Here is a 60,948-nt window from a genome sequence, read left to right on the forward strand (position 1 = left end):
GTTGATCATATATTTTATATATAGTAGTGTGTACATGTTAATCCCAAACTCCTAATTTACATCCCCCCACCTTTCCGCTTTGGTAACCATAATTTTGTTTTCTTAATCTGTGAGTCTGTTTTGTAAATAGTTCATTTATACCATTTTTTTAGATTCTACATATAGTAATATCATATGATATTTGTCCTTGTCTGACTTACTTCACTCAGTATGATAATCTCTAGGTCTATCCATGTTGCTGCAAATGGCATTACTGCACTCTTTTTTATGGCTGAGTAACATTCCATTGTATATATGTACCACATCTTCTTTATCCATTCCTCTGTCGATGAACATTTAGGTTGCTTCCATGTCTTGGCTATTGTAAATAGTGCTGCAGTGAACATTCAGGTGCATGTATCTTTTTGAATTATGTTTTTCTCAGGATATATGCCCAGGAGTGGGATTGCTGGTTCATATGGTAGCTCTATTTTTATTTTTTAAAGGAACCTCCATACTGTTCTCCATAGTGGCTGTACCAATTTACATTCCCACCAAGAGTGTAGGAGGGTTCCCTTTTCTCCACACCCTCTCCAGCATTTATTGTTTGTAGACTTTTTGATGATGGTCATTCTGACTGGGACATTTTATTATTTATTGGTTACTTGTTTATTGTCAGTTTCCTCAGCTAGAGAATAAGCACCCTGCGTGCATCTTCATTGTCTTGTTCATATATACCCAGAGCTTAGATCAGAGCCTGGAACATCGTAGCATATGCTCGATAATGTTTGTTAAATGAAAGAATTTATTTAATTATTTATGTATTTACTTAATTATTATATTTAATATATTACATATATATTTATCTAATTACTGTATTATTTAATGAGCTTACTTAGCTGTTCTTGTCATTTTTATCATGTATCCACTCATTTTGCAATCACTTACTAAGCCTCTACTTTGTGTTATGTACACAGTTAACAGGAGAGGTGGGGAGAGACAAAGATGTGTAAGGATTTCCATAAAGAAATCCCCACTTCCTGAAGGATAAAATTCAAAGTCCTTCGCAAGCAAAGATTGGACGCCGTAAATCCAAAGGGATAGTAAGGTTTTATATATTTTTTAACATTCAGAAAGCTAGATTTGTCTCTAGAAATGTGAAGAGTGCCTCTGCTCCAACTCCCCAAATTTCCTCAATGGAGGGCCGCACCATGTCCCAGTCAGCCTTGCTCAAAGCTCCTCCCTTGGTAATTGACAGCTGGGGGGAAACCCCCTGAGGCCCGCCTCCACGCCCCTCCGTGCTAGACTGAGTGGCGCAACCCAGTGGGAGTGGCTGCTGGCTCAGCCAATGGAAGGAAACGGGAGCAAGGGCCTGTGTAAACAAACCCAGAGGTGCTGCGCCTTGGGCTCCTCCCCCACGTGGGGACCCGAAGGCTCCTTGGCCCAATGCCTCTACTGGACTAACGTAGAGTCCTTTCAGCCAATCTGAGCTCTCTCAAGGAGGTGCTCCACCCCGAGGGAAAGAACTCAGGGAGCGAAAAGACAGGCATTAAAACCAATCAGAAGCTGGAACTTCTGAGGGAGTGGGCGGGAACTGCTTCACATTTAGACCAATAAGAAGCACACGTGCCCTTCTAGGTGACTGAGCGGCATCCTCTTTGGTCCAATAGACGAATGGGGCGGTGCCCAACAACCAATGGCTTGGGTTCGGGGGCGGGGTGAGGACCAGTGTGCAGTAAGAGGTAACCTAGCGAGTGATAGCGGCGCTCCTTGGGTGCCGTGGCTCACGCTTTGGTACTACAGGCCGAGACTGTTCTGGCGACGGCGTTCTCTGCGGCGACGGCTCAGGTTCTCGGAGGAGTAGCAGAGTACGATCTGGAGGAGGGGCTTCTGGTCAGCCCAGGTGGGCTCGGGCGCCCGGGCTGCCGGGGAGGGGACGCGCGGGAAGCGCCGCTCTCCCGGCTCTGGGGGCACACTGCGCCTCCCTTTCCGCTGCCGTCGGGGCTGTGAGGGGCGGGGCGCGCCTTCCCGAGCTCCAGTGAGGAGGTAAGCCGGCAGGTCCCACATCGTGGCCCTCGGCGAGAAGGGGCATCCGCCGGCGTCAGTCCCTGCCCCTCGGAGGTGCTAGGCGGTCTTTAGTCCCTTTCTCCCAGCACCGGCGCGCTATTCTTCCCCCGCCCCCAACTTCCCTGACCCCCCCGACTCAGCCCCCTTCTAATACTCGGACTGAAGTCTCTGGCTTGCGAGTCCCTTTACTGCCTGGGTGCGACACTGCCAGGCAAATTGACGAGTGCTGCCTCCTGCCGTCCCCCTCCCGGAGATGGGAAGGGGTAGGAGTTGCGCATTTTCGCCCCTCCCCCATTCGCGGGTCCCCCTGCATTATTTGCGTTTCTTAAACTCCCTGCGTTCCCACGTTACTCAAACCTTCATTCTTCTTTTTTTTGGCTGTCTTTTTTTTAGCATGTTTATTGGAGTGTAATTGCTTTACAATGGTGTGTTAGCTTCTGCTTTATAACAAAGTGAATCAGTTATACATATACATATGTTCCCATATCTCTTCCCTCTTGCGTCTCCCTCCCTCCCACCCTCCCTATCCCACCGCTCTAGGTGGTCACAAAGCACCGAGCTGATCTCCCTGTGCTATGCAGCTGCTTCCCACTAGCTATCTATTTTACGTTTGGTAGTGTATATATGTCCATGCCACTCTCTCACTTTGTCACAGCTTACCCTTCCCCCTCCCCATATCCTCAAGTCCATGCTCTAGTAGGTCCGTGTCTTTATTCCCGTCTTACCCCTAGGTTCTTCATGACTTTTATTTTTCTTAGATTCCATATATATGTGTTAGCATACGGTATTTGTTTTTCTCTTTCTGACTTCACTCTGTATGACAGACTCTAGGTCCATCCACCTCACCACAAATAACTCAATTTCGTTTCTTTTCATGGGTAATATTCCATTGTATATATGTGTCACATTTTCTTTATCCATTCATCTGTTGATGGACACTTAGGTTGCTTCCATGTCCTGGCTATTGTAAATAGAGCTGCAGTGAACATATTGGTACATGACTCTTTTTGAATTATGGTTTTCTCAGGGTATATGCCCAGTAGTGGGACTGCTGAGTCGTATGGTAGTTCTATTTGTAGTTTTTTAAGGAACCTCCATACTGTTCTCCATAGTGGCTGTATCAATTTACATTCCCACCAACACCTGATTTGAGTTAGGGACCTTGGCCACTTGTCTTCATCCTTCCCTTAAGCGAGTGAGCCCTTTACTCCCTCCCATCCCTTACATTTCATCTTCATCTCTCATGGAAACTAACATTTTCTACTTGCCCCTTCCAGGCTCCTGGAAGGTGAACGCAAGAGAGGCAGAATACACTGTACAGGGAGCTTTTCAAGGTTGGGGACTTTAATCAGTTTTGTTAATGGTAACCCATTCTTCCCTTCCTGAAAATGGCATTGATCATTATATCTTTTCCAGAATCTGTCCCATTATAGTTGTTTTGGTGATATTTTTTTTTTTTTTGCGGTACGCGGGCCTCTCACTGCTGTGGCCTCTCCCGTTGCGGAGCACAGGCTCCGGACGCGCAGGCTCAGCGGCCGTGGCTCAAGGGCACAGCCGCTCCGCGGCATGTGGGATCTTCCCGGACCGGGGCACGAACCCGTGCCCCTGCATTGGCAGGCGGACTCTCAACCACTGCGCCACCAGGGAAGCCCGGTGATAATTTTTGAAAATGCAAATGAGAAGGGTTTACTGGAAGCAAGAAATTTTAAAATGTATCATTATTATTTTTTAAGTAGATAGAATTGGATTATACTTTAAACAACTTAACTGGGGTGTCCGAGAGTGTGCAATGTAGGTAAGGGGTTGACCACCCTACTTTGTCAAGTAGCTGTATGGTGCTATGTGATTTGATCACACCCAGCCTGTGGATAATATAGCATTAAATCTGTTTAAAAACAGTATTCTCTATTCCCCTTTCACAGAGAATTTGTATTCACCTTCATAGTATATCAGTTTGGGTTTCAATAGTGTTGGTTGTAGCCATATGTTTCTAGATAAAAGTATAAATTATGTTGTGCCTAAATAAAATATGCCAAGAATTTTATGGGGAAGAAGTAACATCATATTCAGTTTTGATTGAGACTTAAAGTTTTGAAAATATGAATTTAGATGTTGGACAGTGAGGATTTTGTTTGAGGGGATGGAGGAAATGGAAGTACTAGGATAAGCCTGACAGGTCCTTTACCCTGTGTGCAGGGGGGGAAGAGGGAAGAAAGAAAACACACGTGTACAAAGCCTAGTAGATTCTAACTGTGCTTAGTTTCATGACTTTACATAAATCGCAGTTGTTTTTCCTACTTCTTAGTGGGGAAATGTAAGCAGTGAGTTTAATATCACATCCACTGTGTTTTGGCCAGAATTTTGCAAGCTTTTGTGAAAAATTCTTATTGTTTTCCTTATCCTATTTGTGACATATATATCAATATGCCTCCTTGTATTTTATTATGTTAAGACTGTATCTTGTATATAAAGAAATAAGTCTAATAGAGTGAATTAAAAGGAGTCTTTACTCTGAAGAGGCAGCATTGTCTAAAGGACCATATGTTTGAGCCCTGTTAATACAGAAAATCTCACTGGAAAGAAGAAGATCTTAAAACTAACAAATGTCCAGATGTCTAGAACAACAACAAAAAAATTATGACAGAATTATTAGCAGTCATCAACTAGAAGTCCTATGAGTTGGTCACTATTGTGAGTTGGTATAAGGCTGCAGTTGAAAACCAAAGTTCAATCTTTTCAGGTGTGTTTGTGCTTAGTAATTACTCGTTTGCAAATGTAGAGTACTATAGTTATGATTTCTTCTAGAGACCTTGTCTTTAAGGAGCTCATAGTTTGATGGAAGAGAGACCTGAAAACCAAAAATTAAATGCAGAGGGAGAGCTTCTGCAGTATAAGATGTGTACAGGGCAAAGAGAAGCACTGTGGTCTGGTGTTCTGTCCTCATCTCCTACTGCTCTAGACTTTCTAAAGTGCCATTTCCCAAACTACCTGTTTATTTCACATACCTGGGCCTTTCTCTGTAGGTACTGTTCTCTCTTCTTGAAAGCCTCTTCCACGTCTTATGTGCCTGGTGAGGTTCTATTTCAAAATCTTCTTGAAGCCTCCCACTGCCTACCCTCCATCCAAAGAATTATTTTCTGTATTTTTTTGTTACCTTGTTATAAGTAATTACAGTTGATTCTCATTATTCATGGTGATTATGATCTATAAAATCACGCAGAACACTAAATTAGTGAATATTGAACCATTGCTCCTAGGGAAAATATGTACATTTCTCACATAGATTTAATCTTAAATCCTAAATACAACTCATCCTGGTAGATTCTGTTTCTTTATTTTACAAAAGAGAAAATGAGTGCAGAAATGTTAAGTGACTTGCCTGAGCCCAACCCCTAATAAGTGCCAGAGTTAGGATTCAGACCCTACTGGCCCACAAGCCAGAGCTTCCTGCACTACACTGCACTGCCCTCTACTGTCTGTGTCCTCAGTCATCCCCATGAGAGCTGAAACTAAAAAGCAGAGCACTGCCTAGTTCGACCTTAGCTGGGAACGTGCTCAGGAGTGACTCAAAATTTTTGACACTCTGTGCATGTCCATGAGTGACTCCGAAAGCATCATCAGTACTGATTTGGGGGTTACAAATAAATTTTAGCAAGTAGGCAAATTCGCAAATACAGGATCCACAAATAATGAGTATCAGCTGTACTTGTAAATAAGCCCTGGAATCTATTTCTTGGTAACTTTCCCTGCAATCCACTGTAGAATGTGCCTTTAGCTTCTTTGAGAGTTCATTCTCTTATTCATTTGTTCAACAAATATTTATTAAGCATTTACTATAAGCCAGACTCTGTTTTAGACTGTGGTGAACAAATTAGAGATTAAGCTGCTACCTGGGACTTCTCTGCTGGTCCAGTGGCTAAGACTCCACACTCCCAATGCAGGGGACCTGGGTTGGATCCCTGTTCAGAGAACTAGATCCCACATACTACAACTAAAGATCCCACATGCCGCAACTAAAGGTCCCACGTGACACAATTAAAGATTCCATGTGCCACAACTAAAGATCCCGCACCGGCAACGAAGATCCCGCGTGCTGCAACTAAGACCTGACGCAGCCAAATAAATAAATAAATATTTTTTTTAAAAAAAGCTGATGCCCTTACAGATGTCAAATTTGAATAAGAAAGACAGACAGCTAACAGTCTGGAGCTCAGGAGAGAGGTCTAGTTTGGAATTAGAGATTAACTTGACCAAGGTGAAACCCTTTATGGTCCCTCCCACTTCACATCCCCTAGCATACTGATTTCCAGAACATTTCTGTTCTACTCTGTGCGTACATTCTTTTGAGCCTCTCTACTTGTTATTAGTTGATTTTGAGGCCATTTACCCACGTAACTGGCAGGATATTCTAGAAGAATCATACTGATCTGGTCTTTCATTTCTGCCTTTGCCACCTGCCAACTGAGTGACTTAAGTCAAGCTGTTGAACTTTTAAAGCCTGTTTCCTAATTTCAGAAGTAGTGATCTGATGTGCTAGGCCCTTGTGGGTTGCAAGGAAGAGACACACATATTACTTTTGATGATGAGGGTTTAATGTAAACTAGAATGGGATATCATCTTAGCCACCATATTGTCCCTTGGCCCTAGTGCTTTCACAACCTTATAGGACAGTAACTTAGCAGTATTTAGGATAGGTTTTAAGCTCTGGAGACCTACCTTCTTTTACTTTGTTCACCCAACATTTGTGTTTCCTAAGAGAGAGTATCTGATTGGATTGGTTTGTCACCTTCTAAAACGGAGAACCCCTGTTGAGAAGAATTTTGAACCAGGCCATGGCCTAGGTGATCTCCCTCAATTTCAACCTGTAGATTGTTCTTAGTTAGAGCTCTGAGTCTGGTCCAGGAGTTTGTGGCCAAAGAAGTAGGATTAGTTTCATGTATTATCTCTGACACAGACTGTAGCATATACAAAAAGAACCTCTTGGAGACAGTTTCTTCAGAAAACAACTGAATATAGAGTGGTCCTTAGAGTTTTTCATGGACTTCTGTCCAATTCAGGTACCTATCTAACATGGTCATAGACAGTGTCTAATAAAGCACCTAACAAAGTACCTGACACGTGTCAAATATTGCATAGATATTCCTTTTGGTATTGCATTTAACATTATTATAGTGTGGTTATTTGTTCACATGGCTGTCTTCCTTACTAGACTGTGCTCCACCAGGGAGGGTTAACATCTTCATCCTCTATCTTTGGCACTTAGTTCAGTGCCTGATACATGGTAATAAATGTACAAATGTCTAACTTGAGGAATTCCCTCACTCTTCCTAAAAGGATGGAAGGATAGGAAAGCTTCCCAGAGAAGGTATTGTTTAAGCTCATTCTTAAAGAAAGAGTAGGAATGTTTTCCAGGTGAATAAAACCTTGAGGCAGCAATCCAAGTAGGGACTAGCAGGTGCAAAGGCAGAGGTATAAAAAGATAATGAAGTTTACTGTATGCTCCTGGTAGATTAAGACAACAAACAAAAGCAAACAAACAAAAATCACCTCAGGAAAAAACTATCAGTTAATTCACACCTGAATTAACTATGACCACAGCTGCTCAGTAATGGATGCAAATTTTAGGGAGAAAGTGTAATATTCTCAAGTTGTTGGCAGGGTATCAGTAACAGTTTAAAAATACAAATATTGACTTTTGGGAACTATTACAGTGTAGTGAAATTGTTTACTTCAGCATGAAGTTCATATGTGTCCTGCACTGTTCAAGGTGCTGAAAATGTAATCAAACTTATTCTCAAGTGGCTCACAAGCTAACAAGGAGACAGATGGATGAACTGATTTATTATGTAAGTGAAGTAATAGAGATATGAATAAAATGCTATCTAAACCAGGAGAAAGGAGTATTTCGTGATATGGAACACTGGGGGAAGATTTCCCAAATGAGGTGGTATTTTTTTTTAAGTCTTTATTGAATTTGTTACAATATTGCTTCTGTTTTATGTTTTGGTTTTTTGGCCACGAGGTATATGGGATCTTAGCTCCCCGACCAGGGATCGAACCCGCATCCCCGACATTGGAAGGCGAAGTCTTAACCACTGGCCCGCCAGGGACGTCCCAAATGAGGTGGTATTTGAGTTGGGCCTTGGTAGGTAAAGAAGTAGGGGTGCACTGTACTGAAAATAGGGACTTTATGAAGATAATTTGTGGTAGGAAAGATTTAAGGATAATCCATATTTGCCGTATCTGTTTTGGGCGTTCAGGTAGTAGTTACATTTATTCAAGCAGTTTCTCTGAGCATAAGATGTGAATAGTTATGCCATAGTAGAATTTTGTGTGAAAATAAACTGGGTTAAACAAAGGTTTCTGAAATGCAGAACATCTCTAGAGCCTTTATTATATTAATGTCTTTTGTGAAGCATGGCTCTCCAAAAGGGCTACGTTGTATTTAACCATGGCTTCTCTCCCCATCCCCACCCCTGCAGCATACCTATACATCTTTTGGAACAGGATTACATGAGACATAGTTTGAGGAATGATGAATTAAAATATATTTTTACCAAACCAAGATTTATCGGTAGTCTCCATGTCCATTGTAAAATAATGTATAATTCTATAATCTTATAGAAAAGAAGGAGAGACATTTGGAGAGAAAGAATACATTCTAGCCAAAATATCATCATCTTGGTCAATAAGTCCCAAACTTAAAAAACATTGTTATATGATCACACCCTCCCTTGAAAAGTATGGCTTATTCATATTTTAAAATTCTCTAAGGTGATCAGAGACACCCTGGGGCGTTGCAGAACTAGAGCAGGAGTCCATGGTGGTGGCAAAGGCAGAGGTCATTTTGGAAGTGGTACTCTTCCACCTTGAGAGAATGCTTCTTTTATTATGCATTCACTTTAGGCCATGTTAGACATATTTTGCCAGATGGGTAATTTATTTAAGAGGATACTGAAAATCCACACCCTCTTCTGACTCTGGAATTTTTGGGGTTGTATGCCAATGTTCTCTTTTCAGTAAGATTTGGTTATATGAGCATTAATTAATGACCCTGCTGTATAATTTTAATTCATCTGTCAAATTCTGATTATGTGATTAACTCTCAAGGTATTGTTAAAATTAAGGAAACAATGATCGTGTTTTTGATAGCGCACTGAATTTGAAGTCAGAAGATCTATGTTTGAGATTTGTCACTGCCAGCTTTCTATTTGAATGACCTTGGGCACAGCTGTCTAACCATCTGTGGCCTCCTTTTACTTTTTTCTTCCTTTCCCATTTTGACAAAATGAAAGTACATAGGGTTAGTATAAGAATTAAATGATGCATATAAACATACCTTATGAACTCTGAGGCACTATGCAAATAAAAGACAGACTGAAGGAATGGAATGTATCCAACTTAATTTTCATTAACATTTTATTTTTAGTTTTTAATTTTGTATTATAGAAATAATACGTATTTACCATTGTAAAATTAGAAAGCATTGATAGGCAAAAGGAGGGAAAAGCTACAAAGCACGTCATAGATCTACCATACTGAGATGATTAACATTTCGATGGATATATTTGATGGTTGTGTGTGTCTGCATTATTTAAAAGAAATGGGTTCATCTTGGGTGTTTTGTTTAGTCACTTTACTTTTGTAAGTCCCCTAAGAGTACATTTGCTTGGTTCAAGGAATTGTTAAGTCTTTTGCTACATATTGCTGTATATAATGAGAACTATAATAAGAAAAGGAGCTGACTTCTCAGGCTGGTGAACGTAGGACCTTGTGGTAATCTAATATCCTGCACCACTCCAGAAGCTTCATGCAAGGCACATTCAGAAATGAACTTGATGTATGTACACAGTTATGCTTGGTATTGTTTGTAATAGCATGAAAAGGATGACTCCAGTGTGTCAACAGGAGCTGGTTAAATAAACCTTGAAACATCCAAATCATGGAATATTGTATAGTTGTGAAAAGAATGAGGAAGAGAGAAAGAAGGGTAGAATAAGAATATACATTGCTTATAATTGCAAAAGAAATTCTGAAATGATATATAAGAAACCAATGGAAGAAATAGGAGTGGGAATGGGATTTTGCCATATGCCTTCATTTATATTTTATATATTAAAAAAAATTTTGAGTCATGTTTTTGTATTACCTTTTCAAAAAATGAGTGAATGAATGAATGAAATGGAGTTAAGAAAAAGAAGAAAAAGGGATCTGAGCTGCTGCTCATCTCTTTGGTACTAGGTGAATACATAGCAACAGTAGAAGAGATTGGAAGAGAGGCCCTAGGAAGGAGTGGCAGCCTTGTTTTTCTTCTTTTACTCAGTTTTGTATATTTAAAAAATATTTTGAGAACAATGAAATGATTTGAAACTGTCAAATGGCATTGCTTCAATAGCTGAATTGCTTTCTTTTTCATGTTCACTTATAGTATTTTTTCATATGCATACATATTATTTTTAATTGTATTTACACTTTTAATATTTCTAAACTTATCTAATTGTATTTTTTCCATGTTGCTATAGGAGGACCTTTAAAAAAAATGAAGGTAGGGCAGTTTTATCTAGTGCATGTCCCCAAAGTGGTCTAATCTACCTCAAGGGGCAGGAAATTCATGCCCTCTAGTTTATATATGACATACATACATGAGGAAAAATAAGAAAAGGAAAAGATTTGAATATGTATCAATGAAAATAGCATTTCTCCTTGATGATAAAAGAAAACACTTTTTTTAATAATAATTCAGAAAACAAAATATAAAGAAAAATGTCTTAAATTTTCCACCCAAAACATTCTATTTTCTGCTTTTTGGACCTTTTTTATGCATATAAAATTTTTTTTAATTATATATATATTTCTCCCAACTATTGAGATGCTCATGTAGTTTTTTTCCTTTGCCTGTTAATATGGTAAAATACATTTTTGTATTTCTTAATTTTAGACCATCCTTGCATTTCTGGGCTGAACCCTATTTGATCAGAACTTTTTTGTTTATTTTTAAATAAATTTTTAAATAAATGGCTTGACTTTATTTGATCCTGTTTTATTTGAAATTATATGTTTGTAACATGGAAATTGGCCTGTGATTTTCTTTTGTGTTATTTTTGTTCTGTTTAATGTGTTGAGCTACCTGTATACTAATCATTAGAAGGTTCTCCATTTGTCTGTGTTCTGAAACAGTTGCATGGGGATTTACCTGCTTTTTGAAAGTAGGTACCTTGTGGACTATAGACTGGTCTTGCCCACCCTTTAAAATGCATTAAGGGAATTCTCTAGCTGTCCACTGGTTAGGACTCCGTGCTTCCACTGCAGGGGGCACAGGTTCTATCCCTGGTCGGGGAACTAAGATATCCCGAAAGCCGCGTGGCGCAGTCAAAAATAAATACGTAAAATAAAATGCGTTAAAATCAGGGTAAGTGAAGTTTTAACATAGTGATTGCAGTGTAAACAGAAGCAAAACAGTGTAATTATCTAATGAGAACTTTTGTTTGATAGTGGTGTTCTCCGTGTCTTTTTGCTACCAAGGCTGGTGCTGAGGTTACACTCACCATCTGAGGGTTTACCAGATGTAACTCTAGTTCTGAGGTGTTGCACATATACTAAATGTGCCTACCAGGGCTCTGCTTTATCCCCACAGAAAGCAAGAAGTAATGAAGTAAAAATCAACGTAGCTAGAAGATTTTGAAGAATGGGGCATTCTGGTTTAATTCTATTAACTTTGGAAATATAAAGGTGAAAAAAATCCTGAATTTTAACTCCCTGTTGAATGCAGTTCTAATACGTAGCAAATAATTCCACTTGTCTTCTTTAGTAAGTTTGATATCTTCAGACCTAGTTGATGTTTTATTATAGAATCACTGAAGTGTATTAGGCGCATATTTGAAGATCCTGTTTTAGAACTTTAGGTGTAAGAGGATGTAAATGGTATTGCATGAAATCAGGCTGGGTGGGAACTGATGCCTGGTTAGTATCTATTTCAGACTAAATCTCTGATTGCTGCTTGTGTTGTTATCTAACTCATTTAAAATAATACATATTGGGTTGAGGGTGGGAGTTGTGAGGAGAGTATGTCTTTTAATCGGATGTCTTTATTTCATATCAAGATAGGATATACAGTACCCCTGGCTTTGGACCTATAGAAGGAAACACGTTTTTCTACTTGCTGTAGACCAGTGGTGCTTCACAATCACATTGCTGGGCCCCACCCAGAGTTTCTGATTCCACAGGTCTGGGCTGGGGCCTGATAATTTGCATTTCTAACAAGTTGCCAGGTGATAATTGATGCTGCTAGGCCAGGGACTAAATTTTGTGACCAGTTGCTGTATACTAACTGTAAATTCTAGAAATCTGGGAGTATAAGAAGTGCACAGGTTATGGGGCAGATCATGAAAGATTTAACTCTCTGCTGCTGCTCAGCAAAGTGTTTGAGTTCAGGTAATGAGCCGTATACAGGGATATGACACAATTCTTGTTTCATGATTGGAAGTCCTAGCCAATTATCAAGTGAGAAATTTTGTTTCATTTGCAGAGCTTAGAGACCAAGAGATTCTGGTCAAATAGGATTAAGTGATTAATCCCATGAGAATGGGGGTTATTTATATGTCTCTTTTGTCTTTCCCACTTAACATTTAGCCTTGCTTTAGAAGGGCCTGATATATTTTTTTTAACTGGGAAAGAACTTTGAGTGCCTATTAAATTGAAGGTTTTTGTGTTTTTAAAGATATTAGCTATTTAGTCTTAACATTTTTTAAACAGTAATTTAAGAGAATAAGAGAAACTTTTTAAAAAAGAGATAACTCACTGAAATTATTTTATATGTTGGAGAATATCGTCTGCTTCATAAAACATCAAGCATACTATGGGTTTTCTTTTTTTTTTTTAGTGATTTGTCATCATATTGTTTGAGGTAATACTAGTAATTCTTATAATCCCTCTGAAGATGAAAAATGAAGGCCAAAATCATAGCTGGCACAGAAGCTGGATACAGGAGACAGCTATGAAGGAATAGATAGATATACACACACATTTACACACACACACACACACACACACACACACATAAAATACACATACATACACATATATATTTTTTTAATGGTTATTATTGTTACTATTTTAACTAAGACAAAGATACCTGTGCTGAACTTAGGCCTCAGCTCTGGAAGCCACACCTTTTCATGAAGGAATTTTGCTTCAACAAGTTTCTCTCACTTGTCTGCTACCTAATTTCTTTTGTTCCACTGCTGACACCCTGGGTTTTAAAGTTGACCAGCTGGTTCAACATCAACTGTTGGAGGAATAACTGGTGTCATACACAGCAGGTTGGGCAGACTCCCTAATTGGAAACATTCCTGTTTTGCTCCCACCCCCACAGAGGAGAATTAGGAGGAGAAAAAGGAGAGTAGAACTAGATCCTACAGACCAGGCCAGTGGTTCTGAAGCTTGTTGCACAGCAGAAGCAAGCCACTAGCGTTCTAATGCACAATATAGATTTGGGGGCCCCACCCTGAGACCTTCTGAATCATGATCTGCTAGAACAGAGCCTGGGGGCTGCATTTTTAACAGCTGCCTGAAGTAATTTTATGTAGCCAGCTGGGCTCTATGCCTCAGACCAGACCAGTGCTGGTCCTAGGTGAATTTTCGCCAGCCATGGTAAAAGTAAAAAAATTAGGACCACATAGTGTTTTTCATAAAATTGCATTTATTAATACAAAGAATTGGTTTTTGCATTGAATTAAGGCCTTCATATGTTTTTGGATGTTACAATATCCCTTTGTAAAATTATGTTGATAAGGATGTTTTCTATTACCCTTATTTAGTTAAAACAAATTGCAATCTTATGTTCTCCGCAAAATACTTGTGAAAATTTCCTAGTCTGTGAAATCCTAAAGATTGAGTATCTCTGATCTCATTTTTGGAAATCGTTTTTTAAAATACTTTGGAATACAGGTCCATACAGGGTCCAAAATCTTCGGCTAGTTAAGTTTTTTTTTTTATTTAATTTAATTTTTTATTTATTTTTGGCTGCGTTGGGTCTTCGTTGCTGTGCTCAGGCTTTCTCTAGTTGCAGCGAGCGGGGCCTGCTTTTTGTTGTGGTGTGCTGGCTTCTCTTGTTGCGCAGCGTGGGCTTCAGTAGTTGTGGCTCGCGGGCTCTAGAGCGCAGGCTCAGTAGTTGTAACGCACAGGCTTAGTTGCTCTATAGCATGTGGGATCGTCCCGGACCAGGGCTCGAACCTGTGTCCCCTGCATTGGCAGGGGATTCTTAACCACTGCACCACCAGGGAAGCCCTAGATAAGTTTTAGAATTCAGAAATTTTCAAATTTTAGAGAGATCCTTTCTCTGTATGATATGTAATGCCTGAGGGGGTCTGGTGCAGAACCCTTAGTTGCACACATTAATATTTCTGAGCAAAACAAGCGTATTCACACTAAGTAAGGTAAATTAAGGCGATATATAGCTTCACATCAGTTCAGGCCAAGTTTTACTGTCAATTGAGTTTTGACATGAAGTGTATGGAAAATTTTTAGTTTTTAGAGCTTTTTGGATTTTGGAATTTTACATAAGGGATAGGATAGACCTATTTGAGGTCTGCTTTCTCATCCTAAAAGTGCCAGCAAGCTTCAAATTAAATGGAGCTTTGTATGTTTATGGTAGGGAATAATTTATTTTGATTTAACACACTAGTGTGTGATGTATTCTTATTTGTATTTTCCTTCCAAAGACCTGGTCCTCTGTTGAATAGCGTTTTTCTTCAGCCTGCTTCCCCTACTGTAGTACTGTACTGTACTGTAGTATTCCCCATTTGTAGTATTTGAGAAAATTCAGAGTTTTATATCAGAGCCATTCTAGAACTAAAGTGGGAAGAGTGAGAGTGTAGGGTAGTGGGTAAGAACATGGGCTTTGGAGACAGAAAGACCTAACCTTAAGCCCCAATTCTGGCACTCACTAGGTTGTACCTTGCTTTAACAAATATCTGAATGTCAGAGAATTTATCTGAAAAACCAGGATAATAATAGCATCTATATCAACAGTATTGCTGTGAAGGTTAAGAGAGAATGTCAGTGAAGTACTTGGAAGAGCTGTTATTCTATTCTCATCTTTTTCCCCTGGTATTTGGGTAGATTACTTGCTTCCTCTGTGTAACTTAATTGTCCCATGGTAGCCTCTCTTTCCCTTAGAGCAGGAGTCCCCAACCCCGGACGGCAGACTGGTACCCGTCCGCAGCCTGTTAGGAAGCGGGCCGCACAGCAGGAGGTGAGCAGAGGGTGAGCGAGCGAAGCTTCATCTGCCGCTCCCCATTTGCTCGCATCACCGCCTGACCGTACCCCCCACCACACGCCCCAGTCCGTGAAAAAATTGTCTTCCATGAAACCCTGGTGCCAGAAAGGTTGGGGACCACTGCCTTAGAGGTTCTGGATAAGCTTGCTTCAAACATTTTCCCAATTCATGATCTGCTTCTGTTCCATTCTTGCAACTAAAACTTCAAATCCTGCCTCATCAATGATTTCCACACCAAAAAATCCACAAGCTCCTAAGCTTTATATGGGCCTAGTAGTTTTACCAAAATTTGAATGTCTTAGGGTAGAGTCCACATTACACAGTATGAGGCCTTTCACTACCTGAAATGTATCACTCTTATTTTTTTCATCTTTACTTTGTTCCAGTACTGTGCTCCCACTAACCAGGGAAACCTTTCCCTTTCTCCCATGAAACAGTTCTGCTCTTACCCTGGCCCCTCAAGGACTCACCTTCTACCCCAAATTAATTTTCAAGGAGTTTCTACCACCCTGAATGGTACCTTTCCTAAAAAGACTTCCAGTGAATACAGTTTTCTCTACCTTATTACACATGTATTTGGACTACTTAGCTCCTTTTCCCCCACTTTGCTGTGGAAGACAATTCTTTTCTCTAGAAATATATCGAATAAAATGAGCATGTGGTCCTTTTTGGTGACTTTTGTTGAGATCCATGGTATGGATTTCTTCCAGTTTACATAATCCTCTATGGCAAGATTTTATACCTAGCCTGCAGCTCGTGAAGAGAATGTTGTAGCCACCTGGTGTTATTAAACACTCAAATAGTAAATAAGAACATGTAAAGTATTTTTGAAGAATAGAATTAGAATTTTTTTTCCCCTCAAGAGTAATTTAACCTGTCAAAAACAGATTCCTGAGTGATATTGTCACTGGCTGTGGGGAATAATTGTTGATACTCAGTGAAGAATGCTCAGCCTATATCCAGGCCCCTGAAGGCATGGACGTCCCTTCCTAGCAAATGAGATTTAGCATACAGTATTCTAGAAATGGCAGTTTGTCAGCAAATTATTTATTGAAGACCTAGTGGGCACATAAAAGCATATTAGAAAGTGTAAAAGACTTGATTCTTGCCCTCGAGAAACGTCTAAGGTTATAAATGGACTGTTCCCAAAACAAATAACAAGTAATGCTCACTCGAATGTAGATATAATCAAATGTGAAATAGTGATGGAGGTGGGGTAGACCTTAGGCAGAGATTGTATTTAGGTTTCTATAGTGGCATTTTTTTTTAATTAAAAACTTTTTAAAAAATATTTATTTATTTGGTTGCATTGGGTCTTAGTTGCAGCAGGCGAGCTCCTTAGTTGTGGCTCAAGGGGTCCTTAATTGTGGCTCGCTGGCTCCTTTGTTGCAGCATGCATGTAGGATCTAGTTCCCGGACCAGGGATCAAACCCGGGCCCCCTGCATTGGGAGCGCGGAGTCTTAACCACTGTGCCACCAGGGAAGTCCCATGGCATTTCTAATACTATTACGCATTTAAAAAATAAGCTAAACTGTCCTCAGATCAGTCTAAGACATTTAAAAGCCTTTCCTTTGTTATTCAGAAAAGTTACACATATTTCATATGTAATAATTTGCCCATAGGAATGTTTTAATGTTATCTGCTAAAGATTCAGTTTGCAATATTTTCTCTGTTAATAGTATATAATATCTTGTTAGAGCTGTATATGGAGAAGTCAAGGTCCCTATGATAACCACCACTTGATGTTATCCTGGGAGGACAATTGATGGACTTTACCTGTGGAAGTAGAACTTGCCACTGACTGTTGTCAAGTGTTGATTCTACCTTTGAAAGTCCCTTTAAATGCTTTATGGAGAGCATTTTATGTCTGTTTTGTACATTTCCAGTAGGATAATAGTAATATCACAGAACATTCTAGGCATTGTTTCTAAAAGTTTGTGAGTTGTTAGAATAAAAATGTAATGAATAAATAAGGCAATTAATTAATTAGGAAAATGCTTGGTAGTTAAGACTTCTCAGAGCAGTTAATTTACTTGGCCATGGATTCTTTTTTTTGGCCATGCCCATGCGGCATGTGGGATCTTAGTTCCCTGACCAGGGATCAAACCTGTGCCCCCTGCAGTGGAAGCACAGAGCCCTAACCACTGGAAACCACCGTTTTTGTTTGTTTGTTTGTTTTTTCAATTTTTTGCAAAGGGCATTCACAAGACTGATGTTTTGTAAAACACCAATTTGCGAACTACTGTACTGATGTAAGAATTAGGGAAATTGGGATTTGTACTATTCCACGTAGTGTTTGCCACTGTATTAGAGGAATTGTTCTCAGTCTTTAGTCTTTCTGTATATCAGAATCACCTATAACAGTTAATAGGCAAAAATACAGATTTTGGGCCCTGGCTCAGGCCTAACAAGTCATATTGCTTAACAAGCGTGTTAACATTCTATTTGCAAGCCCTTTTCTTGCATCCAATGAAAGGATGGAACATTTGTGTATTGAGGTCAGTATAGGAACGCTTAGCAGAGTGATTACTTCCTTGTTTTCTGTTAAAGGCAATGCAGCTTCTCCGAGAACAAATGAAGTGGAAACAGAGGGGATAAGGTCATTCTAATTGGAGACTGACCCAGAACTTGTTTTTAAAATCTCCATATACATATCCTACCTGTTCTCCCTATACGTTCCCCACCCCCCCAAAAAAGTTGAGCTACTCATTCTGCCTCCTTTGCACCTTGATCTTCCACCAAATGATGGAGAAAATTTGCTGGGTTTATTTACTCAGTAAAAGAAGACTTTGTAGGGCTTTCCTGGTGGCGCAGTGAGAGTCCGCCTGCCGATGCAGGGGATGTGGGTTCGTGCCGCCGTCCGGGAAGATCCCACATGCCGCGGAGCGGCTGGGCCCATGAGCCTGTGCGTCCGGAGCCTGTGCTCCACAACGGGAGAGGCCGCAGCAGCGAGAGGCCCGCGTACCGCCAAAAAAAAAAAAAAAAAAAAGAGAGAAGAAGACTTTGTAAAACAAGGAGACAGATAAATTACTTTAGTGCAAAATATGTTCCACATTGTGGAAAGAAAATCAAAATGGAGTCAGTATTGCTAAGAGAGCTCTTTAAAATGGAGCTGGGAGGCCATTAGTAAAGTGTCATCTCAGCCTGGATGGAATCTGACCTTTTGACCTGATGAAGTCATCCAGAACATCTGCCAGGAACTCAGGATACTTATTGGACCCTTGCCCTAAAATAACTGTAACAGTCTATCTACTTACCAGACCCCTACCCTGAAACAACTTGTGCCTTAAGGACAAATATTTTCTGATTAGTGTCAGAGTCAGTCACAGTTCTCACCAGGCAACTGTTTTTCCAAAGTGAAGCCTATAATATTCTTTTATTAATCTACAGGTAACAAATGTAATGCAGACATCGATCTTATTGGAATAGTAGAGAAATCTCTGGAGCCAATAGAAGAGAACTGGGCGCTCCATTAAGTAGCAGTAACAGGGTAATTTAGCAACAATCACCATTAAAGGCAAACATGTATGCATAATTATGGAGGTGAGCTGTTAAATAGTAAAATCGGGACTATTAATTACAATCAAATGAAAGTTAACACTGATTACTTACGATATACAAGGCACTGTTCTGAACACTTAATTTTTTTAAATTGAGGTGTAGTTGACTTAACAATATTATATTAGTTTCAGGTATACAATAGTGAATCAAAATTTTAATAGATTATACTCTATTTAAAGTTATTATAAAAGAGTTGCTATATTCCCTGTGTTGCAAAATATATTCTTGTAGCTTATTTATTTTATACAATTTTATACATAGTGGTTTGTACCTCTTAATCCTCTACCCCTATCTTGCCCCTCTGTCCTTCCCTCTCCCCAGTGGTAACCACTAGTTCTTCTCTATATCTGTGAGTCTGTTTCTACTTTGTTGTAGTCATTTGTTTTAGTTTTTAGATTCCATATATATAAGTAATAACATACAGTATTCATCTTTCTCTGTCTGATTTATTTCACCAAGCATAATGCCCTCCAGCTCCATCCATGTTGTTGCAAATGGCAAAATTTCATTCTTTTTTATGGCTGAATAGTATTCAACTATATATATATCCATTATATACAGATCCAAAAAAATATTTCTACAATTTACATTAAAGAGTGTTCTGCCAGGACTTCCCTGGAGGTCCAGTTGTTCAAACTCCGCATTTCCATCGCAGGAGGCATGGGTTCGATCCCTGGTCAGGGAACTAATCCCACAGCCATGTGGCGTGGCCAAAAAAACAAAACAAAAACCAACAACAGCAACAAAGAGTGTTCTGCCTATGTTTTCTCCTAGTAATCTTATGCTTTCTGGTCTTACATTTAGGTCTTTAATGCATTTTGAGTTTATTTTTGTATATGGTATGAGAAAATGTCCTAATTTCATTCTTTTACATGTAGCTGTACAGTTTTCCAAGCAACACTTATTGAAAAGACTGTCTTTTCCCCATTATGTATTCATGTCTCCTTTGTCATAGATTAATCGACTATAAGTGTGTGGGTTTATTTTTGGGCTCTCCATTCTGTTCCATTGATCTATGTGTCTGTTTTTGTGCCTGTATCATACTGTTTTGATTACTGTGACTTTGTAGTATAGTCTGAAGTCACAGAGCATGATACCTCTTGCTCTCTTCTTTCTCAAGATTGTTTTGGCTATTTGGGGTCTCTTGTGTTTCCATACAAATTTTCGAATTATTCTAGTTCTGTGAAAAATGCTCTTGGTATTTTCATAGGGATTGCATTGAATCTATAGATTGCCTTGGGTGGTATGGTCATTTTAACAATATTAATTCTTCCGATCCATGAACATGGAATGTGTTTCCATCTGTTTGTGTCATCTTTAACTTCTTTCACTGGTGTCTTATAGTTTTCCAAGTACAAGCCTTTTACCTTTAGATTTATTCATAGGTATTTTATTCTTTTGGAAGCAATTGTAAATGAGATTGCTTCCTTAATTTCTCTTTCTGATAGTTTGTTGTTAGTGTATGGAAATGGACCAGATTTCTGTATATTAATTTTGTATTCTCCAACTTTACCAAATTCATTGATGAGCTCTGGTAGTTTTTTGGTGACATCTTTAGGATTTATTTATGTATAGTATCATGTCATCTGCAGATAGTGACAGTTTTACTTCTTCCTTTTCAGTTTGGATTCCTTTTATCTAATTGCTGTGGCTAGAACTTCCAATACTATGTTGAATAAAAGTGGCAAGAGTGGGCATCCCTGTCTTGTTCCTGATCTTAGAGGAAATGCTTTCAGCTTTTCGCCGTTGAACATGATGTTAGCTGTGGGCTTATTATATGTGGCCTTTATTATGTTGAGGTATGTTCCCTCTATACCCACTTTGTGGAGAGTTTTTATTAAACATGGATGTTGAATTTTGTCAGAAGCTTTCTCTGCATCTAGTGAGATGATCAGATGATTTTTATTTTCAATTTATTAATTAATGTGGTGTACCACATTGATTGATTTGCAGATATTGAACCATCCTTGTATCTGTGGGATAGATCCCACTTGATCATGATGTATGATCCCTTTAATGTTTTGTTGGATTCAGTTTGGTAATATTTTATTGAGGATTTTTGCCTCTATGTTTATCAGTGATATTGGCCTGTAATTTTATTTTTTTGTGGTACCTTTGTTGGTTTCTTGGTATTAGGGCGATGCTGGTTCATAGAATGAGTTTGCAAGCATTTCTTCCTCTGCAATTTTTTGGAATAGTTTGAGAAGGAAAGGTGTTAACTCTTCTCTAAATGTGTGGTAGAATTCACCTGTGAAGTCATCTAGTCCTGGACTTCTGTTGCTTGGGAGTTTTTTTGTTACTGGTTTAATTTCAGTACTGGTAATTAGTCTGTTCATGTTTTCCATTTCTTCCTTGTTCAGTCTTGGGAGATTGTATATCTCTAGGAATTTGTCCATTTCTTCTAGGTTGACCATTTTATTTGCATACAGTTGCTTGTGGTAATCTCTTATGATCCTTTATATTTCTGTGGTGTTGGTAGTAACTTCTCCTTTTCCATTTCTGATTTTATTTATTTGGGCCCTCTTTTTTTTCTTGATGAGTCTGGCTAAAGGTTTATTGATTTTATTTATCTTTTCAAAGAACCAGTTCTTAGTTTCCTTGATCTTTTCTTTTTTTTCTTTTTCTTTTCTTTTTTCGTCTCTATTTCATTTATTTCTACTCTGATCTTTATGATGTCTTTCCTTCTACTAACTTTGGATTTTGTTCTTCTTTTTCTAGTTCCTCTAGTGTAAGTTTAGGTTGTTTATTTGAGATTTTTTTCTTATTTCCTGAGGTTGGCTTATATCACTATAAACTTACCTGTTCATGCTGCATCCCATAGATTCTGGATCATTGTGTTCTTGTTTTCATTTGTCTCCAGGTATTTTTTAAATTTCTTCTTTGATTTCTTCAGTGATCCATTGGTTGTTTAGTAGCATATTATTTATCCTCCACATGTTTGTGTTTTTTGCAGTTTTTTTCTTGTAGTTGACTTACTGGTCTCATAGCGTTGTGGTTGGAAAAATACTTGATATAATTTCAATTTTCTTGATTTTACTGAGGCTTGTTTCGTGGCTTAGCATGTGATCTATCCTGGAGGATGTTCCCTGTGCACTTGAAAAGAATGTGTATTCTGCTGCTTTTGGATGGAATGTTCTATGTATATCTGTTAATAAGTCCAGTTGATCTAATGTGTCATTTATGGCCAATGTTTCCTTATTGGTTTTCTCTCTGGGTGATCTGTCCAGTGATGTAAGTGGGGTGGTGAAGTCCCCTACTCTTATTGCATTACTGTTGATTTCTCCCTTTATATCTATTAATATTTGCTGTATGTATTTAGGTGCTCCTATGTTGGGTACATATATATTTATATTTGTTATATCTTCTTCTTGGATTGATCCCTTGATCACTGTGTAATATCCTTCTTTGTCTCTTGTTACAGTCTTTGTTTTAAAGTCTGTTTTGTCTGGTATAAGTATTGCTACCCCAGCTTTCTTATTTCCATTTGCATGGAATACCTTTTTCCATCCCTTTCCTTTCAGTCTGTGTGTCTCTTTAGATGTGAAGTGAGTCTCTTGTAGGCAGCATAACTATAGGTCTTGTTTTTGTATCCATTCAGCCACTCTGTGTCTTTTGATTGGCACCTATAGTCTCTTAACATTTAAAGTAATTATTGATAGGTATGTGTTCATTGTCATTTTGTTAATTGCTTTTGTGGTTCTTTTTTATTCCTGTATTGTTCTCTTCCCTTGTGATTTGATGACGATCTTTAGTGTTATATTTGGAGTCTTTCTCTTTCTTGTGTGTGTATCTATTATAGGTTTTGGCGTTGTGGTTACAATGATAGGTTTTTGGGTGTGGTTACAATGAGGTTTATCTATAGCAATATTTATTTATTTATTTATTTATTTATTTATTTATTTATTTATTTATTTTCGGTATGCGGGCCTCTCACTGTTGTGCCCTCTCCCGTTGTGGAGCACAGGCTCTGGACGCGCAGGCTCAGCGGCCATGGCTCACAGGCCTAGCTTATCCACGGCATGTGGGATCTTCCCCAACCGGGGCACGAACCTGTGTCCCCTGCATCGGCAGGCAGACTCTCAACCACTGTGCCACCAGGGAAGCCCTATATATTTATTTTAAGTTGCTGATCTCTGAATTTCAAACGCATTTTAACAACTCTGCATTTTTACTCCCTTCCCCTCACAATTACTGTTTTTGTCATCATATTTTACATCTTTTGTTTTGTGAATCCTTTAACTGCTTATTGCAGATATAGATACTTTTACTACTTTTGTTTTTTAATCTTCCTACTAGCTCTGTGTGTGGTTAATTTACTACCTTTACTGTATATTTAACTTTATCAATGAGCTTTTTCCTTTCATAATTTTTATGCTTCTAGTTGTGGTCTTTTCTTTTTTGCTTAGAGAAGTCCCTTTAACATTTCTTGTAAAGCTGGTTTGGTGGTGCTGAAATCTTTTAGCTTTTGCTTCTCTGTGAAACTTCTGATCTCTCCATCAAATGAAAGCCTTGCCAGGTGGCGTATTCTTGGTTGTAGGTTTTTCCCTTTCATCACTTTAAATATATTGTGCCACTCCTTTCTGGTCTGTAGAGTTTCTGCTGAAAAGTCAGCTGACATCCTTATGGGAGTTCCCTTGTATGTAACTCATTGCTTTTCCCATGCTGCTTTTATTTTTTTTTAATGTATTTTATTTATTTATGGCTGCCTTGGGTCTTTGTTGCTGCGCACAGGCTTTTCTCTGGTTGCAGCAAGTGGGGACTACTCTTCATTGCGATGTGTGGGCTTCTCATTGTGGTGGCTTCTCTTGTGGCATTGTATGTGTTCATTACAGGTATGGTACTTAGGGCCAAGCACCATAAGGACTACAAGAAAAAAAAAAAAAGGTAACACGTGAGGCATATATGATAAGGAGGCACCACAGTCCAGAGCACGAGCTCTGGAATCACACAGGCTTGGTTCAGATCCCAGCTAAGCCACTGCCATCTGTATACGCTGAAGAACAGTCGAAGGTTTAAATGTTTTACCAAATTTCGAAAAAGAAGAAAAAACCTATCTGCCAGGAAGGGACATCGTGGGGTGCGGCATCCAGTCGCGTCAGGGCTCTGCATCCCCTGCTCAGAAACCTTCACCGCCTGGCTCATGGTGATGCTGGCAGCTCAGCAGCCTGGAGAAGGCGCTCCTGTCTCCAGGCCTCTCAGAGAAGCTGGGGAGGTCCCCGGAGGAGGCTGGCCACAGCCTGGCAAGCTCTGGGTGCCTCCTGCACTCAGCTCTGAGCAGGCTCTGGCCTCTGGGCCCCGTTGGGGGGAAGGGCTGGCCGATACATACGCAGGGTTGAGGGGCCTGCAGAGCCGGTGCCCAGGCAGGGTGAGCTCTGGAGGAGAAGGCTTCCACAGTCCTGAACAGTCTCCGCATGGTGGCCCATCCGGTGCCAAACCCCTGCCACCCACAGCGAGAAGTCCCAGCTGCTAGAAAGTCCAGAAGGGGTCGGGCTCTGGGGCCCCGCTTTTTGCCCTTGGGCTGGGTTTCTCCACGGGCTGGACTTGCGTGTGCACCCCCGCCCCACCCCCTGCCCCACCGCCCTTTCTCTGTGACAGGTAAAATGGACATGTCACAGCGCCAGGTTGAGCCATCCAGCGTCCAGTGCGTGCTAGACATCGAGAGGAGTAAGAAGCTAGGGAGAAGCTCTCCGAGTTTCACACTCTATTCTCGGATTGCTTGGCGCACAACCGCTTCTACATGGGCAATTTGTACATTTCGTACCTGGCTCCACCGCCGCTGGCCCCGCTGCGGGCCCCGGTGGGCTGACACCCGCTGGTTTTGCCCTCCCAGGAGGCAGCCATATCTGAGCGGGACCACCCTGCTCCAGTGCCTGCCTTCTGCCCTGGTCGCAGGCTGTCCCACAGGACCGAGTGCCTTTATCGCCTGGCTTTTACATCACACCAAAAAGACAGTATCCCATCCAGCAGGCCAGGTACTCCCGTCTGGGGATTCTTCCCTTGGTGAACTGGAGGGACTCGCCGAAGAAGCCCGTGTTGTCTGCTCATAATTCCATCAGGTTCGGCCACTCAGCCATCAAGATTCCTCCACTGGGGCGCAAATTTACCCTCCTGCATTCACCACCTGAGCAGGTAGTCAAGGTTAGGAAGCCATCCAGATGGCTAGGTACCATCCAGTCACCTTCCACTTCCTTGCCCAAAGGAGAGTAAGGTGAAGGTCCAAGAAGAACCCCGAAGAGGCATGGCAAAGATGGAGGATCACCCAGAGACCAAAGGAGAGGACGATTGGAAGAGGGGCCACTGTAACAATGGGGATATACCATTGACATCTAGGCCCCAGGAGACCAGTGGAGTCCTCACTTCCCTCAAGTGCCATCCTGAGCCTCTGGACCTCCTTCCCAAGCACCCAGAAGACAGCTTGAGTGAGAACGCCCAGATGTCTCCAGTGAACTTCTCCTCAGAAAGCCATGTCATCTGCTCAGATGGAGATCCTGGAAATGTCCTGCCTCCTTGGAAGCCTGAATCCCATGCCATAGTGTTCTCTGCCCCAACCACATGCTGCTCCCTGCTGCTGGAGAGGCCAACAAAAGAAGTGCTGGGTGAAGACCACCGGCCCAACTCACCAGGCTCACTGATGTCTGGGAAGGAGCTGCAGCGTGAAAAATCTTCAGACGTCCCATCAAGAAGCTCCCCTTCCCTGGTATCTACCAGCAGTAGGCCCTGCAAGTGGAAGATTCCCCTGCCGCTTTTTCTGCTGCTGCTGGGGCTGAGGTCTCCCCCGCCAGGGCTGAGGTCACCCCTACCACTGACAAGGGATCAAGGTGAGTGACCCCCTCCTCCTAAGCTTCCGTGCTTAGCTCTTGCCGAAAACCCAGGCACCTTGGAGAAGAACAGTGAGTGTCAGTGCAACAATATCCTGAATAATATAAGGAAGGTCCAGCCACCGTCCCATGAAAAGCAACCCCCGACACCCAGTTTTGTAGATTCTACCCCTTCTCTATTACTAAGCTACTCCTCGTCCAGTCCCTACCATCAATCCCCCTGTTTTAACTGGGCAGCCCATGACTTCTCTTGCAATCCCTTCCACCAGCATGGTCACGGCATCTGGAAGTTTGACCTTCCAGCCTACTGTAGATCCTGATGTCACTGACATGGACACTACTGCCCCTTCCCAAGCTGTCATTTTTATGTCTCTCCCAGGTTTCAGGGTGGAGCAGAGCCACCCTGCAGGGGTACCAGTGTCCATCACCCGACCTGTGCCGATGGTCCCCTGCACCACCTCAATTTTTAACCATCCCTTTGGCCCCCAAACCAACCCTCAGCCCATATTTGGGACCTCTATGGGCAGCAGAGAGCCTGTCTCCCTGGTGCTCCTGTTTTCCCCAGCCCCCCATTTACGGCTTCGGCTCCTGTTTTCCCCAGCCCCTCATTTATGGCTTCGGCCGTTATCGGTGCTTCAGCAGGCAGCACCTCTGACACCAAAACTGTGGACACCACACCTCCTTCTTAGGCTGTCATTTTCCAGTCTGCCCCTGTCTCCAGGCAGAACCAATACGCATTTCACACGGCTGTTCCTATTGCGGAGAACACACCACCCAGTGGTAGCAATGCCTCAGCCCATGCCTTGACTCATTTACCTGCAGCATCGGCCAACAGACAGACCAACACTTCAAGCTTCTCTTGGACCCAGGTCTCCCGTCTCAGGCCACATTTGGGGCCAACGATGGGCAGAGGCCTAACGATTATTTTCTATTGGGAAACCCAGTAAACCCAGCACAAGATAAAGTCCTAACCTCTCCCGCAGCCCAGCCACTGCGAGTCAGCATCATGCAGTCAGCTTTGCCAGCTTCCCTATTCGCCACCACCAGCAGCACGCAGCCGGCCTTTGGCGACAACCCAGGCATTCTCCCCAGGGCTGTATCCATTACTACTGGCTTTGGAGTTGCCACCAGGATGCCCAGTACTGGGGACAGTAGCTCGCTCTTTGCCGATACCACACCGGGCCTACTGTTCATGGGACCTGCAGCCCCTACAGCTGGTGGGAGCCTTGGAGTCAGTGTGTCAGCCCCAGGGCTCGCTCGTTCAGAGGCATCCAGACCACTTAACTTTGGGGCAGGACTAAGTGGGGCACCCAGCACTGCTTCTGTTCCTACTTTGGGCCAGACAACCTGCGATCTACCTGACCACGGCAAGGCTGCTGCAGTAGGAGGGACAGGCACCATCCCAGCATTTGGGAGCATACCTGATTCCACCTTAAATCCAAATACCTGGGGCCTACCTGGGCTGAATACAGGTGGTATGGTGATGGCAGGGGATAACACCATCCGCACGACTGGAGGCCACTTTCCATCACTGCACCCAGGGCCCATCTGGATGTAGAAAACCTACATTTAGAAGTTCCATCCCCAAGGAGAAGAAATCTGTCAAGGGACGTGTCAGTTTCCACCTTCCATCAGAGCACACCACATCTGCTGGAGTTGCAAGCGTGGGTACCACCCGTGGGTTTCAACACACTTCTAGTTCTACCTTATTTCCAAATACAAGGGGCCCACCTGCCCACAGTCCAGGTGGTGGTCGTATAGGAGGGCACAGCATCATGCCCATGATTGGAGGGCCTGGTATTCCTGCTTACAACTGGGGCCCACCTGGCCAATACACAGGTGGTGCGGATGGAGGGAACAACATCTCACGGGTGCCCGGAGGCCCTGTGTATTAACTGCCATCAGACTTGGAACCCATCTGTGCAGAGAACGGGGGGCCATGGGGGACAGCACCACACCTGCTGTGACTGCATGCACTTCTGGTGCCTCATTCATACAAAGCACCTGCCCCCCCCCCAGCCAAAACCCAGGTGGCGCCATGGGGGATAGCACCATCCATATTTAGAGAGGAACCTCTGCTCTCAGAACACTGGGGTCCCCAAGTCAGGACACCCCTCTGACGTAGACGAGCCAGCATTGTGTTTGGAGGCTCCTGGTCAGGGCAGCTGTGCTTGTGCTCATAGGAGTCTGGCAGCCTCATAACCTGCCCAGGGCTTCATAGGAGCCATCAGCTAATTCCTTTCTTCTGTGAAGAAACTCAACAAATAAAGAGCAGATCTTATTCTGCAAACTGTGTAACCATGAATGGACTTTGCCTCACTGGAAAGCGGCTCAGCCCCTTTAGGTGAAACTTAACCTCTTCCTACAGCAAGCCAGAGGACCACACCTCAGGGGTGTGCGTGTGTGTGCGTGCGCGCGCGTGTGTGTGTGTGCGTGCGTGCATGTGTGTGTGTATGTATGTGTGTGTGTGTGTGTGTGTGTGTGTGTGTGTGTGTGTGTGTGTTGGAGGGTGAGGAGCATATGAGCCTACTTCAGAACTACACCAGACTTGAGAAGTTCCAGTTAGGAGAATGGAAGAGAGCTGCCTGTATCATCCACTGTGCCATCCCTGTGGTTTGACTGTTAACTTGGCCACCCAAGCTCCCAGCCAGTTTTCCCTAGACTTGGAACTGGCAGGATGCCCACTGCTGTTTTCAGATGCTTTCTCTCCCCTATGCATTTGCCCCAATGGGCCCTTCTCTTTCCCAGCTTTATGTACATATGTATATATATGTCAATAAAATCTTGTTCGTATTAATCTGCTTCTGTTCATGTGTCTTTACTCACTGACTCAGCTGTAGAGGAAGAACTGACATATGTGAATGTTGATGTGTGAGCCAGACTTAAGGCCCCCAAATTTTGTGTCCCAGTGACTGGGATGTGGAATTAGGCACACGTTATGGCTGCATGTGCTGAGTCCTGAAATCTGTTCTCAGTGTAACGAGTGACAGTCAGGAGGAACTAAGGTCCAGAGGAGGGAGAGATGGGGTGACTCACCCTGCCTTCTCTATATGTCTCTCTGTCCCCTCACCACTCCGACCACACTGGAGGCTAGATAATCCCTGATGTGTGATAAGGAACCACACTTTAAGATTTTAGTTTTTGAAAATGTTTACATGTCTTTCAGGGCATCTTTTTATTCAGTTGAGACTTAGGCTATCTTCATACATTCCCACTCCACCCAGAGAGGATGGATTTGGCATCCAGGTTCATGTGTCTGGAGAAACAAAGGAAGAGTTCATACCTGCTCTGTAATTATTGAAAATTTAAGTTTACCTCAAATTTACCATGCTGCTTAAAATAGCAGAAAAGATCCTCTTTAATAACTGGCTTGGCTCTGAGCTAAACCGCTGAAATATCAAATCACAAGAGTTATAATTGTGCCCAGTTCTGGCTGACCATAGAGTTCTGCTGGGCCTCCACTAGGTTTAATAATGGCAAAATTCCTGAGTCTATGCAGCCTATCTTCCAGTTGGAGGGGAGAACAGAAACCCATGTAAATTATCTAGTAGGTTAGCCAGTAATAAATGCTATGGAGATTAAGCAGTATATGGTGGGTTGAGATTGTGGGCAGAGGGAAGCAAGGCTTTCAACTTAAACGGTAAACAGGATAAGTCTTACTGGGAAGGTGGAATTTGAACAGTCTAGAGGGAGGCAGATGAGTCAGACATCTGAGGGAAAAGCATTCCAGATCATGGGAATAAACTCTGCAAGGCCCAGAGGAAGGATGCCAGTGTCCTCAGGGAAGAGTTAGTAAATAATGTGGCTGGAATAGAGTCAGCAAGTGGGAAGCAGGGAAGGAGGAAAGGAGGACAGAGAAGATGTGTGTTGAATTCCCTGCATCACCATTTATTGATCGTGTGATCACAAACAGTTAATTCAACCTTGAAGTGTTTCAGTGAACTCAGTGCTTTTGCTATGGCCTATTTACCTCTCAAGAGTTTTGGAAGGATAAAATAAGGTAGGGAAGTATCCCTTCCTACCTTCCGATGGCCTAGACTATCAGTTATTCCTTCCTTCTCCTCTATTTGTAGCCTCTCTGTCTCTACTAGACTCTTTCTGTGAACATTTAAACATGTTCTAGACTGTCCAGTCTTTAAAGTTTCCAGGGACCTCTCACCACTCCAGTTCCTGTTCATTCCTATTCCTTTCCTTGGCAGCTGGCCTCCTTGAGAGAGTATCTAATACTTCCTGTCCCTGCAATTTATACCTCATCCATTTGACTTTCTCCCTCATTTCTCTTTATGGATACTGCTTTCATTAAGGTCATCAGAGACCTCCATGGTCCTAAATTCTATGGACACTCTTCAGCCTTCCTTTTGACCTTGCATCAGCCTTCAACACACCTGCCTTACTGGGTGTGTCAGTCCCCTGTGTAACAGATTACCACAAACTGGTGGCTTAAAACAACATAAATTTATTCTCTTGCAGTTCTGGAGCCCAGAAGTCAAAAACCAAGGTGTTGGGAGGGCTGGGCTCTCTCTCTGGAGGCTGTCGGGGAGAATCTGTTCTTTGCCTCTTTAACTTCTGGTGCCTATAGGCATTCCTTGGCTTGTGGCCACATCACTCCAATCTCTGCCTCCCTGGTCACACTGCCACCTTCTCTCTGTCTCAAATCTCCCTCTGCTTTTCTCTTATAAGGACACATCATTGGATTTAGGGCCTACTGGGATAATCCAGAATGATCTACGTATCTCAAGGTCCTTAATTTAGTTGCATCCGCAAAGACCCCTATTCTAAACAATGTAGCCTTCACAGGTTCTAGGGATTAGGATATGAACATATCTTTTGGGGAGCTACCATTCAACTCACTACACGGGGGTTCTGTCCTCCCTTGATTTCTGTGATGGCACACTCTTCTGGTTTCCTTCTCTGTCTCCTTTTCTATACTATCTCCTCCTATAACTGACTTTTTAAAATATTCACACTTGTCAGGTCTGGGTCCTGGACCCTCTTCTCATCTCACTTTGCCCTTTTTCCCTAGGCAATATCTTCTAGTCCCATGACTTCTGTTATCATTTATGTAAGCAACGAGTCCAGATTTCTATATTTAGCCACACCTCACCTACTGATGCATATAAACAACCTACCTGTGTCACCATTTGAGTGTTTCAGAGGCATTACACATTTAATGTGTCCAAAATAGAACTCATCACCCTTTAGACCTCGACTCCCCATCACCACCCAAGAAAAATTTGCCCTTCCCACAGAGTTCCTTAGCTCAGTGGGTAACATTACCACCCACCCAGTTGCTTGTGCTGAAGTTATCCTTGATGTTTCCCTCACCCTGTCTCCCCACATCCAGTTCCTCACCAGAAAAACCTAAAATAGTTTTGGAATCTACCTACTCTCTTCTTACTGCCATTATTTTAGTCCAAGTAGCTACCTCTTTTTTTTTTTTTTTTTTTTTTTCATCTGGTTTAGTGCATTAGCTGCCTTACTGGTCTCCCATTATCCACTCTCAGTCTCTCCAATCCATTTTCCATGTGGCAGCCTGAGTGATCTCAAAATATGAATTCAGTCGTCACTATGCTACTGAGAACACTCTTTAATGTCTTTCATTGCTTTTAGGGATGATATCCAAAATCCTTCATGTAACCTCTGATGTCCTGTATGATCTGGCCCCATCTGCCTCTGCAACCTCATCTCTCTTCCTTGGCAATTCTCCCCCCTGGTTCTCCTTTGACCTTCCAACTATATACATACCTACCTGCTTGTAGTTCCTGAAAGTCCCCTCCTGCCTCTGAGTCTTTGCATATCCTTTACCCTCTCCTCCCTATTGCTAGCTAACTTAAGTTCTTCAGGTATCAATCTAAATGTTGCTTGTTCAGGGAAACCTTTCCGAACCATCCCCCACTCCTGGACTAGATTGGGTCTTCCTGTTGTCTTCTCATACTCGCTTTTACTTCTCCTTTTAATTTAATAGTAATTATTCTTAATTATTTGCTTGTCTCCCGAGCGAGTGTAAATACCAACAGGGAAAGGACTGTGTCCCCTGTCAAAGCAGCAGTCAAGCACAGTGCCAAGGGTAGATAGGCACACAGATATTAGTGAGTGAGTGCATCTAATTACCTGAGCTGCTAAGAAGTAACTGGGAAAAGACAAAACCTGAATCTAGTGGCAGCATGTTTGAAGTAAAATGTAAAATTGTTGTCCATAATGTTTAATTTTTATTAACCAGTATTAACCAGACTGAATGAAATTAACAAAACTGTAGGAAACAGAATAGTAGAGACCAGTTTTTATATCAGCTACTCAATTGACTTTTTCCCAGCAATTGAGTGAAAAGTTCCAAGTGTTCTTGACAGTCAGACTGTTATCCTGGGCACGATCTAGGTTTATACCTTCTGAAAAACTCTCATTTAGGTTTAAAAAAATAGTCAGTTTTTTGTGTGAGCATGTTGTATCTGAAATTTGTGGTTTTTCAAAGTGTTGAACTGATGAAGTATGTATTCTAGAAATATCCTAGATATATTAAAAGCCCTGACGTTCTTCGTGGCTGAGAGCCAAGGCCTCTGTTTCAAGCCAGATATCTTAAACACAAACCCTTGACCATGGTAAAGTGCTAAATCAAATGCTTGGCAGGAGCTCAGCACTCCTGTTTTGACTATGAACAGGGCTACATGCTTTCCCATCTTCAGCCAAATGACAATCGTTATTTTCCATTTTCAGCATGTTTGTCATGTCTATAAGAGGGAAAGTGAGATAGAGGGGGAAGAAGTTTCAAGTAGTTCTTAGATTTCATAATGCAGTATAGACACAGACCAGACACCAACTCCTTTATGTACTGCTGAGGTCTAATGCTTGAAGAACTTCTCAAGTAATGACCTGCTTCAGACTGCACATTTGACTTCTTGATAGATAATTGGAAAGATGTGGCAACTGGTGGTCTGTGTGGCAGAGATAGTTGTCAGTGTTCATTGAATACCTGTGTTAGTTATTTATTACTATATAACAACTTACCCCAAAGATTAGCAGGTTAAAACAACAAACATTTATTATCTCACAGTTCCTGTGGGTCAGGAATCTGGGAACAGCTTAGCTGGGTGCCTCTATCTCCGAGTATCTCATGAAGTTACAGTCAAGCTGTCAACTGGAATGGCTCTCTCATCTGAGGGCTTGACTCGGGAAAGATGAACTTCTAAATTCAATCACATGGTTGTTATAAGATCGAATTCCTTTTCACATGCGCCTCTCTGTAGTGTAGCTGACAACGTAGCAGCTATTCTGATTTGTGATCTGCTTATGTAACCAAGCATTTCCCCCCATCTCTGGACGCTTTGGGGGTATTTTCTTTGTCTCCACTACACTAGAATTTCACAAGGATATGCTTTGGTGTGGGAGGATCAAGTGAAATAATGAACATAAAAAGTCAAAATAAGCTGATTAGAGAAACACTGTGCTGTTGGAGGGCATGCATGATGGATGGTGAGCTGGAGAGGGGCTGGAAACAGAGAATGTTAACATGCAACTTCGGAAGCAGGAAAGTCAGGGAAGTTACAGGCAATGGTGGTATCTTACCTGGTGTCTTCCTCAAGTTGGAAGGCATTCCCCAAGTGTCTTACCTAGGAGTTACCATTCTCCAGCAAAATCTCCCCGTTCCCACCCCACTTCTAAAGTCGAGGGGCACATTAAGCACCAATTCACTGTCACCCAGAAGGCCCACAAACCAGTGTTGTTATTGAACTAACCCAGCAGCCCAGTTTGCTTAACCCCTGAACCAGTACCTTCTTTGGTCTTACTTTAGCACTGTCTGGGTGGTTTTTTACAAGTGAGGTTGGACAGATGATGTGCCTTAAGTTACAGCATAGATATGAAAGTACTTTATAAATTGTTAAAACACTGCACAAATTAAGTTGTTGGATTGCTGCTATTTAGAGAAACCAAACTTCCCAATTGTGTGGAGAACACAGGTGGAATGGTATAAAATACGAATCAATACTGTATAACCGACTGTGGAGAGAACCACTTTCCTAGTACTGACAGTCTCATATCTCAGTGCTTTCAGCTTCTCTAAAGTGTTTGTGTTAAATTGGATAATCCCCATGTTGAGTTTGTGGTAATTTTCCATTCCCTTTCTCATGAAGGTGTATCCTGCAGTTTGTTCTCTGTGCTCTGCCTTGCTCTTGAATTAGCAGGGTTATTCTGTTCTTTCTTCCTCTGTCTTCCCTTTTTCCTTATGGTCATGTGCACTCAGGATTTATTTTTTGGGCAAAGGCAGATGTTTTAGAAAACTGAACTCTGATTCTCTGTGGGTGATTTCCGTAATGTGGGGAAAAATCAGTGTTGGTGGTAAACAACTGCCAAGTGAATCTTTGAAAATACTATATACTGAATGTAATATGCTACCCAGCAAGGTTCAAGACCTTTAAGAGTCTCTGATTTGGGACATCCCTGGTGGCGCAGTGGTTAAGAATCCACCTGCCAATGCAGGGTACACAGGTTTGGTCCCTGGTCTGGGAAGATTCCACATGCTGCAGAGCCACTAAGCCCGTGCGCCACAACTACTGAGCCCACACGCCACAACTACTGAAGCCCGCGTGCCCTAGAGCCCACATGCTGTAACTACTGAGCCCACGCGCCACAACTACTGAAGCCTGCACTCTCTAGGGCCTGCGTGCCGCAACTACTGAGCCTGCATGCTGCAACTACTGAAGCTGGTGCACCTAGAGCCCGTGCTCTGCAACAAGAGAAGCCACTGCAATGAGAAGCCCACGCACCACAAAGAAGAGTAACCCCCCCTGCAGCAACTAGAGAAAGCCCATGCACGGCAACGAAGACCCAACGCAGCCAAAAAGGAAAAAAAGGTCTCTGACTAGGAATACTTACTTATGCAGTTGCCCTGGCATTTAGAGCAGACTTAATTCTATCATTGTTATGCTGCAAATGGAAGTGGTGAAAGTCAAGAGCTGGTTTCCTCCCTTTTATAGCCTTATGGAATTATTATTCTGGAGCAGTATTTGGAATAATCATTGATTTCGTTTGTCTCTATCTGAAATATGTTAAACTGATATATTTCATACTAGGTGCCCTATTTAAACCAACAGTGAATTAAATGGGTTCTGTCTTAAATTCTTTTTGAGCTATCACTGAGTTGTTTTTCCATCTAGTCTTATTACTCTTCACAATTCTACTTTGTCTTTTAAGAAGATGAGATTTTCTAATGTTCATAACAGGTTAGAAAATTGCAAAAATTTTAAAGGGGAGTAAGCAGTAATTTTTTTTAGTGTACCCAGAAGCAGAGAAGGACTTTTTCATGAGTGTTGCCAAGATAGAAATGAGTGAGGAAATAATTTGTTAAAACTTAAAAATGCCCCAGGGTTGGTTGGGAGGGGATTGAGTTGAGACTGGAAGGAGACAGGCTGGAAAGGGAAAGTTGCCCAAACACCATGATCCACAGTAGATATGGAGTTCCTAATGCTGAGGTAGGTTACAAAATACAGAAACCTACATCTTGTGTTTCATGAGTTTATAATTGGAAAGAGAAAAATTAAACATATGAAACAGAACAATTAAGTAGTATTAACACCATGCTCATTACATACAAGAGCTTAGGGGAGGTGGTATAGAGTGAGTAAAGACTGCAGTGGTTTTTAAAGAGTCGTTAAGATTTAAATAAAGTACAGAAAAAAGACATATTTCAGATGATAGTGAACACATCAAAATGGATTTGGAAGCCAAAGTAAACAATTTTTTAAAATATGTACGCATTTGAAAAGCCATAGACAGACACTCACACAAACTGCAGACAAAAATTAAAGCCAGTAAAAACTGCCACCAAAAAATTAATCGAAAAATAATTTTTATTTATAAATTAGTTTATGAGAAATAAAAATTATGACAAATGTAATAAAAATTCTTACAAAAGTTAAGGAAACGATATATATACCCTGAGAGAAAAATGGGTGAAGTACTTTAGCAGAAAAATTACAATATAAGAAATATAAATGGCTAGTAAGCTTATCTCAAAATACTTAGCCTCAGTAAAAATCAAAGAAATGTAAATGTAAACAATAACTTGCGAGTTTTCTTGTATGAAATTGGCAATAGTTTAAAAAATAATAATACTCATGAGTGCAGAGAAACAGCATTTACATAATACCAGTGGGAATTTAAATTCTTATGGCAGCATGGCAATAGATCAAGAGCCTTAAAAAAAACAAACCTTCTTTCCTATACAGCAGTTCTATTTCTAGGAGTTCTCCTAAGGAAATCATTAGAAAAAATGAACACAGGAAGTTCATCCAACCTTTATAACACAGAAATACAGGATATACACCAAACGACAGTGTGGCTGTATTAACATAGAAATAAGAAAAAGAAAATGATGGCGCATCATGCTGTTACTGTACGAATGGATCCTTGGAGAAGGGTTGTGTGTATATGTACACACGTAGGGGAGGTCAGGAAGCTTATATCCACCACATTGTTAAACATTTTTAACTCTGGATGGTTAGACGACTGGTGACCTTAACTTTTCTCCTTTTTGCTTTTCAATACAATTAACATGTATTATTTTTGAAATATGTTTTAAAGAAAAACACATCTTAAGAATCAGAATAAGGGGCAGTTGTTTACAGTGTTTATTAAGAATGCATTTTCTCTACCTAGTTAAATGTTAATAAGGAAGCTGTGTGATCTTGGTTACGTTCTAGAACCTACAGAAATTTGGCTTGAAAAAATACTCCCCACCCTCGGCTCCCAACCCACTTGCCTAGAAAGGCTAACTGAGCCTAGATGTTTTTTTCTTTTAACTCTTAAAGCGTCGTACATCTGTATAGTTGGTAAGAGGATATGGCTAGTTTTGTAACAGTTATAGACTAGCAGTTTCTATTCATCTATAGTTAATAACTTTGATTTAGAACTTCAAAAGCATCTGGAAGAATCTTTTCATTTCCTTGATCCTTTTATCCTTTTTATCCTTTTTTTTGCTTTTTGGATCATTTTATCCTTTCTTTTGCTCCTGTTTAGGTTCTATCATAATGAATGGATCCAGTGTGGCGAATACTTCACCCAATATAAAATCCAAAGAGGACCAAGGGTTAAATGGGCATGATGAGAAGGAAAACCCATTTGCAGAGTACATGTGGATGGAGAATGAAGAGGATTTCAACAGGCAGGTAAAGAAGTGAAAGGTTAATGAGATGTGTAATTCAACAGCTATAGTATTTTACCGTCAGTCTGTTACAAGAGAAATGGGTTCATTGGCTTTAGAACAACTTGAAACTATGTAGAAGCCTGGTCTGGGCTGACCAAGAAGCAACTTCAGCTGCTGAGACCAGATTGAAGATACTTTGGAGGATGATATTGAAATGTTTCTACCATGCTAATTAAAAGAGGATCAAATACCGTGGTGTTCTGGTGTAGACTTCTGGGAAACAGCAGCTGTGTGCAGACAGGCCAGCTTGGCATGCCACACATAGGAACTCAGAGACTGGCAGAATGCAATTCTGAGATAGGGAGTGTATTAGGTGGGGGAAGGCTAGACTGCTTCCACAAAGATCCAGCAGTAATTCATGGTCTTATATCTCTGTGGCCTTAACAGCCCAAGGTAAGCATTCCAGGTAGACAGGTGACTCTTCAACTACACGGTGCCCTCCATGATGTTGCTCTGCCACGCCCAGGGCATTTTATCAGATGCAGGATAACTGGAAGTCAAGCCACAAGGAAAGGCAGAGAGCCAAATGTCAAAGCAAAGGTCTCTTTTTAACCAAGTGATGCCAAAATGCTCACATCCCTTCTGGGGACATGACATGATTAATAGTTACATGGCCATATCCAGCATGAGAGACAGGAAATGTGATTTTAACTGAATAGCCTGGTGCTTTGGGGAGAAGGAAACAAGTTTAGGGGGGCAGCCAGGAGTTACCACCCCATGTGGCCCATTGTGGTATGATCTGTGTGAATAGTACATAGACCATGCTTCCTGTCACACCTCTGGGCCCAGGTAACTATTTTTGTGGGTTGTGCCTGTGAATAAGGGTAGATTTAATAAGTTATGCTCTTGGGGAGAGGAAGGGCACATCTTGAGCAGTCATGTTAAATCTTGTAGCTTGGAAATATTTTCTAGTTGTTATTTTAAGTACTTGATATTTAAAAAAAGAAAAGTGTGGCTAATTGTAATGTTGAAATAGTATGTTTAAGTCTTGCTACCAGTGACTTTTCCTTTGAATTCATGAGGTTAACTGTATTGGCTGGCTTGGGTGATTATTTTTGCTTGACCGGCCCTCCGGTGGTGGCTCAAGTGAACTGTGAATCTGTTACCAGGCTTCCTGCAGGAAAGTCATGGCCAAACAAGAAGCGGGAAGCCTGTTAAAATCACACTTAATCTCCAGAGTGAAGCATACTCTTTATTAAGAGTTAACAGTGTCTGCAAAAAAGTGTAAAATATCCTAGCTATATATTGCTTTAGATTAAGACAGTCTTTAAGAAACATGCAGTTGGGGACTTCCTAGTGGTACAGTGGTTACTAATCCGCCTGCCATTGCAAGGGACACAGGTTTGAGCCCCGGTCTGGGAAGATCCCTCATGCTGCAGAGCAGCTAAGCCTGTCTGCCACAACTACTGAACCTGCGCTCTAGAGCCCGTGAGCCACAACTACTGAAGCCCGTGTACCTAGAGTCCATGCTCCACAACAAGAGCCACCGCAATGAGAAGCCCGCACTTCACAATGAAGAGTAGCCCCACTCACCTCAACTAGAGAAAGCCCGTGCGCAGCAACGAAAACCCAACTCAGCCAAAAATAAAAAATATATATATATATATATGGAATTTAAGAAAAAAAAATGTCATGAAGACACTAGGGGTAAGACAGGAATAAAGACACAGACCTACTGGAGAACGGACTTGAGGATATGGGGAGGGGGAAGGGTGAGCTGTGACAAAGCGAGCAAGAGAGAGAGAGAGAGAGAGAGAGAGAGAGAGAGAGATGGACAGATGGACATATATACCCTACCAAAGGTAAGGTAGATAGCTAGTGGGAAGCAGCCGCATAGCATAGGGAGATCAGCTCAGTGCTTTGTGACCACCTCGAGGGGTGGGCTAGGGAGGGTGGGAGGGAGGGAGATGCAAGAGGGGAGAGATATGGGAACATATGTATATGTATAACTGATTCACTTTGTTATAAAGCAGAAACTAACACACCATTGTAAAGCAATTATACCCCAATAAAGATATTTTAAAAATGTATATATATATATTAATTAATTAATTTAAAAAAAGAAATATGCAGTTGTGTAAATACTCATATTATTTCTTCTTGTTTTGAAAGTATACTACATTGATGACATCATTTTCTATTGCTATGCAAAAAAGTGTTCTTTATATCTTTCTAAGGTTATGAAAGTATTTTTTCTCATGTAGGGGCCTCAATACCAGAAAAGTGGGCCAGAAGCTGGGAGTTGGTTTTGATTTAATCTCCACTATCCAGGTAGTGGTCTAGTTACATAGTTCCTGTACCCTTTTCATATCTGAAAGATGGGGAATTTAAGAAGAATCGCTTCTCAACAAGATTGAGAAAAGAATTTCAAGCTTTAAAATGATTTTCTGTAAGTGCCATATGAGTGGAAAATATCTGTATCACATATTAGAAGATCTGTGAATACCTGGAATTTCTGCTATTTTGACTATTTCCTCAGCCTTATTTTTGATGGAATTTGGTTGAAAAATTAAAAATTATATTTTCTCTAGCCTGTCATTAGAAGCATCATAATTCTTAGTAGATCTCATACAAGATCATTCTTTTTTTTAATTAATTAATATTTATTTTTGGCTGCGTTGGGTCTTCGTTGCTGCGCGCGGGCTTTCTCTAGTTGGCGGTGAGCGGGGGCTACTCTTCGTTGCGGTGTGCGGGCTTCTCACTGTGGTGGCTTCCCTTGTTGCAGAGCACGGGCTCTGGGCACATGGGCTTCAATAATGGTGGCCCACTTAGAAGTTGTGGCTTAGTAGTTGTGGCGCACGGGCTTAGTTGCTCCGTGGCATGTGGGATCTTCCCGGACCAGGGCTCGAACCCGTGACACCTGAATTGGCAGGTGGATTCTTAACCACTGTGCCACCAGGGAAGTCCACAAGATCATTCTTTTTTTTTTTTTTTTTTTTTTTTTTTGCGGTACGCGGGCCTCTCACTGTTGTGGCCTCTCCCGTTGCGGAGCACAGGCTCCGGACGCGCAGGCTCAGCGGCCATGGCTCACGGGCCCAGCCGCTCCACGGCATGTGGGATCTTCCCGGACCGGGACACGAACCCGTGTCCCCTGCATCAGCAGGCGGACTCTCAACCACTGCGCCACCAGGGAAGCCCCCCCACAAGATCATTCTTAACTGCATAGTAACAACCTCTGAAAGAAAGAGGTAGAGAAAAAACTGGAAGGTGTGAGTCCCACTGGGACAGTACGTCTGAGCTCTTCCCCTTTGCTTGCTAGGTGGAAGAGGAGCTGCAGGAGCAAGAATTCTTGGACCGCTGCTTCCAGGAGATGCTGGATGAGGAAGACCAGGACTGGTTTATTCCATCGCGAGACCTTCCTCAGGCCATGGGACAGTTGCAACAACAGTTAAATGGACTGTCAGTCAGTGATGGTCATGATTCTGAAGATATTTTGGTAAGAGCATATGTAGTTCCACATGTGACATAGTGAAAAGAATGTAGGATTTAGAGTCACAGACTCTCTTTTTGGCCCTACAACCTTGGGCAAGCCCTGGAGCCCTCTGAGCCGCTGATTCTTCACTCATCGCCTGGGCATTAATAAGGGGGTGCGTTGAAGATGCACTGCACCTCTTAAAGCACTGTGCAAATGTGATGGTTGCAGCATCACCAACTTTCATTTTCTCCCATGGGCTTTTCAAAGCAGAACTGGGAATAAGGATAAAAATTTGAACATGGAAGAGGTTTGGTTTCAAATTATCATTTGCTGCTGTCCTTTTCTTTTGCTATCCCTCAAATCTGTATTTATAATTTTGAATGATGCTGTTATAAAAATTGCCTGTTCACTTTGGAAGGAATATACTCTTAAGAGACCATCTTCCACTTATAATTAGAAGCCCAGATAAATTAATTCCTTGCATTCCATGTTGGCCTAATGTCAGAATTCTGTAAGTGATATTGTTCTCACACAACTCACTTTCTGAATGATTGTGCCCTGCAGTTTGATGAGGTTTTAGATATTCACAAGAGAGTAGATAACCAGAGAGTACAGAAAGATGAAAAAAAAAAAAATAGGGATTGTGGTAACCAAACTACTTTGATGGAGTACTCTGATTTTCATCAAGTTAAGGTACTAATAAATTGAAAAAGTATTTTTGGAGTCAAATTTAAATGAAATTTAAATGAAAGCATCATGAAGGAAACAGGAGTCTAAAGTAGGAAGGAGAAAATGAGGTTAGCAGGGCTTAGTACATCAGAACATTGAGAGCAGCCCAGCAAGAAACAACTCAACAACAGCTTGAGTTGCAAGGAATTCTATTTTTTCTCTCCTTGAGGCTGAGAGGAAGGTACTGGTAATAACGGAAGCAAGGAGAAAATACATTTTAAAGTACAGCTTGCCTTGGCATTTATTATCTCTTGGTTCTTATTTCAGAGCAAAAGTAACCTGAACCCGGATGCCAAGGAATTTATTCCAGGAGTGAAGTACTGAGCTGACAGAAAGCTTTGAGGAGAACTTGGACGTCCCCACATCTGGGGACGACGCTGCACAAAAAGGCGGAGCTGAAGAGGGGGGCGGGACGGGCAAGGGGTGCACAGCGGGGAAAGGGGACAGTGGTTTAACTCGACACTGTGATTGGAGTCACTAATGTGCTCAGTCTTTCTCTACAAGCCTCTGAGTATTTCCCTTTTGTTCTACTGACTTTCATTTGGAGCAATTTCCTATTATTATTAGCTTTTTGATTTAGGGAAATTGCAATTCCCGCCCCCCCCCATCAGGAATGTTCTGCTGTATGTGTTTAAACAAAATAAGCTGACCAAGAAAATCTGGGTGTTTAAGAATGCCCTTCCCGCTCTGCTGTATACTTACCAAGGGCAGTGAACACCTGGAGCACTACTTACTCAGTCTGTTAAGCTGGATGGGAAGAGGGATGAGTGGAAGAAGCAGGTATTGTAAACCAGAATGCACAGCTCCGTGATCCCTGGGAGTTTCCTGTGATGAGCTGGGCTTACCAGTGGCCTGCTGAGCCCATGTCTCCCTGCCTGAACCCCATTCAAGGAAACACAGGCTTAAAGTACTGGAAACCAACAGGAGCAACTTTCATCAGCCATCTGGTTGATGAAAGTTGTAAAGCAGGAGAGGACTGGGATGGTGATTGTCACCTGAGCCGTTCAGTTACTGTTGGCCTACTCTTAAGCCTCTGTTTACAGCTACCATCAGACTCAAAATTTACAAGGTAAAAGCACTAGAGTGGATTTGCCATTTCGTCTCATGGTGTCTAGTCCCCTGTCTCCCCTCCACCCCAACCCTACTCTGTTTTTGAGAAAAGGTAATGTTACCAAAGGTGTACGAGAGGCATGCGGTGCTGGCCATCAGCGTCAGCCTGGAGAAGTCATCCTTGAATCCTCTTAGTTATGTCTTAAATTTATTTTGACAGTTTTTTTCCAGCCCCATGAGGACTTGGTCCACCTGGTACCTTACTTTCCTTAGAAAGGTTTGTGCACTTTCACAAGTCAATGTATTTTTCAGGACACTAGCAAGAAGCTCAGTTCACAGTTTGGATGCTTCTTCCCACCTTACAGAATTATGCAGAAGAACTCCAAAAAAGCCTAGGAGAGCGAGTCCTGTTTGACCCTGTGACTGTGTGACCCACCAGGACAGTTGCGGCAGTTATAAAATTTTGCTGTTCCCCCATACCCAGGTTTTTGAGTTTTCTAGGTTGGACTTTCTGGGTGTGTTCCTTTCCTGCCCACAAGTCACAGGGGTTTTTGTTGTCGTTGATACTCATAAGGAACTAAACTTGGCCCAGGAGCTGCCTTTGTGTGCTAGAGAAGTCGGTGGGAGAGTCAGGTCTAAAAGAGAGCATGTCCAGTCCTGGCCGTTCTCCCAGGACGGGCAAGGACTTGCAGGGGCCTGAGGAGGACAGTGGCTTCTGTATGACTGCCACTGTCTTGTGTGATAGGCCTGTCAGGAAAACATCATGTAACTTGAAATAAAGTCTGTGTAAATTCAGTATGTGGATGTGGGACAGAGGTTGGAAGGAACGGACTAGGGTTTGGAAAATTTAAGAATTTCTCCTTTTTCTTATGAGGTCCCTTGTTGACTTTTTTGAACAGCCACAGGTTTATGTCAGATTGAAAATATGAACCCACATCTTTTCCTTGTTTGAGTCTTTAGGATGGCATCATTTGAAAAATGCCCTTCCTTGTTAGGTCACATGTCATAGGAGAGTAGTTTAGGGAGCTCGTATTGTCAGATGTGCTCATGAATTCCCAAAGTCTCTACCTCGGGAGAATGGAACTCTTAACTCGTTTTCAGGCAGGGCTACGAATAAAGAAATGTCTCAATTCCAGCTTCAGCTTTCAGCTGGAATTGTTGCCTCTAATAAGGACAGGACCTAGGAAGTTTGGAAATAGAGGACTCTTTCTTCCAGGCCGCTTTTCCTCCTTCAATCTGCATTAACTTGTCCAAGCTCAGAATTCTGAAGGCTGCTGGAAATGTGTTGGGATTGCAGAAAGAGCCATTGTCTAGACCGTGGTGTCTCCATCACAAAGAGCACCATGGATTCTTGTGTGGCTCCTGGTCTGGGAAGTCCTACGGGGATCCAGATCGAGCCGTTTCTTCATCCTGAAGCAGGCTTGCCCTTCTGACACCAGGATAGGCTAAGGTATTAGGTGTAGTTCAAAGGGCTTGTTTTCCCATCTGCTGTGGGGTTTCATCTAGGATGTCAGCGTGGTTGCACAAGGCATATTTGGTCAGGACTAAGAAAGCTTCCTTCCAGCCAAGCAGTGGAACCTGAGGGCTGGCCATTCCAGTCCCACTCAGACAGTGCGCTGACTCAAGATCAGGAAGCAGCTAGCAGTGTGACCCCCTTCTTAACGTGTAGGTTTATGCTTCCAGCGGTTCCTCTTGCAGCGTGACCTTTTTCTCCATCTGTTTTATGTTGTGAGGTGGGAGCACAATTGTCACCCAGACCACAGGCCCAGCTATAGTCAGAGTTTGCCAACTCCTTAACAGGAAATGCGTGTGGGTCTTACTGGATCTTCACTGGGGAAAGGCTGGGAACCTCTATCTCAGACTTTTCCTCGTAGGAGAGGTTCTGGGTGCAAGCCAAACTAGACACCTTTACCTTTTAAGGATGAGGCTGGTATTACAAGTGATGATTTTGATATTGAACTTAAGCCACTACTCTAAGTTTTTTTAATTGGCAACTAGAAGTTTAAGTATAGAAACAGAACATGTATTTTCAACAATTGCCAATTCTGGCTGGTCCCAGTGTTAGTTTATTAGTGACTGATTTTGTGATTATTGGACTCTAAAACTCCAAAATGAAAATGATTTTATCTCCTGCTCTTCAAGGGGTAAAAAACAAAAGAAATACCTTTTATTTTCTCCTGCCCTTTGAACTGCAGCAGAAAACTTGATAGATACAGCCTAGGCCTGAGCACCTGCACCTTTGGGTCTTTGGAGCAGTTTCTGACTGCGGCAGTTGACTTTCGGGGATCACATAAGGTCAAACCCAAAAAGATTGCAAGGACCTTTGCAGCACCTTTAGTTTCCAAAGTCAAAACAGCTGGGGTCCCTTTAATTAAGGTTACAATGCTAATTATAACTTTAAAATGTTTTTAGAGGTAATCAGCATTTTTCAAATTGTGGATTGCTATAATGTCAAAGTTCTGGCTTGATTTTGAAGATGCTGGGAAGTAAGGAGGTGAGTCAAACACTCTGACTTCAGAGTAGAAATTAATATATGTCGGGAAAGTTGTGTGAAGAAGTAGCCAAAGGAAACAGCTTGACTGAATCTTCTTGCATTGGTGCTGCTGCAAAGCCCATGTATAAACATCAGGAGCCCAGGAATCTACACTCTTGAGATGGGAGGGGGCAAGTGTTCTTCAATAAGGGTCCTGGCATCACGGGTTAATAATGTTGCTTGGTTAGGTTATGCTGATGTATGGGTGCAGGCAGAGACCTGACAAATTTGACCAAGATTTGGAGACGTGCACCTTTTGGGAAAGACTGTGTATTCCTAGCCACTCTCCTCCGGGATAAATGTAGACCTCGTTAGTTTGGGAAGTTGATGGAGAGAACAGGAAGGTTGACTGGGATCTAGTGAGCATCAGGAACCTTGGTCTCCTCCTACCTCTGCCCATGGTTACCCATGTGAATCGTTTCCCCTCTCAGAGATCATTAGTTCTCCTGGTCCCTGGGTAGTATGCAGAGTACTTTTCTGCAGCCAGTGCTCTGCTGCCTTGTGAATTTCATCACAATTTTGTAAGGTTTTTTTTCCCCCGTTTGTTTTTAATCTTGTCTTTATTTCTCCCATCTTGGATCTGCAATTAGTGACAAAGGACAGGGGAATAGGAGGCTGACCCAAGGAAACACTCAAGTTTCCTGCTTGTTACTTGGTCTCTGCCCTCACTGCCCAGCCCCCCACTGCTGTCCCCAGTCGAGATTTTAGGGGGGGGGTCATACAAATAGGACAGCTGAGTACACTGATCTCTATGGGGCGTTTAGCCAAGTGATTCACCACCCTACCCCCAGGGGACAGAAGAGAAATCTACAAAGGGACAGATGCACCATCTTTATTTTAAAAGAAAAAGCCCCTTTAGATTTTGTTACTAGGAGTCTCATTTGTTAGGTCTGCTGAGTTTTCTTCCCCAATCCTACCTTCTTACTGGCTACCTTTTAATATTATAAATAGTAAAGAAACATTCTATGTACTATAAAAGAGTACAATGTTTTCACTCTGTAACTCAACACTAATTGATAATCCTGTACTGTTGATTGTGAGCCTTCAGAAATGTTTAATGCTTGACTGGTGGTTTGCGAGACAGGGACTTTTTTTTTTAAACAACTTTATTGAGGCATATTTTACATAACATAAAATTCACCCATTTCAAGTGTACAATTCAGTGATTTTAGTAACTTTCCTCAGTGGCACAGCCATACAGTTCTCAGTTTTAGAACATTTTCATCCCCCTCAATAAGATCCTTCATGCCTATTTACATGATAATACCTGTTCCTAGCTCTAGGGAATCACCCATCTTTCTGTCGCTATAAATTTGCCTTTTCTGGACATCATCTCAATGAAATCACACAAAATGTGGTCTCTTGTATCTGGCTTTTTTCATTTACATATATTTTCGAGGTTCACCCATGACATAACTTGTGTTAGTAGTTTGTTCCTTTTTTATTGCTAAATAATATTCCATCGATGGGTATATGTTTCGTCAGCAGGGGGTCTTTTAAACATGGATTTCAACCTCCTGTGGTCTAAATGGAACCCTGAGAACATAGGGCTCCTGGCGGGGCTGCTGCGCATGTCAAAGGGACGGCCTATCAGAACCAGCTGCGTCATCAGAAACTCGAGGATCCTGACCTGCTGCAGAAACTTTTATAATTTTGCAACTTCCTTTTTACATGAAACTTCTGTGCTGTCTACACATCGGGCTTCTGAAGCATCTGATAATTAGATTAATAAGTTAATGAGCATGTGTTTGAGTGGACAAGAAAGTGAAACCATCAATACTGTGTTGAATATTTTTTCCTCCCCGACAAAATGGAGGAATCTCTGAACTTGCTCAATAGCGTCGTCTCCATTACAAAGCGGAACATGTGTTAAAGATCGTGCTGCCTTTGTTAGACGGATTTGGAAGGAAAGAGGCCAGCCAGCAGAGGCGGTCAGGAGGAGAAAGGGAGTGGACTTTGCGGTACATCCCAGCGGGTCTGTGCACGGCCCACGCATCTGCTGTTGTGGACGGTGAAGCGCCGAGCGTGCCAGGGCAGCTTACCACCTCCAGCAGGCCCAGGCCTGGACTTTGGACCTTTATCCCTATTTCTCAAGTGTTTTAAAAGCTGTTTTTGTTCCTTTTTTTTCCCTAAATACACATCACATGGTAGTTATTAATACTTTGGGGGAGGGGCAGGGCTTTAAAACTGAAGAAAATACTTTTCATAAAAATATCAAAAATGGAAAAAAAGTTACTTTTTTAAAAATTTGCTATACAAACCAAATGGCAGCTGTTGAAAATCTCATTAAAATGAGAATAAAATGCATTTGCTGGCAGTGGTACCCTTTTTCCTACAGTTGGGTCATTATATCATATTATAAGGGGGCGTGTGCATGGTACGTGTTTGATTTTGTCTCAACATGGCTCACAGTTTTAGTTGCCCAATTTTCCATTCTAAATGGTGTTACAAAGTAGTACAAGCATTGTGTTGGAAGTCACAGACCTGAGTGAATCCCACCTCCACCACTTTGTGCCTTTGGCCTGAACCTGTTTATGCGTAAAGGTGTGACACCTTCCTCCTGGGGGCTATTGTAAAAATTAGACCAAATTTAATTTCAAAATACTGCCTGGCATATGATAGGCACTTAATACATGGTAGTGATAGTGGCAATAATGTGTGTGGCTTTGAACAGAGGCGGTAACAGGAAATCCTTGGGTTTGAAGGTCAATTGGATAGCTGATATTTTCCTGTTCCTGGGGAAAACTGCCTCATCTAGAAAACAAGTAAAGGGCTTCTGTATCTGCCTTTCAACTACTGAACAAGTTGGAGAACCTGCTAGGTGCCAAGCATTGTCCTGGGTACCAGGGCTGCTGGAGTTAACAAGCAGACATCATCCTTGCTCTTGTGGAGGTTAGTCTGGTAACTCTTACTCGGTTTACACCTAGCTTGAATCTCCCAATGATTCTCCGAGGGGCTTTATAGTAAAAAGATCATGGGACCAGACCACAGCCAATGGGTTTTGTTTTGAGTGCTTTTATTTGCCTCCTTCCTACAATCAGGTTTAAAAAAATCTGAGCTGACTTGCCTATTTACAGCTTTTTGAGATAGTTATGTCTATACAGGGCCTAACTATTCACAGCCTTACAGACGTGAATGGTGTATTCATTCACTTAAAATTTTCATTAAACTAAGTACATTAAAGAGAAGTGCAGATATTGTAAGCAGTATAGTCCATAAATTTTTACCAACTTTCTGTTGGTATAAGGTGTAACGGTATACTCATTTTTAATCCTTATATTAAAAATCCTTAGAGCACTCATCACAGCTAGAAGACATTCAGTGAACATTTCCTGAATGGATGGCGCAGATGAGGCCATGCTGTCCACGACATCACACAGGTAGATTAAGGCAGTGCCGGCCTCTTCAAGTCCATTTCTTGTTCCCAGCTCTCTTGTTTGGCTGTTATAAGCTCAGATGAGATGAATACATACATATTCAATACCTTGGCACTGCGGAATCCCATTAATTGCTCCTGGTATCTTATTAGTGAAGGAGATTATAAGTTTAAAATTAAAGGGGGAGAATCTCATCAAAAATCACTTATGACCTGCACTGCAACCTCTGTGTAACAGAGCCTAACTGGAGAATAAGCTACCCCATCACATCTCCTTTGACCAATGGAAAAAGGAACACAAAGTGACCTTGTGCAGTTTAACATTGCCTTCATTTTTTCAACTAATATTTAGTGAATACTTATGAGCTGGCACTAGAAAGTCAGTCAAGCTGTGCTCTAAGCCCTCCACTGTCCATCTGGAATAGTAGAGCCTGGACAATGGTAAGGAAGTGATGGCTGTACCCTGAAGAACATAAATATCTTTTTAAACTCTTCACCAATAGTTTTAGATTATAAATCCGAAACACTGCTTGATCCTGGTCCTGAGATCATGTGAAAAGACTTCTCCAAAGTTCACCACTCATCAGTAAGCGTTATTAGGACTGAGATGGAGCAAAGGCACTCTGCTGTGTCCCTGACTCCTTGCAAGCTTTTTAGCTGATGATGTACTGGTGACTTGCTGAGAGCTGACCCCAGTGGTCTGGGCCATACCTAGATGTGAAGAGGGCTGGCTGTCCCTTCAGAAGGGACTTGTCTTGAGTTATTGTTGTGTTGAGCTAGAGCTGATGGGACAAGAGCCGCTACCGTTGTGTTCTAGACAGTGAAATAAGTGTCATCTGACTTGGGAAACAAGTATTCACGACCCCGTTGAGAGCCTAATCAGAGCTCCAAAATTATTGGGTAGAGCTCCCTCAAGTGCAGATCCTGGACCTCTGCAGCAGAAATTACCCAAGGTATTTGGTAGAAATGAAAATTCCCCATCTCATTTCATCCTTGACCTAATGAATCAGACACCTTATGGAAGGGGGAAAAAATAGAAACCTGAGTTTAAAACAAGCTCGTGAATAACTGATGCACAGCAGTTTGAGAACTGACGTTTAGGACATGACCCATGCCTCTAACAGCTTACGCTCCAGACACCTGGAGAGGCAGCCACTGTGGATCGAGACTCTGGCTTCGGTCTTCGCCAAGCAGCACGGGCAGAACAGGAAGCTCTGGGCTTGTCTTGACCAATCAACCTGCAGTATCCAGAGGACAGGAAATCATGTCTGCTCCTCACTGATGTTCATCATTCCCGCTGCCACACAACAGTGTCATCCTGTAACCAGAGCCAGGCCAGCAGTCACCAGGAACACGTAGGCTGCCTAGTTGTGCCTAGTTGGCCTTCTTGGATATCAGCCATCTGCACAACTTCTTAAGAGCTCATTCATGCAGAAAAACTGCAAAATGTGCTGTTCACCTGTAAGTACCAAATCCAGTGAGGTAAAAATTCTCCCAGATTAGAATTGTCCCCTGTCCCCTAAATCCTACTGGGACTATCAAGAGAGGGTGTGATATAGCTAAGGTTATTGCTGGTGATGTTCTCCATGGACAACACTTAGTTCCACTAAAAATAGTCAGGCAGCAATCTTGTCCCTTGCCTTTGACTGGAGAAAACTGAGATCACAGGTTAACTGGCAGCCACATGGCATAAGTATCTAACGTGGTGGGCAGGGGCAGCACACAGGTTATCTGCCTAACCGTGTGGCGAGCAGATTGCAGACCACAGGCCAAGCATCTGGGGGTGGGGCTTTAAACCCTGGGCTAAAATCATCTCTGAGCCCTCTGGGATACCTGCTGGCAGGTGAGCTGAGGATGTACACAGCAAACGTGCTTGATAACACAATCCAACTGGGGAGTGGGTAAAGTGCGTTTATTTTCTTCTATATGTTTCTTTTTCAAAAAAAAGAAAAGGAAAAGGAGAAAAAGCCTCCTGCCTTCCAGCACCCAATGTCCACTGGGCTTGGAGGGGGTGGAACCAGGGCCAGCCCCCTAGGAGAAGGTGTAGGAGTAGAAGGCAATGGCATTGACGCTGTAGTCCATGGGGAGGAGGTGCCCGATGTGCCTGGCCCCTAGGCTGGCCCCGCCCAGGGCAGAGGAGTGCTGTAGCTTCAACAGGGTGAAGCTGGAGAAGGAGTTCTGAGCCTGGATCTCTCTGCCCTGGGTCAGCGCCAAAAGGAAACCTGGAGGAAAGAACGTAGAGGATGCAGATGAGAGACCAGGGAGAAGGTGGGGACAGAGGGAGGGAAAGAAGAGGCCCAGGCCCTGAGGCATCCTGTGGAGGTCCCACATGCCAAATCCCTAACAGATGGTTGCACCGGGGTGCGTGAGTCCAGCAACGGCTGTGGGGCACTGGAGCCCGAGGCCCCCAGGCCCCGATGCCTCCCAGGGGTTCCTAGGTAGCATCAGGGATCCTGGAGCTACTTCAGAGTATCTAATGGAAACCACACAGCCACCTGAAACAAGCTGCAAGGTTGCAAAAGGCACATTTCTTTCCTTCTAGCTAGGATTATGGTGACTGGCATGTCACCACATGCTGGTCAGAAGCTTCAATTTCAAGTCAGATTTGTCTTTAATTTTTAAAAGGTGGTGCCTATTTAATAAATCCTCTGGAAGAGAATGTCTTTCTAAGAGTTCAAGGAAGCTGGATGGGACATTGTAAAAGGGCTCCCTGGAAGAGTGAAGGATGAGGGTCTTGGTCTGAGACATCAGTGGCCTGTCCAGGCCTCAGGGCCCAGGTCCCAAGTCCTCCCCAGACCACCCCCTTTCCAGCCCCATCTCTTGCCCTTGCCTGTCTCAACCTGCCCCCCACCCTATACTCACCTTCCTTCAGCAGCTCCCAGCTCTTCCACACAGAGCCCACACACAGGATGGGGAGGCCAATCTCCCCTTGGAACAAGACCTGGAGGAGAGCAGAAATGGATACTGGGGGCAACCAAGCCCCTCCAGTGCCAGAGGGGGACGTTTCTTAAGACTAGCCCAACCTACCTCAGTCACTCTCCCTCTAGCTGAGAACCAGAAGGTGGACTCAAAAGAAAAAAAAGGGAGAAAAATAGATTCATAAAGGCAAGGTAGAGAACGGAAGGGAAAAAAGAGTTAAGCAGCAACACAGAGGAAGAAAAGAGAAGGGAGGGAAATGGACAGAAGCGGGACTGAAAGAAAGGGGACAGCACATATACCACAGTAAGCCAATCTGCTATATATAAACACGGATGAGGGAGGGCACTGACCCAGAGAACTTCTTTGTGTTATAGACTTCCTGCAGAATTTTTCTCATACCCTAAGTTCCTTTAAAATCGTATCCAGTTTACACAGTTTGGTGGGACAGTCTCATTCTAATGGGAAAGGGCAGAGTCTGGCCCAGCAGCTCCCCAGCCTCCATTTCCCCCCTTCAACTCACCGGGTCAATCTCAGGCAACACTGCCACAACGTGTCTGCCCAGCATCTCCCCAGCCTTCCTGAAGATGTAACGGGAAAGGGGATCTCCCTGCTGAGCACCTGGGGTAGGGAGGAAGGAATGGAGTGGGTGAATACCCAGGGAGGCTCTGGTCCTCAGTGACTCTCTTTCTCTCTCTGTCGCAGGGCAGCAACAATGCAGTGCGAGTACGATGGCTAGCAGAGGTCTCAATCTGGAACAGATGCTCACCTCACGGCGTGTGGGGAAGCCAGCCTCCAGAGCTGCCTCTCGTCCTCACCCACCGGCCCCCACCAGCTACTTTCACCCTAGGAAGGGTGTCCTGGACAGAGGTGGCTCACTCCAGGCACTCAAGAAGGGCAGCCCCACTGGGGAAAACACTGGCACCTGGTCTGTACTCCAACTTACACTGAGTTATTCAGTCTGTCCCCGAAGGTCTCTCTGCTCTGGGGACCCAGGACCCTACTTGAACAGCTGGCTGGTACTCCTCTCGGGGCTGCCCACCCACCTCCAACAGTCTGCTGTTAGTCAGCCCAGCCCCTTCCTAGCTCTGCTCTGAAAGGGCCTCAGACCAGCAGGAGCTAAGAGGGCCCTACAATGCCCTGAGGCTTCAGGAATCCAAATTAAGGGAGCATGGACCGCACACTGGAGCAAGAGCAACGTGCAAACCAGCCCTATGGTTCAGCTCCTCCTGATACCCAACCAAATACGCCTAACCGCTCCGTGATTCCCTAGGCCTCTGGGTATCACTCGTTAAAAAAGAAAGTTATAGATCTGCCCAAAGGATAACTGCTTCATAAATTTCTCAGAAATAGACATACAGCCTGCACAAGCCGTGACAGCTGTCACGAAGAGAAACAGGTAATATAAAACGACTGGCAGTACAACCTGCGTGTCCTTCTGTCTCCACCTCAGTGATCACCAGTACCAAGGCCCACGGTGGCAGAAAACTGACGGCACTTGGTCAAAGGGAAATTGGCTTCCAATCCCCATCTGAACCCTGCTCCACCCTCCAATTAGGGAGGTCTTTGCAGAACAAAGTCAGATAAAACCCTACCCCATCTCCAGTACCTTCTGCAACTTTCCGGCAAAACCCAGCAAACCTGCATTTATCAAAGTCCCTATACAGGTGGGTGAGGATTCCTAGCCGATCTGGCACCTGAGAGACAGAGAAAAGGCACAAGATAGTCATCAGAAGCAAAGGAAAATTCCCAGTCTGCCCACCCAGTTGGCCTTCCTGATGTCTCTACTGTTTGAAAAGCTGGAATAATATTTGTTTAAGCTCTAGAGTACAAGGATTTGAGATTTCTCATTTGAGAAAAGTTATTTGTTTTCCCCAGCATGGCTCTACTGCTCTTTAGAGGTTAGCCTGGACGCAACACAGAGCAGAGACCTGCGCTCACCAAAGAGTCTTCTGCAGTTCCTTGAGGTGCTCTTGAAAAGATTTCTTTGGTCGAAGGAACCTAACCACTACTGCTCATTGCACCTCTCCCTTAAGAGTCACAATGCAGATCAAAGGCTCTGAGAAGTCAAAATTGATTTGTTTCTCCCACACTTATTTCACCACATAAAGTCCATCTTCTACCTCAACTACCTTACACACCTGTAACGCCTCTGAAGGTCCCAAGAACCAGAGATTCCCTAGAATACGTTACTAAAATGGAAGAGGGGGTGGGGGGCTAGAATTCGAGCATCTGTGGCAACGTATTAAGCATGTCATACATACTCTGTCATTTAATCTTTCTAATGTCTTAATGACTAAACAATAAGAGAGGGAGTAGTAGTTCAGAACCAATCTGCTGAGTCAGCTCGCCTAAGTGGCCCTCAGCCAGAGAGATGTCTCTCAAATAAACTTACTTGCCTTCTCCTCTCTCAGCCTCCACCTCTGGTGCAGCTAAAGGCTGCTGTTTCCTAACCCACTACAAATGAGCACAGCCCAGATAAGGAGGGCAGTCCATCCCTGATGCCCTCCCTGGGTGGGAAGCTGTACCCTCCCAAGAACTCTCCCTGCCCCTCTTTAACAGGCTCTCCTCCCTGCCCCATACAGCCAGAGGCAGCTCACTGGCCAACATACCTGTTCAGACTTCACCTGCTGTCCCTGTGTCTGTGTGCACTGTCTCCTGATCTCACCCTGCACCTCTCACTTCAGCCCAAATGGCATCTGCCTTCAACTCGCCGCAGAGTCCAGCTGCCCAAGGATGAAGTCCAGCCTGTCCGCAGCCTACCCTCTCCTCACGCGGGGAATGCGTGCCCACCTCATTCTGAATCCGGTCCTCACAGACGACTTCTCCATCCTCCAGCTCTGACAAACAATTCCCCCCGACTTCCCCGGGCCCACCCAGTCCCTCTCCTGAATTCACTCCTGCTCGGCCTCCCGCTGCCCTATCCCAGGTGTGCATGTTTACCAGGGGCAGGGGGAGTACCTGGAAATAGTTGAACATGGCCTGTTTGACATAGCCAATGTCATGAGGAGCCGCCTCTAGGTTGTCGATGGAGTCAAACACTATTTTCACTGCCTGGTGTGCAATCCAGTAGGCTGCAGAGAGCAGAAAGGGCTAAGAAGATGGGGCAATCTCCCCGAGTTCACAGGGAAGGAAACTCACACCTAGACAGGGTTGAGTATTACAGAGAATTAGGTGCCCCAATTCCCAGCCTGGGGTCCTCTAATTAAACCGTATCTGACTGACCCACGTAAGGGAAAGCTGGAGGGGGAAGACTGAACAGGCGAAGCTGTGTCACATCAGTTCCCATCCCCACGTAAAGACCAGGTCAGTCAGCTGCCACCCAAACCACGAGAGTCACTGCCAGGAGCTGGACCCTAAGGGCCCTTATGAAAATGTCCACCTGCTACCTATGAAGAGGTGATGGTGGGAGGAGCTTCTAGACCCCCTTCCCACTAGCAGACTGGTACGGCATTTCCTGACATCTATGGCCTTAACCTTCACAGTGTCAATTCCCTCCTAAGGACTCCAAAAGTCAACACAGGTAGGCAAAGGCTATTATGCTGAGGCATGAATCTGAGTCCTGGGTGCAAATCACTGCTGAAGAGCACGGCCAGCCAGTAGTCCAGCATTTGCATCTCTAGATCTCTTAGTCATTATCTTGGACTCAGATTCAGGCGCTCTCCCCAGAGAGCCCCAGGGGGTCAGCAGGCTGAGGGGAGGGGAGAGGAAGATGGGGAGCTGCAGGAAGTGAACGGTCCAGGACCCTGAGCCAGGCCCAGTCGGCGTGAGCTCACCTGAGCCCTCATCTCCCATCATGTGGCCCCAGCCACCGCAGCCGCTCTCAGAGCCATCGGGGTTGATGAGCCTGCAGTTGGAACCTGTCCCAGAGATGAGCACGATCCCACCTGGGGAAAGGGCACAGGAGGCTCAGTGTGGCCGAGGCCCTGCACAGAGCACACAGCTTCTGACTGAGGAAAGAAAGGACAGAAACCAGCCCCAAGCAAAGGGATCACCACCCAGTTTTGTAGAGAAAACCGAGCCCAGCTAGTTTCCTGCCTGAAGGTGGAGGGCCTGGGTCTCAGAGAAACTCCAATCACATAGTACCCTTCTCTAGGGAACAGAGAGGCACACGAGTCTGGGTCTCCTTGCCCAGCCAGCCTTCAAGTGACTACCTGCTTTACTGAGTCCCTACCATGTGCCAGGGATTGTGTCAGACCCTATTCACACAGTGATACTCATTCAGTACCCTAAACCACCTTATGAATACAATTACCCCATTTTATAGATAAGGAAATTGAAACTCAGAGCGTTCCATAACTTCTCCAAGATGGTATAGCTGGCAAAACAGGAGCTGAGATTCAAATGCCAATCTCACGATACCATCACTTTTTATACTCCCGTCACAGAGTTCCTCCCATTGTCTTTTCAGCACTTGCTGCTTTCTCCAGCCTGCTTCGTCGCTGCACTGCCCAGGGGCTCCCTCCTCTGCAACGGAGTCTCATGTTGGACTCCTTTCTTGCTTCCCATCAAGACACCCTTCCTGCCCCCCCTCCTTCTGTCCAGTGCCTGCTCTGGCAAACCTCAGCTAATGAAGGGAGCAGGGGCTGTGATGAAGGCTGCCTCCCAGGTATTTACTAGTCAACTTCTGCCAGCTAAATCTAAGGGGCTTCCCCAGGAAAACCGGTTCTCAACCTCACCCCGCCCTCCACCTCCTCACCATCCGGCGTAGCTGTGGCGATGGAGCCGGCGGCGTCAGTGGTGATTAAGTAGCTTTCGCTCAGGTAGGGAAATCGGTCCCTCAGCTCCTCCATCAGGATCCTCACCGCGTCCTCCTGATCCCCACCGCTCAGGGATAGGCCCTAGGCCACGCGGGAGGTGAACGAGCAAGCAGCGCCCCAGACCCAGCTCCTTTCTCGACCCCCTCCCCTCCTACATCTGCTCCCTGCTTGCTACCGCTGGGCATACCCTGTTCATGCAGCCCCAGTCCTCCCTCTGCCACACACAGTGCCTCATCGAAGGCTGCGGCTGCAAGAAGAACCTGGACTGAGCCCTGCCAAGACGAAGGATTCAACAATGCCAGGTCAGGAGCTGGGGAGGACAACAGTGCCCTTAACAGAAAAAATCAGGCAGAGGAGCAAGTCGAGGAGAGGTAAGCTTGGTTCAGAATGCGTGGGATTTGGCTGTGCCTGCAGCACATCTCCCTGAAGATACGTCCAGGAAGTAGCCGGAGCTACAGCAACTCGGGAGAAAGCTGAGCAGGAATAACAGGTAACATTTAATCAGACCTTATGGGTCAGGCTCTGTGCAAACCACTTTGGGATGTATCATGCCATTTTACCATCCCAGCCACTCTGAGGTAGCTACTGTTTCCCGTATTTTCCAAACGAGGAAACTGAGGCTTCGAGCAGGTAAGTAACCTGCTTAGGGTCACACAGCACAGATGCTGAGTGACAAAGCTGGGATTCAAACCGAGGTCTCATGGCTCTCCAAAGCCCTGTGCCCTTCCAATCCTTGTGGCTTGTAGGTGACAACGCAGCCACAAGAGTGGATGTGATCAGGTGAGTTTCTAGACCAGAGACTAAGCCCTCAAGGCCTTTCCCTTTGCAGTCATCGGACTCATCTAGTTCAAACTCGCTGTCTCAGTGTTGCTGTGACCTAATTCCCAAACTCTACCCAGACTCACCAGGCTTCGTAGAGGAACAAGAGGATCCACCCCTGCTTTCCGTTTGGCCCTGTTCACCATCTCGTTGATCCTCTCCACACACTTGTCTGTCCCGATCAGCTGGCCCCAGTCAAGGGAAGGAGGAGTTACAAAGGCCTGCATGACCTCTGTCGCCCCTACAGGCTGCCAAGTGAGCCCCCAGCCCCCACCTTAACAGGAGTTACAGAGAATAAAGCCACAGTCAAGCCCACTGGTCCCCTCAGTGTGGCCTTTACCCAGTGGTTTGTGCTGAGTCCATCCGCTTCTGCCAGGACCTGCCCATCCTCTGAGAGTAAAAGGACCTTGGATCGTGTGCCTCCCCTACAGAACACAAGGGGGCACTCAGTCTTGCTCAGAAAAACCTGCAGATACAGCTAAACTTGTGCAGTCCTTGTCATAGGCAGAGCCCAGAGTGAGGGGGACAGCTTCAGCAAGCCCAATCACCATTCCCAAACCCTCCTCTGTGGCTGGGTGTTTGCTGGGCTCTTGGACTTCCAAAACATAGTTCCCGCTCAGCTTCCCTTGGGTGTATCCTACTGATCCTGCAAGACCCTACTCATATATCACCTCGTCCTTGAAACCTCCGATGTGTGGCCCACCACTACAACTCCATTAGTTCAGCCATGTCAGTGCCCCCATGGACTCCTCTGTACTAGAAGTGCGTTAAGCTGTTTTCCTGTCTGCCTCTCACTAGACTACAAGCTCCACTGGGTCAAGCTCTGGATCATTTATTTACCCTCATTCCAGGCACAGGTAACACTCAGTAAACGTGACTAAAAAGAATGGCACGTCTCTCTGCTTCTCTCACAATAGCTAAAGGCTGCCTTTAGCAGCTCCAGCTGCCAAGATTTTCAAGACACCCTTGTGAGAAATGCTGGCCAGATGACAGGAAGAGTTAATACCTGCTTAAGCAACTAAAGGGTCAAATGCTTATTACTGGGAGAAATGGTAGTTTGGAGGGAGGTCTGTGGTGGTGCGATGTATGTTTCTTTACTGATCAGTACTTTTAGGAATATCACAAAAGGACACTGAAGACCTGCTGATCAAACTCAAAGATGAGAAGTTTCAAGGGGTAGTTAATGCATGAGGCGGCAGATTATCGTCCCAAATAACCTCTTGACAAACTGGAAAAATGGGTCATATGTTACACATGAATATAACAGGGATGAACGCAAATTTCTGTAGTTTTTTTTCTAAAAAAAACAGTGCAATAAATACAGGGCAGGGGAGATCAATCATAACAATGCATGTGAAAAAAAAGACTTTGGGGTCCATGAGTCAGCAGTGAAATGTGACTGCCACTGAAGTAATGCAATGTCAGATTCAAAAGTAAGTGCCCTGGCTCAGACCCTCTACTGTGCCCTGATTTGACACACCCAGGGGACCCACACCCACATGCAGGGGACTTAGCGATCATTCGGTTCATCCCTCTTATCACTTCACACACGTGGTAACTGAAGCCCAGACAGGGCAAAACTCTTGCCCATAGTCACACCGAGGGGAAGAGCTATTACAAAAAGTCCTGCAGACAAGCTTCCGAACAGGAAATAAGCAAGAATAACAGAGGGTTGGATCTAGAGTGAGTAGCCTGGAGTGCCAAGAATGGAGGGGTTTCAGCCTCCCCCAGCTTAGGTCCCAGATACCTTCCGGCAAAGATCACTGTCCGGGATTCCACCACACCCCCGCTCCCGACCCCCAGTCCAGCAACTTCACACCCGACACCTGTTCTGCAAAACTCTCTCCGGAGCGGGAATGGAAAAAAGAAGCTTCTCCAGCGGAGCACTGTGGAGTGGGTCTTTCGTGGGAGAAAGGGCTGTGGTTCCGCCGCTAAACACAAAGGACCTGCCCCGGGGTGTGGCTGTGGCACACAGTGCCTACAAAGCACACGACCGCGCGCGCAAGGGCACCGTCGCGCGGGCACACACTCCTCCTCCACAAGACCCCGCAGCCCAAAAGCCCAAAGTGGCCGGACCCTGACTGAGGTGGGAGGTCACCAGCCTGCCGACCGGGCCACGGCCTTCCGCCCCGCCCTCGGGCCAGAGAGTGGCCCAGGCCGCCCCTTCCGGACTCCCTCCTCCGGACCGTACTCACCCCTCTACACCCCCATAGAGCGCGGCCATGCTGCTGCTACCGCCACCGCGGATCCCGCCGTTTGCTTCCCTCCTGTCGGCGATCCCGGACCTCCAGCCCGCTGGGCACCGCCCCGCGTCACGTGAACGTCCGTGCGGTCCAGCCGACTCCCAGTGCGCGTGCGCGGGGCGTGGCACCGTGGCCCGCCCCAAGCCTCAGGGCTGCTGGTCTGGCTATGGCACGGGGCTGGGTGAGTGCGGTCCTCAGCGGCTCCTGCAGATCGCCTCCCCGCCTCCTGAGTCCTGCTTCTGGAGATGGATACGGGATCCCAAGCGGAGGAGCCAGGAAGGGGTGTTTGGGCCGGACCCCCTAGACCCGTTGCCCTGCTCTCTCCTCAGTGCCCGGAAGTTGCTGGCAGCTCCGCCTTGCGCGTGCGCAATGCGTGGGAGCCACGTAGACTGGGTGAAACAGGACAGTGAGGTACACCTGGCCAGACCCCCACTGGGGTGTGGGATCGGGGAGCTGCACGAAGCCAGGGGACCACTGGGAGTCCTAAAAAAGTGCACTGTTCAACCCAACACCTGCCTGGCGATGGCAGAGTCACACCGTGGGCACACGAGCACCCACTAAGACTTTACACTGGACTTGTGTGAATATGTGTAACCAGGAGTAACCAGAAGCAGGCTGGGAAAGGAGAAAGCTCCCCAGGCTGTCCTTGTAAGCCTAGAGATGAAAGAGTTCAGCTTTCACTACTTTCCAAAGAAAGTTGGGTTCTTTGTAGAGGGTATTTGGGGGCTGTAGACTGCCAGGCGAACTAGCAGATACAGTTTGTGAAATAAAATTCATATTTTATGGCAAGACAAAAATTTAAACATGAAAAGTTTTATCTCCCCTTTGGCTTCCTCTCTCCCCCCTATTGTGCATTGTGTATCTGCATTATGGATCGACCAAGCCTCCCCAAACTCTTGCAGGAAGGGGACCCCTTCCGGGGCCGGAGAGTGGGCTCTTGTCTAACGCTCAGAAATGAATTGTTCGAGGAGACACACGTACTGACAAGGCAAGAGACTTTATTGGGAAGGGGCACCCAGGTGGAGGACCCAGGGAACCCAGGAGGACTTCTCTGCCACGTGGCTTGTGGTCTCGGGTTTTATGGTGATGGAATTGGTTTCCAGGTTGTCTCTGGCCCATCATTCTGACTCAGGGTCCTTCGTGGTGGTGCACGCATCGCTCATCCAAGATGGATTCCAGTGAGGAGGATTCTGGAAGGTTGGTAGGACAATATGGACTGGAGTCTCTTTTTGACCTTTACCAAATTCTTTGGTTTGGTGGTGACTTGTTAGTTCCATGTTCCTTACCAGGACCTCCTGCCATAAAACTACTTGTGCAAATGGTTACTTTGGAGCCTGGCCAGTGTGGGTGGTTTCGGTCAGTGGTTCCCCTAACAAAACCTCCATCGGCAGAATTACCAGCTTAATCATAAAGAGCAACGTTCTCCTAACATCGGTAAGACAACTCCTTAAAGATAACAGTCCTTCTTGATAAGCGGTCACGTGGCACTTAGATCTGGATTATGTAAACTGTCAATAATACATCATTTAATGTACAGCCATCTTTCTCAAAAAACTTGTTATTACTGTGCTTTGACTTCTAACAGGTGGAACAGTGCTGAGAGCTTTCTGAGATGCTCTTCTTGGGTTATAATCCTCAAATTTGGCTGGAATAAAACTTTCCATTTCTTTCTTAGATCAACTGATTACTTTTTTGTTGACAGGTTTTACAAGCCTTTTGTTGCCCTCCAGCCACCACTGCACTCTCCTTCCTTACACAGCGTCGTGACAGGGAAAGGGGGGACAAAGGGGAAAGATGCCAGGTCCGGGAGTCAAGCTGGGGCTCCTGCGTGCCTCTGCGGGCTCCTCTAGACGGTTCTGGGCCCGTAAAGGGCAGCAACTCGTGCTGGAAGGACAGTCAGCTGCCCTTGGTGTCTCTTCTGGAACATCAGTCTAGGGAGGGGTCCTTAGCAGGGCCATTCTCAAGCTGGCCTGTCCCCACTCCCCACCCCCATCTACCTGCCCAATAAAAATCAGTTAAGATCTATGTAGTACTTTATGGTTTTCAAAACTCTTTTGATGGTTAAATCCTGTGTTAGCCTGAGTAGGTGGCTGTTTATCATCTCCATTTTGTAGAGGAGAAGCAGCAGCAATTATGTGTAATTCACCCGAGGTCATCCACTAGTAAATGGTGAAAATGCTTATCTTCACACCTTTCTCTTTTGCTTCC

The 60,948-nt window shown here is 43.9% G+C and overlaps 2 protein-coding genes across 4 annotated transcripts; one reads left to right on the forward strand and one right to left on the reverse strand.

Moving 5' to 3' along the window:
- Positions 1 to 1,684: 1,684 nt before the first annotated feature.
- On the forward strand, positions 1,685 to 41,439 carry PAIP2B (poly(A) binding protein interacting protein 2B). The gene is made up of 4 exons (XM_079940603.1): positions 1,685 to 1,882; positions 36,713 to 36,861; positions 40,159 to 40,335; positions 41,311 to 41,439. The coding sequence occupies exons 2-4, from the start codon at positions 36,724 to 36,726 to the stop codon at positions 41,365 to 41,367; spliced, it is 372 nt and encodes a 123-aa protein (XP_079796729.1). The 5' UTR covers positions 1,685 to 1,882; positions 36,713 to 36,723; the 3' UTR covers positions 41,368 to 41,439.
- Positions 41,440 to 50,019: 8,580 nt separating this feature from the next.
- Positions 50,020 to 60,671, reverse strand: NAGK (N-acetylglucosamine kinase). Of its 3 annotated transcripts, XM_079940600.1 has the most exons (10): positions 58,693 to 60,671; positions 56,838 to 56,922; positions 56,584 to 56,682; positions 55,618 to 55,759; positions 54,695 to 54,805; positions 53,880 to 53,992; positions 52,528 to 52,615; positions 51,442 to 51,539; positions 50,865 to 50,943; positions 50,020 to 50,224 (listed from the first exon to the last, which is right to left on the reverse strand). In XM_079940600.1, exons 1-10 carry the CDS (start codon positions 58,719 to 58,721, stop codon positions 50,034 to 50,036), a joined length of 1,035 nt encoding a protein of 344 aa, XP_079796726.1. In that variant the 5' UTR covers positions 58,722 to 60,671; the 3' UTR covers positions 50,020 to 50,033. The 3 variants fall into 3 exon arrangements, with proteins under 3 accessions (XP_079796726.1, XP_079796727.1, XP_079796728.1); XM_079940601.1 differs by lacking the exons at positions 55,618 to 55,759; positions 56,584 to 56,682; positions 56,838 to 56,922; XM_079940602.1 differs by lacking the exons at positions 55,618 to 55,759; positions 56,838 to 56,922; positions 58,693 to 60,671 and having other exon boundaries at positions 56,584 to 56,594.
- Positions 60,672 to 60,948: the final 277 nt, after the last annotated feature.

This window comes from Stenella coeruleoalba, assembly GCF_951394435.1.
Source record: "Stenella coeruleoalba genome assembly, chromosome: 13".
NCBI classification, from domain to species: Eukaryota; Metazoa; Chordata; class Mammalia; order Artiodactyla; family Delphinidae; genus Stenella; species Stenella coeruleoalba.

Coding starts and splice junctions, on each gene's coding strand:
- PAIP2B (XM_079940603.1), top strand. CDS start 36,724: ATGAATGGATCCAGTGTGGCGAATACTTCACCCAATATAAAATCCAAA. Junction 36,862..40,158: donor AAGAGGATTTCAACAGGCAG/GTAAAGAAGTGA, acceptor TTTGCTTGCTAG/GTGGAAGAGGAGCTGCAGGA. Junction 40,336..41,310: donor ATGATTCTGAAGATATTTTG/GTAAGAGCATAT, acceptor TTCTTATTTCAG/AGCAAAAGTAACCTGAACCC.
- NAGK (XM_079940600.1), bottom strand. CDS start 58,721: ATGGCCGCGCTCTATGGGGGTGTAGAGGG. Junction 56,683..56,837: donor GACTCAGCACAAACCACTGG/GTAAAGGCCACA, acceptor GACTGGGGCCAG/CTGATCGGGACAGACAAGTG. Junction 54,806..55,617: donor CGCCACAGCTACGCCGGATG/GTGAGGAGGTGG, acceptor CCCTTTCCCCAG/GTGGGATCGTGCTCATCTCT.